At 36.2% G+C, this 72,089-nt stretch overlaps 3 protein-coding genes across 4 annotated transcripts; all 3 read left to right on the forward strand.

Annotated features, from left to right (window-relative positions):
- Positions 1-658: 658 nt before the first annotated feature.
- LOC140159068 (elongin-B-like) lies at positions 659-9,806 on the forward strand. Its single transcript, XM_072182401.1, has 3 exons — positions 659-816; positions 8,398-8,641; positions 9,011-9,806. Exons 1-3 carry the CDS (start codon positions 814-816, stop codon positions 9,130-9,132), a joined length of 369 nt encoding a protein of 122 aa, XP_072038502.1. The 5' UTR covers positions 659-813; the 3' UTR covers positions 9,133-9,806.
- A 6,727-nt stretch (positions 9,807-16,533) lies between these two features.
- On the forward strand, positions 16,534-21,762 carry LOC140159075 (uncharacterized). 2 transcript variants are annotated; one of them, XM_072182423.1, is made up of 3 exons: positions 16,534-17,303; positions 19,529-19,710; positions 20,158-21,762. In XM_072182423.1, exons 1-3 carry the CDS (start codon positions 16,738-16,740, stop codon positions 20,544-20,546), a joined length of 1,137 nt encoding a protein of 378 aa, XP_072038524.1. In that variant the 5' UTR covers positions 16,534-16,737; the 3' UTR covers positions 20,547-21,762. The 2 variants fall into 2 exon arrangements, with proteins under 2 accessions (XP_072038524.1, XP_072038516.1); XM_072182415.1 differs by having other exon boundaries at positions 19,529-21,762.
- A 3,765-nt stretch (positions 21,763-25,527) lies between these two features.
- Positions 25,528-44,041, forward strand: LOC140159162 (glycolipid transfer protein-like). The gene is made up of 6 exons (XM_072182533.1): positions 25,528-25,600; positions 30,216-30,727; positions 39,838-39,896; positions 41,068-41,198; positions 41,958-42,099; positions 42,827-44,041. Exons 2-6 carry the CDS (start codon positions 30,616-30,618, stop codon positions 42,992-42,994), a joined length of 612 nt encoding a protein of 203 aa, XP_072038634.1. The 5' UTR covers positions 25,528-25,600; positions 30,216-30,615; the 3' UTR covers positions 42,995-44,041.
- Positions 44,042-72,089: the final 28,048 nt, after the last annotated feature.

The raw sequence follows: 72,089 nt of genomic DNA on the forward strand, positions 1-72,089 counted from the left end.
TCACTCCAGTGCTATTGTTAAGCTGGTTCAGCCGGATGTCCGACCAACAGAATAGAAAAATTATTTAATATGTGTACGTCATCGTGGAACATCCAACTATGCTTGTTACTCCGTGAATAATCGTGCTTATACACGAGCGTACAACGCTACTCTACTGACTACGACTACGAGGTTATCTGCGTACAACAGAATGTTCCACAATGTACACAAATTAAATATATTTTCTGTAGTGTATGTAATTGTAGCAGAGCATGAGAGTGTCACTCACTGTACTGTCAGCAATCAAAAAAGTCAGTCTAACAAAAATTGTCAAATTGTGAGCGCAGTATTTCGTAGGTTGGACCTTGTCCTTTCCAGTCGGGTAGTTAATGTAGCCTTTGATAGTTTGAAGCTTTGACTGAATTTGAGCAGACTGAATAGAATTTGAATAAGCTTTTCCAAATTTCTTCTTGATAAAATTTAGGATAAACAGAGCATGTGTGCATCTCGAATTTCTATTAGCTTGGGTAGTCTACTGGTCGTCTCTTACACAATATACCATTATTTTGCATGGTAGCCCATGAGAAAAACACACTTCACAGGAAGTAGTACCTGTAGCAGAGATGGCTATGACCATGGTCATAGGAGCCGATTTGGTCCCATAATATAGTTGAATCATCCAATGAAATTCTTTGTTTCACACGGGTTTTGGTTGCTGTGTTTCCTATTTCGCGATCGCAAAGACAACACGAAGAATTTGTGAATCATTTACATTGTCTGTGTTTATGCGGAAATTGGAGGAATTTCATTTGCATAAGCCTTACTGAAACAACCATGGTAGGTTTTATACTGTTAGAATTGAAGTTTTTAATGTGAGTGATGGCTTGAATGAGGCTAAAGCCTTAATTTTAAAATAAGTAAGTAAGTAAGCTTATCAATCAAATGTCAATATCATTCATCATGCATTGCATGGTGATGTTCATCATGTTCATGTCATGCAACTGAACTCATTAAATTACAGGTAAAATTAAAGTTAATATTTCATTACTTGTGTGGTCCAGGCCAGGCATGCAGGTACGCGCTGGTGAATTGTGATCGCGTACAAGTGGTGGTCAAGGCTCCCCGCTGGACGCGAATTCTTGCATCCGGACGCATTTTTGTATTGCTGGACGCAATGCCAAACGTTTAACAAATTTCATCAACCCGTTGCGTCCAGTCGGACGCAAGTTGATTCAGCCCAAAAATGAGTGATTATCATTATAAGCTTACCAACAGTCCAACTTCTAGGTATGCTAGGTGAATTTAAATTTGCCATCAAACTGCATCATTTTATATATCAAATTTAAGCCCTTGAGTAAACAAAGCCAAAACTGAAAACCATTTTTTCATAGCACTTTCCGTAGCAAAGTTACATCTTGTCAAAGATTGACTTTCATCAAAAAGTTTCAGCTAGCAAAATTCCCCAAAAGCGGCATTTCGGGGTGTTTCTAGATCTTAGTCTCATTATGATAGCAGCTTGTTTGAATGGAAATGCTATCCAAATCCCTCTAAAATTTTATGTTCGTGTGACATATCATCATTAAATATCATATATTTGGGTCAAGTGAAGTATAGAAAACATATTTATGTAGGTTTCTTTCTTGGGCACTTGTTTTAAATTTCTATGTAAAAATGCATTGACATTGTCGTGAATTTGACTGACTAGCAAATGTGTTAACTAAGGTTTGCCTGGGTTACCTACAACTTCATCATCATAAAAATCGTGAAAATTACCTTGACTGGTCACTCCTAATTCTCCTAATAAAAGCTTAATTAATATTCATAACCAATGGTAGACATGTCCACATTGCTTATTATAGAGGGCGACATTCAATCCAAAACGTTGCGACCACAGTAGCTCACAGTCAATGTCTTAACTTATCATGCCCAGCGAGGTCACGTCACACTCGGTGTGACGTGCCCTGAACTCCAAATAACTTTCTTAAGGGACAGACAAATTGCAGGAAAGCGTGCCAATTTAAGCTTCCTGTATCTATTGCACATCCAGGCCGTGTAAAATTAATATTTTGGTTCTCGTCCCTCCCTCCTCAATTTCTGGGATTTGTCAGATTTTTTTTTTTTTTTTAGATTTTCAATTTTTTTAGACTTTGGAATGATTTATGAAATCTTCATACATATAAATAAGTTTATTAGAGAACAAGCATCACTTCCAAGTCTTTTGTGGTACTCTAGGGGTTTATCCTCAGAATCTCACATTTGAAAAAAAAAAAAAAAAAGGGCCTCATCGCTTCCTCAAGCACTGTTGGAGAAGACCGAAAACTACTGACAATGCTAATTTTACATTGAAAAAAAAAAAAAAAAAAACACCTCCTCCTCATCAATTCATGAAAATCCTCTGGACGAGAACCAAAACATTAATTTTATACGGCCTAACGAAGTCACAAACTTACAAACTTCAATATGCACTTCAAATACAGCAGACCAGCTGTTAATTATTACCGTTCCTGCAGAATAACTTGCATAATCGTCCATTTCATGGAATCCCGTTGCTTAGAATTGCAAATTCCATTTTTATCTGTCAAATGCGCTGTGGATGTGCGCAGAGATTTTATGATGTGCTTCACTAAATCACAGGTGTGAAACTGACTTAATACCACTCTCTCGCTTTCGCAGGCAAGCGAAGCCTCCACCTCGTGGCGCTGGGGTACCGTATGACGTTATCATGGACTGTGCAAAATTTCCGACGGCCGGGCGCCATATAACCCGTTTTGTGATTGGTTGCAAAAACCATTTATTGCAATCGTAAGCCAATCAATGAACGCGACGGCCTTAATTAATGTGACCCCCATGTGACCCACCAGTAAAGTACGTCTAACCTGATTGGTTTACAAAACTACTTTGATAATTGCTATTTGCTAAGCCAGTCAGCGTGTTCGATGTTTAACAACCTTGTAGAGGTTTTCGCGAGGCGAATTCTTCTTCTTCTTCTTCTTCCTTATAAGTGCCTCCCTCATATGTATGAGTATTATCGCACTGCGTACAGACAAGCTGTACTTATTTTTTACTCTGGAACCTAGAGTAGATGAGTGTATTTTTGAAGTACAGTCAACATGACCGGGATGATCCCCTGCTCTTTTCGAATAGCCTGTGGCGTTCTTTAACGTGCACACTACATTAATGTGAGAAAATATGCATGTACATCGGACCGACAGCTTAAAGTGCCCTCCGAAGCACTAAGCAAGTAGAGTGAAGTGTCTTGCTCAAGGACACAAAGAGCCGGACCTGGGATTCGAACCCTTGACCCTTGGGTTCACAGTCCTATGCCTTAACCGCTAGGCCACGCTCTCCTCACGTGGTGATCCAGCGATTGAGTATAAATTCAGCGTGACAACTGCACTTGCAGGTGCAATTATAATACATGGACACAATCAGTGACATTTACACAATGAAATCTTACTATAAATAGGGGAATGTTGTATGTATCTATCTATGTATCTATGTATGCACATAAAGGCTCCGTCAGTTTCGATCCAAATGTCACCAAATTCATACGGGAGATCGAGGAATATACGGAGACGGTAAAGCGAAAATTTGGTTGAAAACGGTCAAGAATTGGCCTCAAAATCAGTGAAAATGTGGTCCGTTGCTATACTAGGTAAACAAAAAAGGAGTCAGTTACTAAGCTAGCCCTGCGCGTCGCACGGGCGTATCTAATGCCAAGCCGCTCGCGTAGCGCAGCGATACCGCGCGGGTGACGCAGCACTACGCCATGGCACGCGTAAACGACGCAGAAACACGTAATGAACGATATTAACTAGTGTTGGCCGATACCGATCTGTGAATCGGAGATCGGTGCCGATATGGACTGCATCGGCCTTGAATCTGAATCGGCAGATGAGCTATCAGCTGCCGATCTAGCTACCGATCTCTGAACTTGACAGTAATAAAAGTACACAACAATTCTTTAAGCTTACCATTACTTTCTTATGTAACATTACTACTATTTAATGCCAATATATTTCCAAAAACGTTGTTACCACCGCAAGAATCATGTCGTTTCATACTGTATTTTATGTATGTATCCACCCTTTGATAGACCGAATTAAAATGTAAACAAACAATCAAGGTCAAATTTATTCAACAGTGAAAGCATGCAGCGATGATGTAATGACGTGTGCAGGGGACTCCATAAGTGGTTCGCCTCTACATTCCATTGTCCATTGTATAATAAAACCACAAAATATTATCCACTCAGTGACAACACTCCCGACTGTACAGTGCGTCCCTGGGAAAAATTTGTAAACACTTTAACAGTCGACATACGCGTGAAGTCCCTAAGCCCTTCAATGTCGGGTTTCCCAAGGTGAATTTGAGGGCATGTTATTTTTAGAATCGCGCACATTCTCGCTATTCCTCCTCACACGACGATTTCATCTCTTAATCTCCGAACACGTGAATTCTTTCTGTAAACAACTCTGCACAACCAATCAGGATGGGAATTCCGTGGTATTCCCCAATACGTCATATGCATAAATTATTATAATATCGATGGAGCTGATTTAGCTGCAGGGTCATCGAATCAATTCGCGCAGTGATTCGCCTAACTTATAAACACGCAAATCAAAGTTGATTCATGGAGAAGAAAGAAGAATAAAACAATCAAGAGAAATGGATTAATGATTAAACTTCCGACAATCGGAGGCACTGAGTGAGTAACGCTGGGACTGTATATTTGATTTGATCAGCATCAGTAAAAAAATGTTGTTAGAAATTCAATTAACAATTTATTTAATCGTGAATGAATGTACTGTCTTAATATTCTGAATTCAAACAAAGTAAAATAAATATTGAAGTTTGAACACATTAAAAAATTAAAATGTAAATAAAGATAACACGCTTCTGTATAGAATGTTTTGTTTACAATAACCACAACATTCCTTGGCTGAATAACATTTTATCATGACCCAATTCCCAGGTCAACTATGGTCCAAGTTGTGTCCCCTTTTGTTTATGATTCGCGCTGTCTTCTGTGTAGAGTGTTTGTTTACAATCGTGACCCAATTCTCAGGTTAATTACGGTCCAAGTTGTGCCCCCTTTTGTTTATGATTTGCCGCTGTCTGCACTCATGTCGCGTGTTTGGGCGGTCGGTGCCAAAGTTGAGCTCATGATTGCGACCGGACCACGTGCTCATCCTGCTTCGACCGCATCAAACAAGTTCATGCACATGCGCAACAGCTAGCTTGACGAAAAAAAAAGCATGATGCACGCTACTTCGGCATTTAAAAGAAATATAAATTCACACAGAAAATCAACAGACACGGAAAGTTTTTGGAATTAATTTTTATTGGAAAACGCAAATGTCAAGCTTTCAACTGGATTATTTTGAGATGGGTTTCTGGAAATAGACAGAATGTTACGTTTTATCTACCAGCTTCAGATGGAACCGTTTTAAAGCATGATGATGAGGCAAGAATGTAAGCTCTTTTTTTTAAATACGTGGTGATCTAAACTTGTCGGCAAAAAACTTAATTTTCCGCTTTTGAAAATTAGTCATGTTTATTTTAGGCACGGATCGCCACGCATTCGGTATTTTCACACGTGTTTTCACGGTTTTGGTTGGAATTTGTGACATCACGGAAATCACGTTTTTGTCAAATGACCTCACGGATTTTGCCTTAAAAATCACGGGTTTTACCGGGCCTAGACTTGGGGTGTAAAATGGTATTTTATTTGGGTTGATATTGACATGAAAAACCTCTAAAACGGTCATCATATTACATAGTTACAGGTTTGGGAATTAAGCTTTGACCGTTAACATTACTGGGGCCCGACTTGAATGAACTTGTACTGGTTGTAGAATAACATTTAAGGAATCGAGATCGGATCGGCCCGATCTGCTAATTTTCAAATCGGAGATCGGCAGATCCGATCTTGGGTTGGATCGGCCAACACTAATATTAACGACCGTAGCGTAATAAATACGGGAAAAAGATGTGTGTTAAAAAGTACAAACAACATGAAGAGGTAGGCCTACTATAAATAAAAAAGAAAACAAAATGAGGACAAACAGGCTGTACGAGTATGTGGGTTATAGTTAGTCACAAAATGAAAACGGAAATAAAATAGGCTAAAGAAGGAAAAAAAGACACTCTTCAGGAAATGTAAGAAAAAAAGCTATAATAAGATCAGGAAATTTAAATAAAAAGGCTATTAAACTGAGGACAGAATTAAATAAATAACATGAAAATGGTAAATCACAAGCTATGCAGCGAATAAAAAAAGAAGCTAAAAGGGAAATGTAAGAAAGGACAGATTTATAAAATAACAGGAACGGATTGAATAAATAAAAACACATGGTCAACGGAAAATCGCAAGCTTAGCGGCAGAATTTTTTTTAAATGGCACAAAATTGGCCCATGTAGAAGAAACTAAAAAGAAAGAAAGAAGTTCAAATGGAAACGTAGGCTTAAGGAGGGTCAGGTTCAGATAAATAAAAATGATTCTACCTGTTCAGTAATTCCTCCTGTTTTAGTGAACGCTCTCCCATTTACTCCCCTAGCGGGGACCCGCGCGTAGCGCGGGTGTCCCGCTAGTAATGAATTATTTATGACATGCATGGGCTGGATTTTACGATCAAGGTAAGGTTTTCGGCCTGTCCCTGCGTGAATATCCTTAGTTTTCAGCATGAAAGATACTTACGATGACCAGTTTTTTGCGGACACTTTGATAACAGGTAACTTTTATAGGTCATAGGGTAGAAACAATAGTTGTACAATTGTACAACATATACTTAGGGATTCAATCATGTTTCACCGTTGTTCATCACCGATTAACAACGATGCGTCAGCGTCGTCTGAGTGGTTTATTTGCGAGGGCAGCTTTAGCTGCCCGAGCGGCAAACCACGCAAACGCTGCTGGACGCGAGTTGTTAATCGGTGATGAACAACGTGAAACATGATTGAATCCTTTCAACAACGAAAAGAAGCTAAAAATCGTATAATTCACGATTATTTTATGAGGAATGTCAGTTCATCATTGCCACTCAGCCTTACAAAAACTTCGATGATTTCTCTTTTGATATCAGCAATAAAACTACAGAATAAACGGCAATGTTTAGCCGCTTCCTGGTAAATACTGAAATCAACTTGTAAGCTGGCATACGCACAAAGGTTCCAGGCATGACGAATTTTACGGCGCTCTCGCAGTAACGCCGTAGTCTCGCTTTCGCGTTGGCAGTATACGCTACAGTAAAAGTGTTGGTTCATCACGGATTAACAACGGTTGGCTCCTGTACAAAGGTATAGGAAGAGTTGTTGAAATTTTGTTAATATCTGGCCTAAAATGTTTACAAAAAATATATTGGTCCACACGTTGTGCATGTATTCAGTTGTTCGACGTATAGGCTTAACTGGTCGCATGTCACAAATAGGTCACCCAAAAATGGAGCAGCCGTAACATGAAAACGCTTTCTTCACACTTCAAGTTAGGTTTATTCTAAAAGTAATACCTATTGTAGAAAGTTTGTGTCATTTTGTAGATAATTATGTTCTTTTTCAATAATATCATTGCTACATATATAAAAAAATATATGAAAAAAAAAAAAAAAATAAGTGCAAATTTTGCACTCAACTTTTGACTTGATCCCTGGTGATACTGTACTCCGGGTACCCGCCCGTAAATTACATAAGGTACCCGGCACAAATAACTTGAAAATCACAACCCTACATTTAACTCAGGGCTATCTAGATCAGGGTTCGCAGGTTTTTGCCGCAGGTGGAAAAAAACGTGGTTTTAACCGCGGTTTTAACCACTTGGCAAAAACGGTTTTTGCCAGTTTTTGCCGGCAAAAACTAAAAAAGTGATTTATAGTTCAGTTTTTTCATCTCAAAACAAATTATTAAGTTACAAAAATAAGTTCCCGAGTGTAACAAGGCCAGATTTTGTAATTATAAGCAATATATTAAGAAATTAAAAGCATGCGTTTTCATTGCTCAAGTGCATTTAACCGAAATGTAGCATGTATCAATTTCAAAACTTTTTCATTTCAAGGACTTGATGAGACAAAACATATTTTGAATGATTCGTTAAAAGTTGTGTGTTACTGTTTATGAGCTTTCTGTGTCACTTTTTAATATTTGAGTGACTATATGTGAGTTTTTGCCATTTTTGCCGGTTTAAACCAGGCAAAAACTGGCAAAAACAGCTTACCAGGTTTTTGCCACTTTACCGCAAAAACCGAACCCTGATCTAGATGTAGTGTTCCAAACAGGGTCAGCCTGTTGTTTAGAATAAAAAATTATTCAATTGATTCTTGATGTTGTTTTTTTTGTCCTCATCTGTCGCATGCATTGTTACTTTTCGCTTAACATAATTCATTCATTTGTCATAACTGTTTTACAACTTTACTTTTCATGCAGGATGTATTTCTAATGATAAGAAGACAAAAGACCACCATCTTCACAGATGCAAAAGAGTCCAGCACTGTGTACGAGCTCAAAAAGATCATAGAAGGGATAACCAAGAAATCACCAGAAGAGCAACAACTTTTCAAAGATGGCGAGATTTTAGAAAACACCAAGACGTTAGGAGATTGTGGGCTGAGTGCAAATGTAGCCAAAGCCCAGGCTCCAGCATCACTAGGTTTATCCTTCAGAGTAAATGGTAAGAATGCTAAGAATGGGACATGTTTTAAGAAGCTTGAAACTCGTAATAAACTCAAGAACTTAATAGAGCCCAGTATCAAATTATGAGCTGAATCAATTTATAAGGCTATATGATTTTCTAGGACTTCATGTGTGTTAAATTTGTTATATTATATGAATATAATAAATTTTTACCATGATGATGAAGTGCAGCAGGTTAGATAACAAACATTTTTGTACAGTTATCATAATTGTGGAGTGTGGACTACATGAAAATTCTGAAATGTGCACTAGTTAAATTACAAAGTATATAAATTAATCAAAGCAAAAGACAACTACAGAATTACCGTTTACTCATGGTTTTTTTTTAATTGTTTTTCCTTTCCAGTGGATACTGATGAATTTGAGCCATTGGAAATGACACCTTACTCTAATCCTCCAGAGTTGCCAGATGTAATGAAGCCAACAGATTCTAGCACAACAAATACAGTAGAACAGCCAGTGTCATAGAACTGATTTACAACCAACAAGATAACAACACCATTAAGAGGGTGTAGCCATATTAATTTAAAACAAAAGGGACATATTTATCAGTAGAAGAGCACCCAGAACCGCTTGTTCTTTCCAGTTGCCCTGTTTGCAGGGATGTCCAACCTGTTTTTCCACAGTCCATTTGAAGCCTGTCATCCTCAAACCTAATCTCAAAAAGGACAAGGAAAATAAAGATGTAAAATATTTGAATCACCATTTATGCGGTGGTAGATGGTCAATAAAGCAATTGTACTTAACAATTTTAATGAAGAGAAGGAACTATGTACATACATGTACACTGCTGAGTGAGCAGTGCATATTGATGTGGTCCATGGATATTGTTGAGTTACAGCCCGTGAATCAAAAAGGTTGGATATCCCTGTCTTAATCAACACCTTTTTACTGGCATAGTTAGAGAGTAAGACTCAATATTTGTTGCCATGTGATGGGTGAATATCTATATTTTTGTGCAGAGAATAATGCTCTAAAAATAGAATAAAAATACTAATTTGTAATGTTTAACAGAATCTGTAAAGAAACCTGATGTACAATAGTTTTTTTCTGCACAACTTTGCAATTTAGCACTTTTCAACAGACTGTTGGCCGGACTGACGGCTTTACAGTTATCATAGGGGTATGGCTACTATATATTATTTATTTACATTTCAAGTCTCAATTCATTAATTAAGAGATGGACAAATTTCAATATGACACAAATTCTTTTCCACATTTATACCATCTCTTAATTAATGTTGTCATTGTCGTATACTTTTCTGTATAAGTCTCAATTTACTTGACATTGAAACATTTCCCACTGCATCAAGTTGGTAAACATAACAGGTTGTCAAATATTGAACTTAAACTGTATAATTTTGATATGGGTAGGACTAAATCTCTATCATCTCAAATATCTGTCATGACATAGTTCTTTAACCCAATTTGCTTCTACAGTCATAGAACTACCTTTAAATGTCTTTGGTACAAAACCTTGTACTCCACGAGTTGAGGTGAAAATGGTGATTATTGGACAATGCTGTTGACAATGAAACCATTGTGGGAGCGATTACCGAATAGGGTGCAACTCTACTAGTCTTATTACAAGACTGCCCTACCCCAACCCTAAACTCCGGAAACGAGGACTGGTCTAAAGTCAAGCAAGTTGCACCCTATTCGGTAATTGTACCCCATTGTGTCTCATAGTGTAATCCAGGGGTTCTCAATAACCAGCCTGAGGGCTAGATCAGGTGGCCTGCGGACCATATCAAGCAGCCTGCAGGCCTGACCATTGTAATTGGCCCTTGATCAAGCTCTGAATTGTATAGTAAACATAGTAAACCAAGGTGAATTTGGCACTCAAACACAAATCTTTGAAATGATTTTGGTGCTCTGTGGCCCGCCAGCAAATAATTGAGAACCCCTGGTGTAGTGCTCCCTGTAAGGATTTTAAGGTTGGGCCACTTTGATCATATTGGCCCAATAAGCCATAAAAATCCATAAGTATTCTTATTATTTTTTTTTCTCACATTCATGTGGGCCAATTTGTCAACTTGCATGGCCAATTCAGCACCATATAACATAACAGGTGTATTAATATGAGACCTCTTCTCACAATGAAGGACAAGTCACTAGAATTTGCTTGAATGTGTGGTTCAATTGACATCATTTATGAAATCAACAGAAAACAAAGGCTGTTATTTATTTAATTTTCTCTCTTTCCTTCTATTTTTATATGTTGGTAGATAATTAAAATATAAAATTTGTGACTGTACTTTCATTTGTGAGAACAAGACTGTACATGCCAAATATCCAAAGAATTGAAGACACTTGCACTACCTTTTTGCCAAGCCAAATTCTATCAATTGGCATTGCGAGATAAATTTTATTGGCACTGCAAGTGCTAGATAAAAGTTACATGCATGACTCTGGAATACCTGTCACCCTGTGTTATGTGCTTTGTTCTGTAAAATGTAGTGTGAATGGTATTCCTAAATTTATTCCAAGCTAGTACTTTGTGACATTAACATACATTACATGATCCTCTGGATTGTTCAATTGTGACCTATGTAATTAGAATCTCAAATCCATGCAAATCAATTTGTTTCTGACAAATTTGAAAGTTTGTTTTTGTTTCTCTTATTTTCAGATATATCTCAAAATCTAGGCATGAAATTCATTTACTAAACTTGTATGACTATTATAATATAGGCTAAGTGTAACATTTATGAAGATCTTGTAACTATAAGCACAAATAATATACAGAGGAAATGTATCTGTCATCCTATTTTAACATATATAGTACATGAATATATCTTCAATTTATTGCAATAATGATTTTGAAAACTTTGTATCTGCTTCACATTGTGATAAACTCTTCCTTCACAAGAAGACATGCAGTACTTACTTTGTTATGTATCTTTAACTTAGGCATTTCGTGATCCACAGCCTCATCCTCCCCACTTTTCTCAAAAAAAAAAGTTGGATTTTTATAGCACTGGAAACCTCTGGTTACATAATAATTATGTACCAAAAATTTCTTTCAGATCAATTCGTTTAGCAAAAATATCGTCAAATTTGAATTTCGTTCTGGTATACCAGATCGAAATTACAGCAGTGGCCTATGTAGCAACGTAATACACATAATCATGCATAACTCGCAAACGCAAAAAAGGAATCAACTGAAATTTTGGGAATAAGCTTTTTTTATGAATATCTACTGAAAATGTCATAAAAAGAGGATACTAGGATCACAAAATCCTCTTTTAAGCAACATTAGAATATCAAATTCACATTCTACATTATATTATTATTTATATCTTAATATTGTGTATGGGTATGAAGATATTATTGAATTCCGATTCAAAACGTGATATTGATAAACACCATTATCCTGACCTGATGTGTGACACTTTTAACTAGATGGTAGTGGTTTTGTATTGGAGATCAACTGTAAAAATGGACATTTTCATGCTGCATAGCTTGTAGAAAAATAAAAGGCATTTTTTTGTAGCATCTATGTCTATGTAGAGAACCTGAAGTTAGTGTAATTGCAGCAGCAACAATTAATGTGAAAATCCCTACTTATACAGTATTTGTGTGTCCAGAGACCGGGAGTCATTGAAGTACCAGCTTGTTTATGGATGTACAGTGTGTTTCTGTTATTAGATTCATGAGCTATAGGCTTATCAGATCGGATGGTGTATAAAAAGACCAACTCAATCATAACACTACCATATATCATCACTTGGGTGACAAAACTGTACCGTATGTCACTTGTTTTAGGTGAAAATTTTATTTTGTAGCTTGAGAACCAGACTAGCCAAAAAAAAAGTGGCAACAGCTCAGTTTGTATATCTATCTGCAAAAATGAACCTACTCTCACTTTATTTTGCAAAAAGCTTGTATCTTATACGTTCATTAATGAATGTTGCTGTGAGTATATGCAAAAACATTGTATTTCAAAAATCAAAACCTTGTAACTCCATTTTTGTATCTATCTTTGTGTTCGGAGTTATCACTGTCATGACTGTAGCAAAGCTACCAAGGAAGGCAGTCGTTAGTGCTAACATTTCAAGACGGCAATGTTGTTTTGCCCTCCTGAACATTTCACTCTATTGAGATACAATGTTTGGTTACCCCAGAGACGAATATGTGCAAGTTGCTCGCCAGAAACACATGTAATTTATGTAACACCTGTAGGTGACATTATATGTGAAATGAACTTTTTTTGTGTGTGTTTGTCCAGGAGAAGCAGCCTCCCAGGCTGCCTTAGAGGGCCAGAGGCAGAGAACACAAGGCTTGTCTTCAAAATGTTGCCATGTTCTACTGAACCTTAATTTCATTTACACACATGGGTCAGCTCTCGATGGCCCTTTGTAGAAGACTGTTTTAGACATGATTGGGAAGAAATTTAATTATCAGACTTTTTCCTTTAAAAAGGAGCAACCAAGTTAATTTACTGTTGTGTTATCAGAATCTTGCATCCTATACCTCGGTACATAGCCTAGCTGGCCAACTATTTCAACACTTGGACAGTAGACTCATTCACATAGGAAGGCTATTTTGAAAACATAAAAATTATAAAATTTGAAGGATATTATTCGGACAATACATAAATTTATTGGTCTTGCTATGAGTTTCAAAAATAATTTGTGTGATTTCTCACCATATATAATTGAAAAACTTGTAGCTCAACTAATAAAGTTGTGTATTGTTCTTAATCCAGTCCAATTGTATATTGAAGGTATTTGTTATACAGGATTTGTGAAGGAGTAAATGCTGAGAGTGAAATCATGTTTTGCGATGTACCACACAAAATGTTGCATTGATTTTGTTTCATATTTTACTGTAAATATTTTGAATTTCAAAACTTTGAAATGATTTAGAGAAAGACATGTGAAAAGTATTTTTGTTCTTTTCATTTAATTTTCTAGTGTTACATTTTGTGTGTGTCTTGGTTTTTATGTTACATTGAAAATGGTATTTACAAATAAATGTGTAAAAGAAGGATTTTGTTGTTTAAATAGTGATTTAATTTATTAATTGTTTAATTTTCCAGTTTTGCATTTATCCTACTAGGTGACGAAAAAAGAAAACCCTGTTCTACGGGCCAGACCGAACCCAGATTTTGAACAAATTGAAAAAAAAAATCCTGTACAAATGAATGCCGACCCTAATTTCAGAAATTTCAAGAACAATTTATTTTTTTTTTTTTTTCTCAAATTGCAAATTACTTATAGATTCTGGTTATTTTTGGGTCATTTCAAAATAAAACAAAAACAAAACAACAGGCCGACCGACCGACCCTACTTGAAAGGTCCGTCCACCCGTAGAACAGGGTTTCTTTTTTTCGTCGCCTAAGATCCAGTAATGATTTTCAACTGATTTTGTTTTTAACCTTTTGATCCCTGCATGTGTTGGAACTAATGTACTAAGCCTAGATGTTGGTACAGGCTGTATCGAAATGATTGTTACCCATGTGTTTATGGTGTTTATTGATGAGCCTGCTTCTTTATTATGCAACATTGGATCCTCTTGTAATGCCCAGGATTTGTAGCTGTATGACCGTATATAACATAGTAATATCTGTAAATGTTGTATTTTAATGTGGTAGTCTTGTCTATAATCACTAGATGGGTACTAATCTTTTTGATACAGCCTGTACAGTGGATCCAAAAACACTTAAGGAGTTTTGGAGAGTGTAAAGATAGTGGCCTCATGTTTGTTTGAAGTTGTGAGGTTGGGGTTGTATAGCAGAAGCACTATACCATATAAATGCAATGTCCCCATAGTGTTAACTTTGAAAGGGAATGATGATGGAGCATAATTAATCTGGTATTATATAATAATGCTAAATTAGGAGGATGGTCTGATCAACAACCTCGTCTCCCTGTTTTCTCTGTCAAAATTGATATGTTGGTAACAGTGTAAAGAACACATTTGTCTAGTTGACCTTATGGAAAAATGGCCGAAAGATATTTTTTAAAGATTTTTTAAGCCAAAATGTGTCTGGGTAGAGTAGGTTGTTGGGGTAGTGTGCTGGGGTGTCTTAGGGTGGGGTAGGATGTGGTAGGGTAGTTTGGTGGGGGTAGAGTGTGGTGGATTTGTAGGGATAGTGTAGAGGGTGAGGGTGTGATGGGGTATGCTGGTAGTGTAGGGTGTTGGGTCAGAGTGTGGTGGGGTATAAGGGTGGTAGGGATAGTGGGGTCAGGGTGGGACAGTTAGGATGATGAGGGAAGTGGATGCTAGGGTAGGGTAGTGGGGTCAGTATGGTGGGGTATAAGGGATGGTGGGGTCAGGCTGTGTTGTAATAGGGGTAGTTATGGCGGTGGGGTATGGGATAAGGGTGTGATGGGTTTGGGTAGAGCAATGGGGTGGTAGGGTGGCAGGCATAGTCAGGACAGGGTGTGGTGGGGTGGGATAGGTGGTAGAAGTAGTTAGAATGGAGGTGGTAGGATGCTGGGGTAGTGAGGGTGGGGAAGTGGATGGGGTATGGATGGTGGGTTTGTAGAGTGGTGAGGTTGTATGGTGTTGGGAAGTGGCAAGGTGTGTGGTTGGATAGAGAGCTAGGGGTAAGTGGGATCAGGGTAGTGGGGCTTGGGATAGGATGTATTGGTGTAGGGTGGTGGGGTCTGTGTGTGGTTTGGTTAGAGTGGTGGGTATAATGGTGGGATAGGGTGGTAAAGTAATGGGGTGGTGTGGTTAGGGTGGCAGGATAATGCGGTAGTGGGTTCAGGGTGTGGTGGGATAGGGTGCTGGGGAGTAGGGTGGTAAGGTATAAGGGTGGAGGGATAGTATAGGGTACTGAAGATGTAGGGTGCTGGGGTAGTGGGTGAGAGTGGTGGGGTTGGGAGATATGTATGGGTAGTTAGGTTGGTGGGTAGGGTGTGGTGGGGTAGTTGGAGTAAGGTGTAAAGGTGGGTTATGGCAGTAGGGATATGGTGTGGGTTGTGGTGGTGGGTTTGGGTTTGGGTGTAGTAGAGTGGTGGGTCTTGTAGGGTGTTGAGTTGGGTAACTGAGGTAGGGTGTTGGGGGTAGTGGGGTCAGGGTGTGGTAGGGTGGAGGTCATAAGGGTGGTAGGGTAGTGGTGTAAGGTGTTGGGGTAATGGAATGAGGTGGTAGGGTAGGTGGTAGTATAGGTTAGTGGGTCAGCATATAGTGGAATAGAGTGCTGGGGATATAAGGGTGTGATAGGGTTGTAGGGGTAGGGTGGTGAGGGTAGTGTGGTAGGAAATTATAAAAATGAGTCAATTTTTAAAAACCACCAAAATGTTGTGATTTTTTTAAATCTAAACATCCATCTCAATAAATTGATATAATTTACATGAACATCAATAAATCTTTTTTGAAAAGATTTCCTATCTAAAATTAACATTTTTTGTTCAAAACTGGACAAAAATGAAATTTTAGGCTAATCAAATTAATTGAATACTGATGATTTTGTTCATAGGTACTAAATATCCACTGTCATGTATCATTCAAAGTTTTTACCCCATCAAAAATAATTTTGCAGCTAGTTAAAATCTGATATGTTTGGGTAAAAAAAAATTAAAAATCCATAAATAGGGTAACCGTTGTCATGGAAACGGAATAGAACTCATGTGTTACAAAGTTGGCAACATAGCAGTAAAGATTCTCAACACTCTTCTGAACAATTTGTTTAACATCCGAAATCGTTAAATAGATAGATACGCTGAATAGATACGCTAATTAAATAACCTATAACAGATGATAATTTACAAACCAACTTAATATATAGGCCTACATCAGACATAGCACAATACCTTCAGCAATCAGCATTGCACAGTTGTGCATTGGCCTCATGGAATTAAATAAATTATATAATTCTGTTTATATGATGAATACGAGACGGCTACAGGTCATGCAGTGTATGGTCACCCGGAGGGGCAAGAATCAAATAGATTTGTTTACCACATAGTAGTAGTTACTATGACAACGGGTTAAGAGTCAAAATGTGGAATTTACATTCACCAGTGTTTAGCACATATTACGTTTTAGAATGACTGCAAGACACAAGATAAGTTATTGAGTATCTTTGGTTTTTATCATACTCATCTACAGCGGCTTATGTTTGATCATGGTTTGATCATTTACGAATATGTATTATACCCGGATATTACAGAACCACAGTGTTATCTGTACAGTATGGCTGAGGAAGAAGTTCTTGAAGAAATTCCACGTGAAGGAGAGTGCGAAAAAGACTGCTTTTTTGATGTTGACGAAGACTATTCAAATCGACTCCTGGAAAATTCGCTCTCGATATTCAACCCTTGTTTGTGCAGTTCTGACATAATGATAACAAAAACTCCATATTTTCTATCAAGTTGGGATCCTTGTGAAAATCATAAAGGATGTGAAGTCGATAACTATTCGTTTGGTGGTCATTTGGACGTCAAGGAAGAAAAGAAACGAGTTATGCATCGTTTTCCTGGTAGTTCGGGTGCGCTACCATTTGGAAATGAAAAGAAAAACGAGTTTGTGTTTCAGCACTATGATAGAAGAGATTCGTACATTGAACAATATCGTTACAATCATACATTTGGTGGAACGGGAAAGAGCTTACGAAATGCACAGATTGCGCAAACTCTTATTAGTTACTTGAAGAATGGCCAATTGAAATTTCCAATCATCAGGCAAGTTCATATAATTATCCATCCAAAAGTGCATGCACCCTAATTTCCATGATTGATAATAATTATAGTTCTAAAGTCACATTTTCATATCATTTTAAGACTAGAATATTAGGCCTCGTAATACTATTAATAACAACATATCTTGTGTCGCTTTTACAGTTACACGTAAACAATAATACTCATAGTTTCTAACCCGCTGTAACCAAAAATGGCAACGACGTCATTCGATTATTTGCTTAGTATTTTAATTAGAAGTACAAAGCATCTTGCTGTTGTTTTAATCAATAAGTAATTGTTGATATTCATTACCACATAACTTAATTTAGTCATCGATTTTAACGCTCTTTTTATAGCATGTTTAGCCAATGACACTATTCGTTTTATTGACATAAATGGCTACACGCCTTCCTATCATTTACCGACCATGCCAACGACACCTTTTCAGCTCTTTTCATAACAAACTGTTATATTTGACTTAGATAAAATCAAATGCAGCAAGAATATACACTAGATTTGTTTCTACAAGATTGAAGTTGACGACTGACGCATTTTATTATGTTCATAAGTACAGCTTTTTTGTCCAATATTCTTCTGGAGAGAATAAATGTTAACTTTTTCGCGTGTTTTTTACATTTTTTATTGATCCATTTAAGGGATCTAAAATGAGCGTTTATTGCGTTTCGACAGTATTTTTTGTGGGACATGAGAGCACCTCAGACCTATCGAATTGCATTCTGAATACGAAGCATGTCTTTCTGATATCAAATAATTTTCATTTTTTGAAAATCACAATATAATACAAATTTTATGACAAATTATAAAAATTTGATATTTTTCAAATTTTTGATATATAACAGTCCTCGAAGTAAATTATATAAATATAATGACATATTCTTAAAGTGTATGTAGCAGGGAGGAAAAGCCGACGGTCAATTGAAAATTTTGACCTTTCATATTGAAGATATGGATTTTTTCCCAAAAAGACCTAATTTTTTTTGGTGTTTTGGGAAAAAATCCATATCTTCAATACGAAAGGTCAAAATTTTCAATTGATCGTCGGCTTTTCATCCCACCTACATACACGTTAAGTATAAATCATCAGATTTATAAAATTTACTTCGAGTACTGTTAAATATCAAAAATATCAATTTTAATGATTTGCCATAAAATGTGTATTAAATTGCGAATTTCAAAAATCAAAATTATTTGATATCAGAATGACATTCTTCGTATTCAGAATGCAATTCGATATGTCTGATGTGCTCTAATGTCCCACAATAAATACTGTCCAAACGTTCATACCCCAGCCCTTAAGGGAGCGATCGTTATTTATGGCAGTGGGGGAATGGGTAAATTTAGGGGGGGAACACGAAATTTTTTTGTGGTCTTGAGGGGGGAACCTGAAATTTTAGTTGAACCAGGAGGGGGATTGTTAAATTTTAAATGGAGAAAATTGGGAAAACAAGGGGAACGCGAAAATTTTGAGCGGACGCGAGGGGGGAACGCGAAATTTTTTGTCGATATATTTGCCAAAACACCCATTCCCCCCTGCAGTAAATAACGATCGGTCCCTAAACCATATTTAAAGTGCATTTACTTATTTCCAATCTTGTTCTAAGTTTTGGTTTTACTGCAAACACAGTAACATACGGGATAAGCTGTGATACAAAGATGTTAACGTTAATTATGAACAAAAATTAATTAATGTTAATTATTAATATTATTATTTAATAAAAGTACGCTCAACACTATCTTGGGTTAATAATAACATGGGATAACTAACTGCTTAGGCGACGGAAAAAAGAAACCCTGTTCTACGGGCGGACGGACCTTTCAACTAGGGTCGGTCGGTCGGCCCTTTTTTTTATCTTCTTATCGGTCGGGCCCGTAGAACAGGGTTTTCTTTTTCGTCGCCTTTGCTTTGTTGGTCATGTGTCTTATAGTATACTTTTGGAAAACTTCAAATTCAAACTTTCCGGGCAGTTATAAAAAATGTGCAGAAAATATTTGGGTGGTGTTTTCAGCTTTAAAATGCATTGCACACGCGATTATAGAGAGCTGTGGTTTTCAAAAAAATATTGTGATTGATGTCTTCATCATTAGTGTATCTAAAACATGAAGATCCCTTTCTCTATGGATTGCATATACTTTCACCAATAAGTTTTCGTTTTGTCTTAGTTCTTCTTTTCTCTTTTTTTTCTCCTTCCTTTTCTCTCTTATCTCAGTGGTCACGATGTCAATCTAGTCAACAGCGTTACCCAATTTGTAGAAACACCTGACTCAAGTTTACAATCCGGGAATTCCCCAACAAGAAATCCTCATCATGAAGATTTCACACCATCGCCAGGACCACTAGGCTCTACAGTACAGAAATCATACAGCATTGCGACTAGGAGCTCACATGAAGGTGATTCACTCGTGCTTCCAAAAATTAAGTTTAGGGAAAATATTCAGGGTCAAAGTAAAGTTAAGTCTTGCAAAGAACGAAAAGGGAACGCTAAAGGTAAAAGACCCTCGCACATGAGGTCTTCTGGTTTAGTTCAGCCTGACGACAGGCCTACTGATCACGATATTAAGAGCAATTCCTATTGGTGGAACAACAATGAGCTGCCATACACTGGTAGGAAAGTTGTATTTCCTGAGAGTAAAGGTCGGTACTCTACTTTGTCAACCCGATCTGCAGATTTTGCCCTCGTTGGTTCTCCAGATTCTAAGAAAAAGAAGAGGCGTCCGGTTAGGACAAGTTTGGGAAGTTTGTCAAACAGTGGAGATTTGATTCAAGACTTATTAAACAATCGTGGTAAACTAGCTACTAAAGAGACCATTCAAAGTCTCATGAAATTTTTCATTTCAGACAAAAGTGTAAAATCTGATGATGTTAGCAACTCTGAGTACGAAACATCCAAAGGCAATGGCATGAGTGGACATAAAAAAGACTTCGACTTCAACGTAAACTATAATAGACGACATGGGGTAGGCCTACTCCTATCAAATGATGTCACCAATGAATTAAAAGTAAATGGAATTTCAAGTTCAAATGATGGCAAAAGAGCAGAAAGAAATAAGGGATCATCTACTCAATCCGGGCGTCGTCATATCAAAATACCGATTCGATATGCTTTGCCATTGTCCAAAGACACAGTGCTCCAAGGTGCACCATATCGAACAGTAGAACAACATAGACATGATCAAGAGAACTCTCGTAACAAAGAGGAATTGCTTAATTCGGTGTTAAATAGTTGACTTAACCATGTTAACATGCTCAAGGAGGATGAGAAACAATATTCCACCAGGGTAAGCTGCTAATCGGACTATATAGCAAGATTGGTAACTGGCAATAATGACTGAAGACAAAAATGAAAGCTGACAATGATTCGACACTTTTTGTTCATGCATGAAAATTTAAGAGCATTACCGGTGCTTTACTATAGATCTCACACAGCTCTTATGATGCTATGCACTCAACCGTGCAGTGCAGTATAAACGCAGATTGCGTAAAGGATAGACTCGCTGCGCTTGGAAATATCTGCGTGCTCGGGAATATCGAGGTGGAAACTGGGCGTAGATGCATTTATAAGATATTCGTTTTTGTACTCAAACCTTTTCAGGGCATTTGAGGTTAGGATTAGGGCTAAAATTAGAGTTAGGATTAAGGTTTATAGTGTTATGGATAAGGTTAAGGGTCAAGTTATGAATGGAGTCAGGGTTATAGGTTTTATATATGCATATATTGCCCAAGTTATTGCTTAAGGGTTAAGGTTAGGGTGAAGTTTAGGGTAGGGTAAGGATTGGTCTTTATAATTCTTTTATTTGGTTTTTGGATGAATGACCCTTCGAATTATCGACCTGTAATCGATAAGACAAAAGAACCATTTGGATATTTTTCCAGTTTTTATCTTCTATTTTTCGGTCGCAATCCTGGAACTGATGATGGAAAGCGCGCATACAATGCTGGTGCAATAATATTGCATCGCACTATAAATGATCATATGAAAATTAAAAAACATTTTTGGAAAAACATGAAAGGTTTCTCAGGCCCCAGACATTTTAGGGAACCAGGAAAGGTTCCTCGCTCAGAGTAACAGAATATCATTTAATAACTAAATTAACCCCCTGCATATCACAAAGTAGAACTCAAGGTGAGATTATCACATGCACGAACAAGATAAAGTATATAGTCCTTTAATTGATGTTAAGTCCCTTGCATACTTGGATGCAAAGTTATGAACTTTTTAATATCATTTTCTCATCTGTGATTACTCGTATTGCCCCTTAGTCAAACATTATTGCCGATTGTGGTTTCAATTGATTGGATCAGATCGTGTCATACATAAAAGGTTCCTCAGACCTCATACCTTTTAGAGAACCACGACAGGTTCATCAGAACTGCATTGATGAGCTCGGATCGTGAAGATCGATCTTGAAATAACTTATACAATTTCTGAAATGTTTTACTCGTTGCTCGATTATTAATAATAATATATATTCATTTACCATGTTTAACATATTAATAGCGTTAATGCCGTGTGTTTGCTGTTGTCAACTCCCATCAACTCCCATCACATCAAATCAAGTGAAAAGTAACGTAATGTCAGTGAAGTGTGTACATCATACCTGCGTGGCCTCATTTTCGGTTGTGATCCCGGAACTGAGAAACGCACGTTGCAGTGCAGTGCTAACTTGACCCTGCCCTGATTCAGCAGTCATGTATATTGCATATCCCACAAATTATTAGTTAACATTCATTTCAAGGCACATTTTGTATTACGGAAATAAGGGGCTTTTCATTTTTAATGCCGGAGGGGTGGGGTGGGAGAAATGAAGGGGTCGGAGCCTCGGAGGGTTATGTTATTTTCACTTTGACAAACAAGGGGGTTATGTGATTTTATTTTTCTTGGGGGGGTCATGTGAAATTTAACAAACACACACAACCCACTCACTCCTTAGTACCACACACACTTAAAAATAGGTCGTCAAAAATGACCCTAATGTAGTCATTTTGACCCCATTTTCAGGGTCAACTACACACCGAACCCAGAAGTGTCAAATTTGACCACGGTGATCAAGTGAAAAATTTGACCTAAATTGTAAATATATAGTTAACAAGGCGGTTCTCGAACCACGAGTCTCGCCTGCTTTTGCGACCGCCTGCTTTTGCGATTACTTTTGGTAGAGGTAAATGAATTTGACGGTTATCGGCTGGGCACGATTATCTGGCTGATGGTGACAGTACCCACCAAGTGTCATGCCCATGCAACATTTTTTACTAATTTGACCTCAGATGACCCCTGGTGGCCTCGAAATGATCTTCAGAAAATTTGGCTTTAAATGTTGACTGTATGCACCAAGTTTCATGCCCATACGACAGTTTTGACTAATTTGACCTCAGATGACCCCTGGTGACCCCGAAATGACCTTCCAAAAATGTGGCTTGAAATGTTGACTGTACCCACCAAGTTTCATGCCCATACGACAGTTTTTACTAATTTGACCTCAGATGACCCCTGGTGACCCCAAAATGACCTTCCAAAAATTTGGCTTTAACTGTTGACTGCACCCACCAAGTTTCATGCCCATCCGATTCTTTTTACTAATTTGACCTCAAATGACCCCTGGTGACCTCGAAATGACCTTCCAAAAATTTGGCTTTAAATGTTGACCGTACCCAACAAGTTTCATGCCCATCCGACAGTTTTTACTAATTTGACCTCAGATGACCCCTGGTGACCTCGAAATGACCTTCTAAAAATTTGGCTTTAAATGTTGACTGTACCCACCAAGTTTCATGCCCATCCGACAGTTGTTACTAATTTGACCTCAGATGACCTCTGGTAACCTCGAAATGACCTTCCAAAAATTTGGCTTTAAATGTTGACTGCACCCACCAAGTTTCATGCCCATCCGATTCTTTTTACTAATTTGACCTCAAATGACCCCTGGTGACCTCGAAATGACCTTTCACAAATTTGGCTTTAACTGTTGACTGTCCCTACCAAGTTTCATGCCCATACGACTGTTTTTACTAATTTGACCTCAAATGACCCCTGGTGACCTCGAAATGACCTTCCAAAAATTTGGCTTTAAATGTTGACCGTACCCAACAAGTTTCATGCCCATCCGACAGTTTTTACTAATTTGACCTGAGATGACCCCTGTGACCTCGAAATGACCTTCTAAAAATTTGGCTTTAAATGTTGACTGCACCCACCAAGTTTCATGGCCATACGACAGTTTTTACTAATTTGACCTCAGATGACCCCTAGATGACCTCAGTGACCTTGACTCACTAACCAATACAAACTGGTTCTGTCTCGGGTCAAGCTGCACCCACCCACCAAATTTGAGGAACGTGCGACTCCTAGTCTCCGCGAAAATAGGCGGAAAGCAAACTTTAACCAAAACTTTAACCAAATTTGTCACATACACACACACGCCCCACACATACATACGGAAAAGTGATTATATAGTCTCCTGCCTTATCAGGCGAGACAAAAATGACTACATTTAGAGACCGTTCACAAACACTTGTAAGGGGGGGCTGATGCAAAAAGGGGGGGCCCTGAAAATGTTTGACCCTCCTAAGGGGGCCCTGAAAAAATGACCAGTTTATATGCTTTTCTATGGGGTTGACCCATAATTTTCATGTCAAAAAGGGGGCCCTGAAATTTTTGAGGTCTGTAAAGAGGGGACCCCGAAAAATGTTCGCGATGAAATGTTGTTGCATCAGCCCCCCCCCTTACAAGTGTTTGTGAACGGTCCCTTAGGGTCAATGATGTTTTGACCCCTAATAGAGTCAGTTAAGTTGAAAAATAACCCTATTACTATTAGTGTCAAAAAATGATTATATCCAGGGGTCCCGGTTAGAAAATAACCCCGGAACGTGGGTCGGAAAATTACTATTTGAGGTCATTTAAATATGACCCTTTTAGGGGTCAATTTAATATGATGTCAACAACTGATGATGACCCCGACAGTGTTTGATTTCCACCCACCTGCACCAAGCGCACACCTATACAAAAGTTTGGTAGGCCTATGTGACGTAGACAGTAGCGTAGCCAGCGGTGGGAGCAGGCCGCAGGGGGCAGAGTGCCCCCCCGACAAAAAAAAAGAAAGAAAAAAGTGCCCTCTGACAAAAAATGAAAGAGAAAATCAGCAGGGCAAAGAAAAAGAAAAGGGGCAAGGAGCCCCCTTCTAATTCAGCCCGATCATGGGCCAAAATAGTGTGAATACCAAATTTTTGCGCGCACATTACAAAGATAAAGCCCTTTCCATCCTGATTATGGGCGAAAATAGTGTAAAATATCAAATTTTACCTGATGATTATCATATTAATGATAATCATCAAGATCACTATGATGTAATATATTGATTTCAAGTGAAAGACGGAAAGACCCTATTTTTCTCATAAACATATTGAAGTTCCAACTCACGGTGTATTTCCATAGGCCTATCAACTGCTGAATCTAGTAGTCAAAACTATGGTATACCATAGTTTTGACTAATTCGGCAGTTTTTTGATGATTTCTTCGGAAATACACCGATCATTGGAACGCCAAATTTCAATATGTTTGTGAGAAAAATATGAGTATCATTATAATTATATTGTTGTATAATGAATGGATGAAATAAATTGATCAGCATTCAATTGAGGTAAAGTGGGGGATGAGATTTTCAATCAGGTTACCCACCTTTAAATCTTTGTATTTTATAGGTCTATAACCTTATCATTTCTTAGGGTGCCGGGACAAAAAAACGGTTCTGAAAGCGAAGTGCACCTCATTTTTTCTAAGAGTGTTAGTTGGGTTTGATCATGGATAGGCCTACCATGGTCTGAGGCAGGCCTAGTCTGAGGGAAAATAAAATTGGTTAAAAATTTTGTTACAGCGCCCTCTAGTGTTGCAATATTTTTTACTCCCGTGAATTTGTAGCCCAATTGGGCGGCTTTTCACCCTTCTTCTTCTTCCGAAATAGTGTCAACTTCATTGATTCATTGATGAAGGCTCAGACACGGAGAATATTCAATATTCCTTCTTCATTCCTGCCCCGTATAAACTAATTGTTTTAAAAATTAAGCAACCTTTTGGGCGACTTTTTGATATTTGCTTCCTCAATTGGGCGATTTTCACATCTCATAGAAACCAATGATTAAGAGAAAATTTGGGCGACTTTTTAATAGGGTGGGCTGAAAATATGTGGCAACTCTCTATTTATTTATCGGCCGATTTCCTGATTCATCAGAGTCTGATGATTGAGTGAATGAATGAATATTTTGTTTCAATATTTCTGCCTGGGTCGATGTGAGTATATAAATGTTACCTAGTTAAACGTATTTAAAGCCATCACAGTGAGACAGTCGATAGAAAAGTTGGTTCAGACTTCATTCAATCAAGTTTAATATTCCGGGGTCATGTATGCCGGTACATGGAAATGATGGTTGCTGCCGAATTCGGCATAAAAACAGTCCACTGAACCACTATCTATACCATGCATACGTCGAACAACTGAATACAAGCACAACGTATGGACCAATATATTTTTGTAAACATTTTAGGCCTATAACAAAATGTATATTTCGTACAAATTGTACAACTATAGTTTCTACCCTATGTATGATTATGACTAGTAGTAGTATAAACATGATAAAAGTTACAGGTGTTATCAAAGTGTCCGCAAAAAACTGGTCTTCGCAAGTATGCTGAAAACTAAGGATATTCACGCAGGTACAGGCCAAAATTCTTACCTCGATCGTAAAATCCAGCCGATGCATGTCATAAATAATTCATTATTCCATTGTGTAAATGACAGTGATTGTGTCCATATTGCACCTGCGATCTCGCGCGAGAGCAGTTGTCAAGCTGAATTTATACTCGATCGCTGGATCACCACGTGAAATCGCCTCTCAAAAACCTCTAAGAGGTTGTTGTATCAAGCACGCTGACTGGTTAAAGCAATTATCAAAGTAGTTTTGTAAACCAATCAGGTTAGACGTACTTTACTGGCGAGTCACATTAATTAATACCGTAAAAGGCCGTCGCATTCATTGATTGGCTTACGATTTCAAAGAATGGCTTTTGCAACCAATCACAATACGGGTTATATGATGCCCGTCGGAAATTTTGCATACGTCCACGATGACATCATGCCCCAGTGCCACGAGGCTGGCTTTTCTGCGAGTGGTATAAAGTCAGTTTCACACCTGTGATTTAATGGAGCACATCCACAGCGCATTTGACAGATAAAAATGAAATGGGCAATTCTGAGCAGCGGATTCCATGAAATGGACGATTATGTAAGTTATTCTACAGGATCGGTAATAATTAACAGCTGGTCTGCTGTATTTGAAGTGCATATTGAAGTTTGTAAGTTTGTGACTTCGTATGTTATGTGCAATTGATATTATAGGAAGCTTAAATTGGCAGGCTCTCATGCAATGTATCCATCTCTTCCGAACATATATGGACGTTCAGGGCAAGGACTTGCCCACACAGGGTATACACTAAATCCGCCTGTGTAGCGGTTTCCGGCAAAAGTTTATCACACCTATAGTCCCAACTTTGCATACAAATTGTGCAAAATCGGTGCAATATTAACAGCTTTAGTGTTGTTGAAAATCGTGTTTTACTAGAACTTACTTGTGAAGTTGTGAATGTGATCTCTACTAAGAAAAATTTGAGTGATATGATGGAAGGTTACGATGATTAGTGCATGAACCATACCGATGGCATGTTGCCTCAGGGGATCGACGCTAAGTCAGGTACCGTGTGAGCAAACTCAAGATAGCGCAAATAGCGCGAGCGTACACAAAAGAACCTTCGCGCTTAAGATAAGCGATGTTGCCAGGTCTGTACGCTGTGCCGGCATCAGCTGAATTCGAGTATGCTTAGAGGGCACAGGCATGGAAAATTCCAATCTGTGTATTAATAATCTAAGGCATGAACACACCAGGTCAAAACGCAGTTAGCAGTCGGACGTATAAGGGGGCTGGCATTTTCTTCGGAAGGGGGGGTCATAGAATTTTCAGACCAAAAAAAGGGGGGGGTATAATTTTTAACACCCAAAATAAGGGGGGTTATAGAATTATTAAGTGCTGGTGACTTAAAATGTTCGTGCGCTGCGCGCGCATACTTTAACTTCACAGTCGAAATGTGCGTACAATCTGTGCAAAATTTTTACACGCTCCGCGCCCCTTCTTTACACTTACAATAAAAATTTTACCGTGCTCCACACACTTTCAAGTTTTGACGCGCTCCGCGCCTTAGTTCCGGCAATGAATAATTTTTGTTGAGTCTGTGTAGTTGGAAGGGGGGTCATAAAATTTTTCGACCCAGCGATAGGGGGTCGTAAAATTTTTTGCCCGCGATAGGGGGTCATAAAAAAATTGACTCGGTCACCGACATATTTGTGACCCCCCCCTTCCGAAGAAAATGCCAGCCCCCTAAAATACAGGAAAATCTGGCCTTTTTATAAAATGTTGTGTCATTTTCAGACATTAATTGTTTAATATGCAGAATTTTGTTCAGATTAAGATATCAATTTCAAATATATACCCATAAGGCCCTTCACACTTGATTATTAGTTTCCTGTTAAAGATTTTGAAAAAGGGATGAGGTGACTTTTAATTATTAATTATCTTTTATTTTCTTTATTTAGTTTGAACTATTACAAGCAACTATTTTGAGATTTTCAAATTTGGACGCGGGCGGTAAACAGGAAACTAATAATTAAAAGGGCATTTCGTGATCCACAGCCTCATCCACCCACTTTTCTCAAAAAAGTTGAGATTTTTATATCACTGGAAACCTCTGGCTACATAATGTTTATGTACAAAATATTTCTTGCAGATTAATTAGTTTTGCAAAGACAATTGTGAAATTTGAATTTCGTTCTGGTGCACCAGAACGAAATTACAACGCATTGTATATGGAGCAGTGTAATACACTTAATCATGTATAACTCGCGAACGCAAAATCGGAATCAACTGAAATTTTGGGAATAGCTTTTTTTCGTGGATGAAATTTAAATAGAGGATGCTAGGATCACAAAATACTCCTTTAAGTGCGTGTCCAAAGTCACCCCACTGGGACTCCAAAGTCACGCCACTTTACTTAGAAGTAACTTGACTTATGGCCTAAAACGTGACCCCTATTTTGCACGTAAAGTCTATGGAAAAGAAAGCTATTTTGTGTTTACTGCAGACTGAAGCTGCATTTCACTTAGTAAAAATTTAAGGGTGATCTTTTCCTTTAGACCACCCTCGCTATATGGACTAAATTTATTACTTTTGCATCAAGGTTTACTCTTTATCAAGGTTAAACAGTTGCCAAACACTTTGAAACCCAAGGTTTAATGTATTGGAAGGAGGGCAGGGCACCTTATATAAATGAGGGAAATCATTTTTCAAGGTTAAAACAACTTATTGAAAACAAGTGAAAACGGCTATTCTGCTAGGAAGATTTGTCTCGAAAAAACAATTTAAAGAAAAATACATTATGTTTTTAGAGAAATTCGCCATCTTGAATAAATGCAAAATTGCTTGTTGCAGTAAAATACAAGGCATTAGCCAGAGGGGTGTCCAGGTGTCATTTGCATTGGACGCCCTGTTTTCAATTTGGACACCTTGAAATTCTGATTTTTATAATGGAGTGAATAGGAAGTGTCAAGTGGACACCCTGATTTTGAAGAATAAGGTATTTTTGACCATTTTTGACACCCTAAAGACACCCCTCTGGCTAATGCCTTGCTGTCAAACGCACCTGAACTTGCTTGATACACGAGCGTATATCACCGTCAAAATGAGCGTACATCAAGCGCTTGTGCTACATGCGAAAGTTTTGGAGTTTGCATCACCGGTTTTCCATTCAGCTCTTTTTTACGTCAAAAATTGCGATAAAAACATGAATTTTGGAACATAATAAAGCTTGTTCGACAAAATAAAAGGTATGTTTGTGTAGTTAAGAACATGTTTAACCTTGATGTGAAAATAAAGTAAGTAATGGAGATACGCATCCTGCACAAGAACAAATAAACACAATGGGGAACGATTGCCCGCTACAAGAGGAAACTGAATATATTTTTATAATCTGAACAGTTTACCAACCCAAAGTGTTACAATTAAACATGACAACAAATAAACACAAATCCTGACCGGCACACAACCCAACTTGAAAAAAAAAAGAATGTGCAGGCATGGGAATCGAACCCACGACCTTCCGATCTGTAGACGGACGCCTTATCCATTAGGCTACCAGCTCCCACTGATAAACGGTGGTTAAAACTGGGTCTAATGTTAGCAATCATGGTATACAATACACACAAAGAAATATTTACATTTGAAACAAGCTTAAATGATTACTGTGGTATTTCATGTTATGTTATGTATTTTGACCTCAATTTTATTTTGTTTTTCTTAATTATATATTCATGTGCAGGATGAGTGGGCACTTATGTGTTTGGTCTTAAGCCCATTCACTCATCCTGAATTACTTGCTTATTGTAATTTATTAAAAGTGTAAACATTTGATCCAATAGTGTTCAAATAATAGGAGTGGAAGGATATGTACAGTCCCGCACTGTCTAGAGACAAAAGGTTATTGTATGTGATTGGTGTAATATACAATATATGCAAAATAAATGTCAACATTCTCCATAATTATGACATCACAATGATGTCATAATGTGAGTTTGCTCTTGCCAAATGGGAAATATCCAAGACATATACTAAGTATTTATGTAGGCAGAATCAGAAAATATAGCCAAAAATTACTGGAAAGTTTCATTTATTTACTTGCTTGGAAAGGAAATTATGCATAACCAAAACACAAATTTATTTTGAGAATCGACCAATTTATTTACTAGGATCTATCCCAGAAAAGTTAATTTTTCTTTTCATTTAAACTACTTCTTTCTTTTCAGATATAATGGTGAAATTCAAGTACTCCAGCTGATGCATGCAAACACTAAAATGAACCACACCCTGCTAGTCAAACATCTACACCCACCCTCCCACCCATCCATCCATCCCATCAAGTCTCCTCCATACCTGGACTTTGCCAAAGTCAATAAATCACATCCTTGCAATAGGTGATTCCCATGTTCTAACAACATTAATGTCATCCATCATGATATCGTAATGAAACACCAATACTTAATTATGAAATAGAATTAAAGTGAACAGTCAGACGGACTGATAGCGAGATTGATCACGAACCTGCTTGACTCGGTGGTGTACGAGCGATACAACAAGGACAGTTTACCTCCTACCAGGCTTTCAATTGAATGTTGAGACGTAAACCATCAGGACTCTGCAATCATCATGTCTTTCTATGCTAATAGGAAGTACAAGTTTCTGGAGGTGCCGGATAATGGCGAGATAGAAACAGAAGCATTTTTACTAGCCAGTCAAGACAGTGTAATAAATCTTTTAGGTGAGTGCACTCTTGTTCACACTTATTTTGGTTTCAAATTCATATGTTGATAGTTTTTGCTAGGTGGTGGCGGATGCGATATCGCCATTTTTGACGTCCCCATTGGATTAAGGGGGTACTACACCCCTAGCCAACTTTTTGCTTATTTTTGCGTTTTTTCTCAAAAATTATAGCGCATTGGTGACAAGTAAGATATGTATATTATAGGGCAAGGACTACAACTACTGCACTGAAGATTCAGCAACTCCAGGTAAGTAGTTATTGATTTATTGACCAAATATTGGTTTTCCCTCATTTTTGACTGTAACTCCACAACTGTTGTCTGTGCTGAAATAAAATTTCCAGTGTGGCAGTTGTAGTCCTTGCCCCTATAATATACATATCTTACTTGTCACCAATGCTCTATCATTTTGAGAAAAATGCAAAAATAGGCACAAAATTGGGCAGGGTGTAGTACCCCTTAACACGTAATCATGAAATCTTCACAAACAATTCTAAATTTGTTATGTGGTGTCAAAGCATAATTATTTTACTCTAAAACCGTTGGGGTACGACAAAGTACCCCACTGTAAGTATGTTGTTTTTCAATTTATTAACTGCTAGCCGTCTATTTTGAATGGGGCTGTCAGCCTTGTATTTTCGCCAGCCTCGAACGTCACGTGTTGCGTGTCCTTTTTGCAAATATTTTTCAAGTTGGCTTTGCCCCCAAAATTGTCACCTAAAATGGATACGGTACATATGTTGCACATTACCTGCTAGTGTTTATTTTAGAGGTATTTTTTCTCAGTATCTGTTATTATGTATTTATACTTGTATCATGTATAAAGTAAATCCTTCTTAGCTAAATTGATGAAAGTATATTATGGCATGTGTCAATATTTGGTAATCTGCTCCAAGGCATTTTTGAAAATGGAGTTACTATTATAATTACCTTGTAGGAACATTAATACTGAAAACACCAAAGGTCTAGCATAGTTGGTTCTAAAGTTATGAGGTTTTGTGGGGTATTTTCTTATGTATTTTATTGTTTTTTACTCCACATTTTTGCCTTTATCTCAGTTTCAATTTTGTCAGAATTGTCAAAGAAAAATGTCAGTGCAGATTCAGTGAATTTGATATTTATGTGCACTCAAAATGTGTTCATTGATATTAAAGATTATAGTGCTCAACACTTGTTTGCCCATGTATTTGCACCAACCACTTGATGTAGTTAATCATTGATTGGGTATCAATTAGTCACATATGTACATGCTGCATGTGTGATGTGTATAATTATTTTAATTATGATGAGTACATGTACTGCAGTAGCTAGATAGCCATAGACCATTATGGTCTATGCTATAGCTACCAATAAATGAAAAAGATGTGATATTATACTGGCATGAAATTGACAAAAATGCAAACCAGAAGACTGCAAATTCAGCAAGGATCAGAGAATTGGTTCTCTCAATGATTCTCAAACTTAGATTGGGAGAGCCAAAATTGATTCTCTAAGATTATCAGGCCTCAAAATAAGAAAAAAATCCAAGGGTCCTCCGGACCATTGCCTTTGAAATTTCAAGGGTCCTCAACATTTTCAAAAGTCTGACCCTAGACCCTTGCCTTTGAAATTTGAAAACCGGGTTGAAAATAGGCATGGGAACATTAAGCGGATGTACCGTTAAACGCATACGCATGATCCGTTAAGCGTTTAGCAATTGTGTCAAACGTGTAACACGCAAGTCATTTTCAACCTTCAATTTTCCATTCTTCAATGCTTATCAACAATTTACATGAAACTTGGCTCAAAACATTCGTTATTTAACACTAATACGTCGAAATAATGCATAGTTTCTGACATGTTTGGGCCGTTGACTTCTCGAAATTTTACCAAATGTACGGCGCCATTGGTACTAACATATTCTATTAGAAACTCCGGTTTTGTGAGGTGCACCGCACCTATCGTATATTCATGAAATCTTGCCGCCAGATGGGGCTGGATCAATGCATGTTAATACGTTAAACGCACCCATCACCGATGCGTTAAATGTGCAGGAAAATAAACGGAATAACCCATCCCTAGTTGAAAACTTGATGTGAAACTAAAATGAAAGTGTTCTCAGGGAGCTGGATGTATTATGTCATGTATGTGAACCAGATTTTCCAGTGGAACAACAAAACTAGGATTTTCTGCTTTTTGCTTGGTTCAATTTTTACGGGTCACACTGACCTGTACCGTAGGAAATTTGCGGGTCTGCGCCTACTATCACAGGTATTTGATGCGAGGACCGCCTTATTTCGAATGCTGAAGATTATGCCTACATTTTGTATTCCACACGCAGGAAAAGTGTATTTGATTCAACGGTCAAATTTTGATTTGGTTATTCTATGCCAAATATTAAAAAATATTAGTAACAACTGACTACATGTAATGAGATAAAATGAAAGAAAACTTGCTTACTATCCAGCTGCTTAAAGGATTTAAAATTATATTATGACTTTAATTCATATTTGCTCTGTTGTCCTAAAAATACAATGTATGAATCCAATTCTAAAGGGGTGAGTTGGAACATGTATAAACATTACAAATATGCCAAAAAATGAAGTTTGAAAAAAAAAATGACCAAACTCATTTTGAAAATTTTGTACATTATGGCTTTAAGTCTCGCTTGATGAGTTAGTGAGATTGAGAATCTTATCTATTTTGATTTTAAAAACATATTAAAACTAGTTCCACAAAATTGCACAAACAGTATCAACCTAAAACGCACCCTGGTCACTACAGGTCATTTCAAGGGGTTGTTTATTATCAATTTACTATATAAAAGTTGAACTTTTAAAAACCAGACATTCTCCAATTAGCAGCAAAGCAATCTTGCATATCTCAGGGTAGGCCTATACAAAATGTAGCAAACACACCTGAAGACAAATGTCTCAGCGATTGCAAGTCAATGCTGAAGTCAGTTTCCTGTGATTCACATTGGAGTGTGCTATTCTAGGTGAAATACATACACCCTCTATGGAAAACATGACCTTACTCACCCATACAAGGGGTGCAGTGTAGATTTCAATGGAGCACAGATCCTGGGTTCCAGGGTCTGTGAATGGAGTCATCTTTTCAGGTATTCCCCATTTGATTTTCACACTCCCTGTGTGGAAGATTAAGGTTATGTCTTCCATAGGGGGTGTATTTCAACTGGAATAGCCCATTTTTACCCAGGGGCCATTCAAGTATACAACCTCAAAAAAGTTCTTAATTCGAACGCTGCTAGTGTATACAATTTATTTTCATACAAACCAATTGTTTTCATTTTAAATTTATGTTTTGATGAATCGCAAAACATACCAGTAATTAATAATGATAAAATTGGATGCTTTATGCCCAATATTTATTGGTCTTGCTGTTAGTTTTTTTTGGCTCGACTACAATTGGTCAAATGTTTTAAAATTCATAGCTCGACCAATAAATATGGGCTCAGTCAATCCAATTTTATATCCTGCTTTTAAAACAGCCTACTGGCAAACTATCCCTAAACAAGCCTATGTTACAACAAAGTTTGCCCCAAAACAACATTTTTGAACTGAAATGTTAAGAATATTACAAAAAAAAATCAATAATTAGCAAAAAACCTATTACAAGTTTACCAATTTAAGACAGGCCAGGGTATATATATTTTTACAGAATATTTTTCCCATACCTTTATTTTGTAGTGTTATGTGTATATCTTAGTTGAATCATCTATTGTAGTTGAAATATATTGATTTTAAAAAGATTTGAAATAAAAACACTGAAAAGGCATTTTTGTATTATACACATAATTTTATAGCGAGTTTCATGACTATTTTAAATGTCAGGATAATCTGTATGCATGACACATACAGCATGATATGAGATTTTTATTGGCAATAAAATGGTAGTGAAACACCTAAGCAAGCATCCTATAGGTCTATATCTGATATCACATATCAGCTGATGGGATATACCTTCCACTGCCATGCAGAAAACAACGGCTGTAGTTACCAATTGCAGGTGTTATCTGAGAAGATCTTTGTTGGATATGTACATTAAAAAAATATTACTCAGGAATTAAAGTATGCATATGGTCATTTTCACAGTAAAGGGTGTAACTTTTGATTTTTTGGGTCAAAATTTCAAACCACTTAAATATGTTTCTGTTTACTGAAATCATGCATAGAAGCAACTTAAATTCCAGTAAAATAATGTTTCAAGGCTTAAACCTTTTGATTTCTAATAAAAAATTTGACATTTCCATAACATTTTGGTTAAAATCTAAGAAAAAATGCATTTTACATAACCTCAGAAAATTATGACATGAAAGCTGGAATACATGTGAAAGCCCATTCCAAAGTAAGTCAACAAATATAAGTTAAATTTTATACCATGTTTTGCTATGTTTGTAATTGCAGTTTTGAAATTTTTTAACATCAAGTGTCATTTACAATGGAAATTTCCAAACCTTAAACATATTTTTTAAGTTTTAATTGGGTTCCTAAAATAATTTGAATGTCTAACTTCATGTACAAATACTACTTGATGAAAGGAACCTCCCAGCCAAGTTTCATAGAAATTGGAGTTATTTTTTAGAATTGGCAATTCAAGCAATTTGTGTTTCGGAGGCTTCAGTTAACAACACAGGTGATCATAAAAGTAAAATATTTGGCTAACCACTACAAGTTGACATAAAAAAAAAATGTTTTTTGCATGTGAAGCCTCCGAAACAGGCTTTTTTGGATATCAGTATATTTTTCAAACATTAGCCATAATGTCAATTTTTTTTTAAATTTATGACATTCTGCACATATCAAGTAATAATTACAATGCAGATATCAGTATGAAACACACCAATTTAGATATGCATAGATGATAATTAATCTTATTGTTGTTTCGGAGGCTTCATTTGTTTCGGAGGCTTCAATTGTTAACGGAAAGTTTGTATTGGGTCCCATTTTCAAACGGTGATATATATCTCCACGATTTAAAAACATGTGACTTGAGGATCTACTTTGCTACATTTTGATAAATAGATTGGATGAGCTCTTTTATTTATATTTGCACAAGCTTGCTGAACAGTTTGTTTCGGAGGCTTCAAAAAGTTAACGGAAAAACGGCTCTTTGAAGTCAAGATTTTATAAAAATTTTAAAAGCTTGCAAATCGACTAATTTTTGTTACCCATTTCAAGTTAAGATAACAACTGTTATGAATCAAGAAGAAGTGAAGAAATAACCAAGAATTATGAACTAAAGCTACACCCACAAAGTTTGTTAACAATTGTTAACGGAAAATGAAGCCTCCGAAACGACAAATATCGAAGTCCGGTTCTCAAAAATACAGGGCTGTTCACAATTAAATCTAATGTGGCAGTGTTTACTGAACATATGACTGTACTTTCAGGATAAGAAAAATTATCCATGAACTAACTGAAGAAAACACAGGGTTTTACAAAAATGTTACTGTTTTTTATAGTTTTTCAAAATGGCAATATTAAGTACATTTAAGCCTGCTAAAACTGAACGCAGTAACACCCAAAGCTGATTATGCTACCCAAGGTAGCTGCTAACTAGATGACTTATGTGGCCAAAAATCATGGAATTCTGTGGCTTTATTAGAACACTACGGATTAAAATGTTAAAAATCCAAAGTTACACCCTTTACCGTGAAAATGACCATATATGTAAAATTATAAATCAGTAAAGGCAATAAAATCATAATAGTGTGGCAGACTAAGCCAGTTTGCATTTAAAGCCATATTGTAACATTTCTATAAAATAGATTAGTATTTCTTTTCCATTTATGTTAGCTTTTACTGTCAGATATGTTCCTTTTAATTTTGAGACAAACAAGTGAGGTAAAGCAACGAAAATTTGAATTTACTTCTAGCGCCAATGTGTGTTATCTCCTGCGGTTGTAATACGATACTACCCTTTGATGTTTGTGTCCCTCACGCCGTGTACGTAGGCCTATTGTGTTATGAACATCGCAAATGTGTTTGACGTATACAATATTTCCATTGTAATAATAAACCGTCTTATTAAGCGTGCCTGTAGCAGGAATACTACCGCATTTCTATAATAATACTCAGTTAAGGGATGGGGTATAAACATTTGGACAGTATTTTTTGTGGGAGATGAGAGCACACCAGAGATATCGAATTGCTTTCTGAATACGAAAAATGTATCGAGTAATTTTGATTTTTTGAAATTTGCAATGTAATACACATTTTATGGCAAATAATTAGAAATTGATATTTTTGGTATTTAACAGTCCTTGAAGTAAATTTTATAAATCTGATGATATGTACTTTTAAAAGTGTATGTAACTGGGAAGAAAAGCCGACGATCAATTGAAAATTTTGACCTTTCGTATTGAAGATGGATTTTTTCCCCAAACACCCCAAAAATTAGGTCTTTTTGTCTTCAAAAAAAATCTTCAATATGAAAGGTCAAAATTTTCAATTGATCGTTGGCTTTTCCTCCCAGCTACATACACTTTAAGTACATATCATTAGATTTTTAAAGTTTACTTTGAGGACTGTTATATATCAAAAATTTAAAAAATATCAAATATGAATAATTTGTCATAAAATTTGTATTATATCGCGAATTTCAAAAAATCAAAATTATTTGATATCAGAAGGGCTTTCTTCGTATTCAGAATGCAGTTCGATATGTCTGATGTGCTCTCATGTTCCACAAAAAATACTGTCGAAATGCTCATTCCACATCCCTTAAGTTGCCGACGCAATATTGCGCTGAGAACTTTAATCTTAAGGGCTCTGTAACCCACCTTTGTGTGCAGTATTTTTTTGTGGGACCTGCGAGCACATCAGACACACCAAATATACATTCTGAATATGAGAAATGTCCTTCTGATATCGAATAATTTAGATTTTTGAAATTTGTGATATAATACAAATTTATTGCAAATTATTAAAAACAGTCCTCAAAGTAAACTTTATAATTTATATTACCGTATTCGTTCCAATAACCGCCCATGCCCCAATAAGCGCCCACCCAGCGACTTTGCAACAAACACAATATGAAATTATTAACCGCCCATCCAATGTTGTCAAAATTCTTCCAGTAAGCTTACCTGTCGAGTGAATTTACATGCATCAAAAGTATCCAAAATGTGCACCAAAATTAAATTATGACGCTATTTCATTGTGGGCAGACGTATAGATATTAAAAATACTTCACAATAACCGGACCTGCAAATGCCTTTAAAAGGCCAAGTTTGAGGATTTTCTAACTCAAAATCGTATTTTCCGGCGGCGGCCATCTTTGTTAGTGCGCCCTCAAAAACATTGTCAATATAATATTAATAATTATATATACACACTTTGTGAGGGCACACTAACTGTGAGTAACTAAATACTTTCAGACGGTGATTGATGACTAAAAACAAGGTAAAAAATAAGCGCCCACCCAAAATGACTTTGTTAAGCGCCCTGGGCGCTTATTGGAATGAATAGGGTACTTCAGAAATAAATCAATTTGGAATGTCAAATTTCAGGATGGTATGATACCAAAATCTCATCAACAATGAGTAAATGGGGGGGGGGATGAGGCTGTCAATAGGGTCACAGGCCTTTAAATACAGAAAAATACCCACAAATATTGTGCTTTAAAATTTTAGTTGAAAACAAAATTTCACTACTAAGGTTAGGGGAACAACTAAATGTTTAGATTATTTTGTATTAAATTTTGGTTTGTAAAAGCATTTGCATCCATCGGTTGTGAGTGATCAGCAAAATTATAGCTGGTAAACTAATACCCCATTGGCTTTGTTAATTTGCCAGCGAAGTGTTACGTGTAATCCGATTATCACTATGTCAACTGGATCATGCTTTTGAGTTCTGCACCACGATCAAAATGATCGCAACACAAAGTCTATGGCATGTAGTACCAATTCCAAAAGGTGCATGATCCAGTTACCAAGGAGTTATGTAACCATTTCGCTGGCGAATATACAAAGCAGCCAAATGAAATGTTAAATTTAGTTCTCATGTGACTAACGAATTCATTGTGGATCCTTCATAGGACTTTAAAGTTGTGCAACAGTGTACATAATGTATGTAGTAAAGTGTGTATTAGATATCCATAGTTGGATAAGCATGAGCAGGAAATGATTACCATGCAGACTTAGTAAATTCCAGACTAGCTTACAAACAATTCCATTGTATGGTTGGCATGACAGTATGTGTGTTTACCAAAATTGTAATTTAGAGTGCTCCAAAATCAGAACCAGTGATATTGCTAATTATTTTCTTTTGCCAAGTGAAACATATCTAAATCCTAGTCCTTTAAAAGTCAAATTTTAATATCTCTGTAATATGGAGGAAGATGGGCCAAAAACATGCAATTGCGCATGTTTTCTTACAATTGGAGTCACAAAATTCAAAGACAAGTTTGGTACGAGTCTAAGCATGCAAAGTTAGCTCATACTTTTAATATATTCTATTATGTTTGATAAGTGGAAATTAGTTGTTACATGATAAAGATTAGAAAATATGTTTTCCACACAAATTAAAAAACTTACTGTGAAATTAGTACAAGTCTTTGGGTTTGATTGTCAATGGATATGAAAATGCCATAAAAATGCATCTTTTTGGCCCATTTTTGCAAAAATTGACCAAATATTAAAAATTTGACTTTCATTGCCAGTTAGAACTAACTAACAGATTTCGTTTAGCTCTGTTTCATTTGGCAAAACAGAATTATTATTGAATCCCCAATTATAGAATCAAAAAATGTATTTTGCTTTTTGAAAAACCATACACACATACCCAAACCAACACTTACATACAATCATACATGTACACATACGTAAAATGCAATAATTTAGTAATTATTTAGACACATGTTTCAAACATTTATGGGTATTTAACATGTACATTGTACAAACATATTTGTTTTCTGTTGATTCCTGTGATGCTTGTCTTGTTTGTCCATATCTTTAAATAAGCACTGACGACTTTACACTGGGTTGGCAGTGGATGGTCACATTTGACAAGCATTTGCTTGCTTTTATAATGTTGTCTAACATCATGTTCATTTCTATAAAATTGAATATTTTTCTTATTTACATACATTTCTGTTTAATTTTCAGATATTTTAGGACCTAAAGCATTTGCATTTGTGAAGGCAGATGTCAATGGCAATATAAGCGTAAGTTGGTTCTCATATTAAATATTACATTTTGCAGTAGACTAATAAAAAATGAAATTCAATGTAGATATATTGACTAAATTGATTTCTTAATTGGTACATATTTCTGTATGTCTGGCTATTATTGTAATTTGTTTATTAATAATTTCCATGATTGGAACTTGTACTTCTGTCAAGTTCACATCAATATTCTTCTCTACCTACCGGAAGTCAGTTTCACCAAAATTATCTTTTCATTGCGTATCCTGGAGCAACCTGTAAGGTATGTTGCTCAGGAAAGTGTACGGTATGGCTCCGATGATCTTGTGTCTGGGCTGCTGATGGATACGCTGTTAGAACCTGCATATGGTATTGAGGGAAGGAATTTTGGTCAAATTGACTTCTGGCAGACAAACCAAAATTTAACCTAATTAGTAAGATGATGTGTGCAAGTCACATTGTACTCCCAATTTCTGCAAAATACAGCACTTAGAATTATTTTTGATTTAAAAATGTTAATACTGTTTTGTCAAATAAAACATAGCTAATCCATTTAATTGGAACTAAATGGCAATAAAATGCCAAATTTTAATATTTAAGGGGCAAAAACATAGCACAAATGAGAAGCATTTAGAATCTTGAGTGTAGGCTATAAAGATATTACTCCTAATCATACTAGTTTATGAAAATTTTAATAATTGGTAATAAACATGATCAAAAACAATAGGAAATGTGTTGCTTAAAATTAAGCGCATAGACTGATGTTAGACTTTGAACAAGTCTTTTGTTGATTGTCACACCAAACAAAAACACTCTAAAATGCAAGTTTTGGTTATTATTTTTAAAAAGTTGCCAAATATTAATATTTGATTTTTATTGCCAGTTACGTTCATCTGTAAAGGATTAGATTTGAGCTGTTCTATTTTTCAAAATTGGATATTTTTTGATGTATGCATTTCTTACGCACACACCAAAATTCTAGCACAGCATCATTGCCTAGGGGCTGTTAAAGGGTAATTTGAAGTTTTTATTTCTATTGTTTTGAGATCTATAATTTTGAAATTGGAAAGTATATAACTGCTTGTTTTAAAAACTAGCACTACCCCTGCTCACTGGTATGGTTTTTTTTGTGTTGATTGAAAGTATCAAAATCTAGGCTGCTAATTTTAAGATTATTGATATTTTGTTCCAGAAATTAAAAGCAAGATATGATGAGAATCCAAGCAAATATAAAACCCTTACTGCCATAGTATTAGAAGAAATAGAACAGGGAACTACAAGGAGACCACACTCTGCCACAGATGCCTTATTATGGCTCACCAGGTATGTGTAATTATATCAACCACGCCACATAAAATCACATTCCTATCAGTCTGGCCCTCTGTTCATATGTCCATGTGGCTCTCTGTTACAACTGTATCTTAAGATCTGTTAGCCATGTGGTGGTGAAACATGGTGAATGGAAAGATACTCACCTGTTCAATGTAGGTGTAATATTTTTGTTGAAAATATGCAAATTCAAATATAGGTAATCTGTACAATTTATTATGCAAATATCTTTGGAAATATATACCAAACTGTGTGGACAAAATCAAGCAAGTTCTGTCAGGCACATGGTAATGAAAATTAATGGAATGAAGAATATCCATATGCTAAACATCTGCTATGGTTTTCAATAGATTTTCTAACATTTGTTTAATAAGACTGCTGTGTTTGTTGATACCATTTTACCAAACAGTAGAATAGTAGATCTCTATTACAATATTACAAATGTCATAAATTTCATGGGGGGGGGGGGGGGGGGAATTGTGTCAATTGAATGGTTTGAAAATTTGAAAACAAATACAAAGGAAAATATCCTTGTATTTAGTGGGGGATCCAGCTTCATTTTAGAAGGTCAGGTGCTTATTTGAGGGGGATCAAGCCCCATTTTCCTCCCCTAAATTTGGCATAAAGGCCACAGTGGTTGGATGGGTTTTTTATTCTGTGTGGAGGGAATTTATATTGACATTATTTCATTGTAATGTTTTTAACCATTACAAAATGTTATATTTTACCATTGTTCTGTTCTCTTGTGTGCAGGGGCCTTCATTACATGAGCCTTTTTATCTGCAATATGCTCCAAGATGAGAAGCAAGAAGAGAGTCTGAAGCACTGTATGCAAGATGCTTATAATAAATCATTGAAACCATACCATCCTTGGGTAGTCCACAAAGGTGTACAGGTAAATTAGATTGAAGACCTGGTGTCAATAGTGTCCTGATTGCGAACTTTAAGGTGGTTTTAACGGCTATGGTGTCATGCACAGATTTGCTTGAAAATGATACATGATGTGTAGATGGGGATGTGAAGCACAAACACAAGTTCCAGTTCTAAATTTTGTGTGCCAACTCGTATCGCGACTGGCAAAGTGTGGATTCATTACAGATTAACAATGGTTGGCTTATGTACAAAGGTATAGGCAGGCGGCGGATGACATGATCGAGCCGGCAACTCGTGAAACCGCCCGGCCGTATGGCATTTTCCATATACTCGGTTAGGTTTGTGGGGTTCATTATCGAACCCCAACGGTTTTAACTTGTATTTATATTATTTATCAACATAGGCCTATTTGTTTGTGATATTTCAAGCGTTTTAAAATTTCAAAATAATCCCATTCAATTACACGGTTGACGATGAAAATTTACTGAATTTAGGGAATGCACGTCATACACCACCTGGGTATAGGAAGAGTTGTTGAAATGTGTAAATCAACCACAATTTTGTACAGTGTATATTTGAACACCCAAAAATGACATCTTAATTCTAAATTAAGTTTTAAAAATTAAGAAAAAAACACATTCCGCATTCGTTTTTAAAAATCCCATGGGCTTTAAGACATAGCATTATTTTTTAAACCTTAACAGGAATTTACAAATAATAATATAATTGTTGACTAATTTAACTTTCAGATTGCATTTATGGCGATGCCATACCGGAGTCAGCTGATGCACAGCCTAAGCAATGGTGTGGACCAAGATATACTCAAACAAGATATCCAAGACTACCATGATCTACTCCAAGGACATGTAGACACCATCAAAGAATTCTATCAACAACGGCAATTAGAACGTATATGATGTTCAGTTTTGTATTGTATATTGTATTGTTCATTCCGTGTTGCCTCATGTTCGGTGGTGACAGCTGTACTTTTACACAGTTGTAGCCCAAGCATGTATGCATGACGCTCTACAGTATAAGGTTGGTGCACACTATTGGTGATGGTATTGGATACTGCAACCAGCAAAATGCGCATGTATGTCACTACCAAATTTGAGGTGAAATAAAGTGTAGATATTCCTATCTTCATGTAGAGGGCTGTTCCTCCATTCAGGATGTGTCAAACCAGCAGGCCTCAAATACAAACACATTTATATTCAAGAAGTATATAGCAAGTATAGAATTAGATATGGGAAGGTAGGTGCCATAAAGGTCTTATATGTAGAATATTATGGGTAGTTTATGCCATATTGGATTGTCACCTTCAGAGACCAACATGTATTGGCAAAGGCTGATTGGCATCTTGGAAAAGATATAAAATGTTACAAAAAGCTTGCAACACATGTATTGCTGGGGCAGAGTTCCACCTCCCCAGATGGCACTTCCCAATATATGTAGTATGTTCATGATTCATTTACCCAATTCTAAATGAATCATGGGGAAAGTGGAAGTCGGAATTTAATTTGCAGATGTTGCCAATTAATTTCAGACATTTTTTCATGAAGATGGGAATATTTGTATTCCGAATATAGCTAGATAGAATGTATTAATTTTTTTTATTTTTCAAATTGTTTTTCAAATTATAATGTATGTATGTGCTAATAATATCTTACAGTATTCCAGGTGTAATGATGAATTACTTGTAATTATATATAGATTAATATTTTGTATTTCCAAATCAGTCTTCATAGATAAACTAATATTTTTAATTATTTTTTAATTTGTGTGCCTTATGTAGTCCTTAAGCAGCTGTCTGCATTTAGAGCCTTCAAACTGTCACAGCAAAATTAGATGTAATATTAAAAGGGCATTTCGTGATCCACAGCCTCATCCACCCACTTTTCTCAAAAGAAATTGAGATTTTTATACCACGGGATACCTCTGGCTACATAATGTTTATGTACCAAATATTTGAAATTTGAATTTCGTTCTGGATTACCAGAACAAAATTACAACAGTGGACTATGGAGCAGCGTAATACACATAATCATGCATAACTTGCAAACGCTAAATCGGAATCAACTGAAATTTTGGGAATAAGTTTTTTTCATGGATATCTACTGAAAAATGTCATAAAAAGAGGATGCTAGGATCACGAAATACTCCTTTAAGGCACGGTACCCCTGTAGATACAGAAGGATTTGGTTCAGATGCAGGTATTTTATTCCTTACTTTGAGAATGAATGGTCAAAATTGTCAATATGTGACCGTACACCACGAATGAGCCGTAAATGTCCTCAATTGTATTCTGAGTTACAGTGTAAAATGGGCATGAAGGTCATATTCATAGGTATTTCAATTTGGTGCTACGTGTATCTCATTAAATGAGGTACACGTAGCACCAAATAGAGGTACCTATGAATACGACCAGCCTGCCCTCTTTGCACTGTAACTCAGAATACAATGAGGACATTTACGGCTCATTCGTGTACGGTCACATATGAGAAATCTTCCATATGAGGAGCAAAAATAAACACTTGAACCGGAATTGGTGCATGAAATACTATTGCCCGAGATATAGGTAGTAGTTAACAAGAGGTACTTTTAAGGAATTTGGCTGGCATTGTTATAATGATACAGTCACATGAGTAGGCCGAATTTATTACTAATCCATCAATACTTCAGTATTGAGATTATCATGACCATTCAATCATGCAGAGATATTAATGCTGAAAGGTAGTTTAAGTCTGACTTGGGTAAGACTTAAGACATCTGGGTTGAATCCTTCTGTCTGATGCAATGGTGTTTATATCTAGAGGGAAATCTCTCCTATAATATTTTAGAGTAAACCTTTGACGAGCGCAAATTTTAAGCGTACATCGTGTATTTACTGTGTTGAAACGCACTTGTCTCTGATTGGCTGCTGAGGCGATCTGCTGTTGCCGAGTGGAAATTTATGATTGAACTTTGCGCCTTACGCGTTGTTAGCTCGGACTTTGCAACATCACGGTAGTACGCGCTTATCAAAGGTTTACTGCAAAATATTATGCATGCCCAACACAAGGTGTGTTGGGCATGTACATTTTAGTTTTATCTTCCATTAAATTAAACAGGTAGAATAAAGTAGGTAAGGGCAGGTGTTGCACACTGTCGTAGGTAAATATAACTCAAGATCTGTGGCATAAGAATCATCTCTGTGTGAAGGTGAAACAATTGAAGGAGTTCAGATGCAAATCCTAATATGCATTTTCCAATTTGAGATAAAATAATATGAAAATATGTGCTACTTTTCCAATATTTACCTTGGAATTTTTAAAGCAGGCTCTTTGTCATTTTAAAGTTAGTATTATAGGGCAGATGTTGGTGCCTTAAATCAAAAGGTTTGAAAATGACATTTATTAGTTTTTGCCTCTGAACTCTTTCATTTTATTCTGTATGTGCATGAACAGCATAATCAAAAGTAAAAAAGATTGAACATATATTTTTAGAATCATTCTCCAGGGATGTCAGAGACATTACCAAAGTAAAATTAAAACAATGTTGTTAACTAGAATTATTAAGAAATATTTTTAGGTTTTCGTGATTTGGTTTGTCAGTGACTTGATTTATCAATACCTTAGAAATGCTATAAACATGTTTATTTTCATTACATGACTAAGTGTTTCCTAGGTAATATGTGACCTGATATAATCCACTCGAGCTAATGTCTGCAAATACGAAACTGAGACATAGCCAGAAATAGGTTATGGTTATAGTTAGTCATAGTTAGACGATGAACATGTAACAATGTTGTAACTTTGCAACCAAATTGGTTATAAACATGGGGAGCGGACTAATAGAAAGTGAATGTTTTACTTGATATTTGAAACAAATATGACTTTGGCCTGAGTGGACTGGATCAGGTCAGATATTTGTTACATCCCAAATAATGGCCTTTAAATGGTATGTAATGCAATCTGGTAAATTATTTGCCTTACAACCAGAACACACACCTATTACCTCAGCATGGCTAGGACTGTTAAAAAGGTCTGGCCTAAGATCTTTACCTTGTATTCACAGAGCAAATCATTTCAGGTTCTCTGATTATTTTAACTTGTTCAGTGGCCAAATTCACAAAGACTTATGATCAATCATAGGTTGATGGTAAGTCTTTGTGAAACAGGTCCCTGAACTTCACATACACAGTGTTATACATTCATACATTGAAAACCTCATGTTTATAGAGTTGGGGTTGATTCTGCCAATCAAACTCTCAGATGAAGATATCTAAATTATATGTATTGTTTCTGAACAATTCGTGGGGTGCATTACATAGTGACGGATGTCAAACCAGGGTGCATTACATAGTGATAGATGTCGATCGCAAATTGATCAAAAAACAGACATCAGAAAAATGTTGAGTATGTGAATTGTATTCTATTGGGCATAGATTATAAATTTGCCAATAATGTTCAGCAATTCATGTAGCTATGAAAAGTATACCTTTGAAAGCTATTTTCAAAATGTTAAATGTTGTAAAACGGTACATCTCACATAATATGTAATAGATTTGCCAAAGTTATCCATCACTATGTAATAACCATCTTTCAACATCCATAAAGTGTAAATCCGTCACCATGAAATGCACCCAACGAATTGTTACTGCAAGATGTTTCGTGTCTGCATTGTATTCAGAAGATGAATGGGCAAATGTGGCTCTATGTAGCAGCATATTATATAAAGAAGTAACAAATTAATTAGTCCATACATTTAATTCATTCAATTCATTGAAATGCACTGGTTGCCTTACTATTAGTGGTCTTACAAGCCTATAATGCAAAGAACACTTCAACACAAAGTGCTTTACAAGTGCACTTTTCAAAGATTTGTATTTTTGTTTTTAAATGCGAAACCAAAGCATTATTACATGAACAAATATAAATATGATAGGCAATGCACCAAACTGGCCTTTTAGATAATATTCAGCGTTTAAAGATTTGTATTTTTGTTTTTAAATGCCAAACCAAAGCATTATTACATGAACAAATATAAATATGATAGGCAATGCACCAAACTGGCCTTTTAGATAATAAGAATTTGTAAGTTCTGCATTGATGACGTATTACACTTTGGCTCAAAGCTGAAGGTGTGAGTGAATTATTGTCTGCTATAACCATAGACTAATATATTGAAGCAGTTAGCGCCCAACAGTCCAAGTCCCCAAATATTTATGAGGGCCGATTCTATCCATAAATGATAATGCTATTTCTAAAAAATAAAGCACGGCGCTGTGTGCTATAGCGTTTATGCAAAAAATATCAAGAATGTGCTTTGTCAAATACACCAGTACAGGCGCAGAGTTGGAGTAGCATTTTCGTCTTTTACACTTCACAAAAATGATCGACTTCGCCTGTTGGCATGTTGGGGACACTATCTGTATGTTATTAATCTATGGTGCTTACCCATATAACTATAATGTTTAAGAAGAGTATATATTCTTCTGTGAAGAGTTTTGTAGCACATTTAAAGGCCTTTACTGCCTGATATTGAGGGTTTCACCTACAATACACACAGTATCTTTATTTTCTACTTGTTGGTTAACTTTACATGTTTGCTGCAAAATGTGGAATCGGCAAAAATTGGTAATTGAACTTATGTGTTTTGATAGTGTGACGTCTTAATAAATACTGACATGTACAGGACTCTTAAAGAGTTCAGCTTTGTAAAATGAAAAAGGTTTAGTCATGTGAAATTGTTAATGAGCAAAACAACCTTACAATAAAATGCCACATGACTGAGCATTTGTTCACACAAAGAACATAATGATTATTCCATGCAGTTGCAGAGTTCACAAAGTTCACATACCAAAACAAATTGAAATTGAGTTCTGTGAAATCAGAAATATGGTTCTTTACCATATAGTGATTCAGAAAGTGCAAATGGAGAAAATGTGTGTGATTTCAATTGATTTCAATTGAGCTGACATTTTAATCAGATTCCTAACTTATTAACTATAACATTAGTTAATATTTGTATTTATAACGAGGCCTTAAAGATAACCAAAATTGATTATATTTCAATCAAAAATGATTATAGATATATTCTTGATAGAATAGATATGGAGAGTATAGTTGTAGATATAACTCATGTAGTTTTTATTATAGTGGCACTAGTTTTCTGCCTTTTAAATATCATGCAATCTTGATTCCAAAAGTTAAAGGTTTTATCAGTGATTTTCGATGATTTTCTGATTTAGCATATCACTGATAGAGCTTTTAACTGGATATCTTTGTAAACTGGTATTAGAAAAAAGTGCAAAAAGACAACTAAAAATTAACAGCTCAGGACTTAAGATTTTGGAGTGCTTTCAGCAGCTTTTGAAGATAGCTAAGGGTTTCTCCTTCTGATCCATGGTCTATATATTTTGTCCGATTTTTTTGACAATTTTTCAAATACAACAATTTATTTCTTAGCAGCATTCAGGATAATTTGAATGTATTAAAGCAATATTTTGTTTACTAGCCTACAACCATTTGTATCTTATATTGCACCATGTTAATATTTAATATTTACACAGTATGTATACAACTAGTATAAAACCAGGGATAGGTATTTATTGTAATAATAAGTTAATAATATTGTTTGTAGGGGAATATTTATATAATATTGAATGGCTTTGAGTGTGATACAAGAATATATTTTTCTATCGAGTGCAATATATTCTTGTATCACACGAAAATAAGCCATTCAATATTATTATTTTTATATCAGGCTTTTGCTATACGATAAAATGAAAATTTAAGCTTACCTTGCCACTGGGCCTAACCAATGTGTATTGTAATGTAAGCTTACCTTTTGACCTTCTTGTTTTCTGCTCTTTACTCTCCAAAGACAATTTCGGAATATATATAGGTTTATTTGTAGATGTGGATTATATTTCCTAAGGTTATCATCATCATCATCCAGAATTGTCACAAATTAAGTTTGTGATTTTACTTGTTTATACAATACGAAATCTCCTGTGAGCCGGTATGGTGTCTGTATTGTTGTGCTGTTGTATTGTGATGCATGTTGGTGCTGTCACCATGGTAACGCGCGAGGTGTACAAGATACACATACAATATTAAAAACAATATTGTATTACATCTGGGTATTTTGCAAAAACTACAATATACAGTTTTATTGTAAGACTCAAAAGCCTGATATAAATAATAATATACATTATGCAATTCGTTGACATTTAGTTAGACTCAAGTTTGTTAAAAGACACAATGTGAAGGGTTTTCCATGATACTTTTGTTGTTTAAAGCCATAATGTACTGTTTCAGTCACATTTTAATTTGGTTATTCTTTACTCAAAATGCCAAAATAATATTAGTAATAACTGTCAGGAAGGGGTTCTGCCCATTTTAAACAGAAAGAATGAGGTAAAGTGAAAGAAACCCACTGGCTATTTTGGTAGTTTAAGAGGAAGTTCTATGGAAGATTTTTAAATTAAAATTTGTGAATGTCTGAAATTGCTCTATTGACCTACTAAAACAACAAATTTGGCAGATTACATTTAGTGAAACAGTTTTATGTACATATTATAAGATTGTACATTATGGCTTTAAAGTTTTTAAATATTTTTAATGTGGTAATACGAAAATATGATAAACTAAAATTCTGTATTTGTATTGGGAAGTATTGATTTAAAGGTCATTAGTGGGATAGAATTCTTCCTTATTGTATATTTTTCTGCAAGAATTGATTTCATATATTACTTTAATGTGGCTCATATCGTTTTGTGTAACAAATTGAATAACATATCTGTTCTGCATTATATGCATGATTGAGGGTGAAATTTGATCATGTAAAATCCACTTATATAAGAAATTTGGTGTCTATTTAGCAATATATAATATATTTTATCAGGGACTATTAATGTTAGGATTCATATACATGTGTGTGAATGTTTATGACTTTGAGAATGATGTCAAAATGTTGAATAATTTATAATGATATTTGAAGATGTTGAAATGGGCCAGGGCCTAATTTCACAAAGACTCATTGTGCATGTTAGGAGCTCAAATCCTTTTTCATCTTCATATTCAACATGGAGTTAGCAGATGATTATTGTTAAAAATGGTTGGTCCTATGGGCTATGTGGAAGCCTTTATTCATATTATGTTGGTTTTTTATCAAGATTGGAAAAGAGCCGATGTTGGTTATAAAATATTTTGATGGTTGACTGACGTCACTGCCACATTGGGATGAAAATGGTATAGACACGATAACCACATATCACTTCACATCAAGTGCTTACCTAACCTTGTTAATGATATAATCATCAAGCACAGTGTATCAGACAAATGTGGCAGCCAATGTGGTGTAAGGTTGATAATGTAAAGAAACTTGTAATGTACTTTGTTTGGCTTATAATTGGCAAAAAAATGAGACTCATAACATTGTGTATTGATATAGAATGGCATGTACACAATTGGGCACAGCACCTACACTTGTTGCACTTGGATGTGAATTTATGCGAGCGTAAACTGGGGCTTTAATTGATGCACACAGTAACAAAACAGAATAAATTTGCCAATCATAAGCCAAACAAAGAACCTTTTGGGGGTGGGGTGGGGGTGGAAAACTAGAGTACCAAAATATTTTCATGACACTCATATATGGGAAAATATCACCCACTTTCCCAAGACAGACATTTCCCTATCAGTTTTGTCAAGTTTTTGTCAGGCAGTTTTTGAACATTGGATTCAATTGTATTTGATGAATAAGTGAATTCAGGTGACAACACGTGCAATTAGGTATCATAATTTACAGATTTCTGCATTGTTTTAAGGCTCGAGATATTTTACCATTAGTTATAAGGCAGATAAAAAGTGTGTGTTTTTATGCTAGCCAGTTGGGCTAAGAATTAAATTATGGGTGTCACTCACTGTCATCCTAATACAATAACATAACTCATCTAAAGGGTATTGAGAAAATATGCAAAAACATCACTAAAACCAGTCACATGAATAGACTTATTCTTTGCATATGGGTCAATGGCATTGAAAAATAATTGGTAAATGACTCTGGCAGATGCACATGGTGTAATGGGAAGTTGACTGGGCAGAGGCTCAATATGGCAAAAGCTCAAAAGAAATGAGTTATGTAATCATCTTAGTGTTACGATTTGAGTTATTCAGACTGATGTGAAATTGTTACCTGCCACTGGTGTCTTAGCAGGTGCTAAGGTACAGTGCTGTGTAATATAAATGCTGCCCTCAAGAAGTAAGGTTGTATATTATTTTGAAGATGGATTTACATGTATAACAATCATATCCATGTTGGGACATTGTAATTGTAAATGGATAATTTGAATGGCAATATTTAATCTTCTAGTCCTATGTACTGCAATGTTCATAATATACAATTTTTGTACTACATGTACCTGTAATGCACCATGCTATTGTATTTTGTATCAATCATGCAACTACATCACACCATGGTGTCTACCTCCATGATCATGCAAGAAAACTGCACATGCTTCAAGCAGGCAGGGGGGTTTGGTGATATTATAATTCTGGGCAAAGCAATTTGGTGAGTGCAGAAAAGGTCAGTTGAAACCTGAATTTTACCATTCATATTCAGATTCATATTGAGATTGCCTTATTTTTCCCATCTCAATATGCACCTAGTATAAAGCAATAATAAATTGTATGATAAATCAGGATAAAAACAAATGTGACAGTTGTTGGCCTTAAATTTGCACTATTTCTTTCATTTACTCAGACACGCACCACCAATATAATAGCAAAATATCACATGGTTCTTGCATATATATTCGGCGTAAATTACTGTTAGGCACATAAATTTGTGCATTTTGTTTTCACAAATGGTTGTGAAAAATGGGTAATTATTTTTTTGACCAATCAAATGGCAGGCTATGTTTAGTGGTTGCCTCATATATAAATGATTCAAATACATGTATAATATATATTGGAACTCATTTGAGCTCGGTGCGTGATTGAAAAACATTATGTGGATGTTCGGCCGAAATGCTCTTCTTTTTTCTTGGACTAAAACCTGTTTTAATCTATTAATGAGGACCATTTATTGTCAGAAAACAATTGAGCTTATACAATATGCATCATAACCAAGATAATGCAAGCTTTGTTTTTGAGAAACAAAATTGATCAAAGGATTTTTGGTCCTCTACTGTTGGACTAAGTCATGTTTAATGGAACATGTTTCACTAAGACTTGCACAGGTATTGTGGGGTAGTCATCTGACTTTTTTAGAATGTTTCACTTCATGATGTGATATTGAAATATCAAATGAAAATTGCAACAGCATGTCTATTTTGACAAAATGGCAAGTTTGTGAAAAACCAAGCTTATTATACCAAGCTGATTTGAATGATCATTGTGGTTACAATCACATATCAGTGAATGTCCTTTTGATGTAGCATGTTAACTATAATTTTATATTACTAATATTCCTTTCGCAATGCAGGTCTTGCAACTGTTGACAATTTGTTTATGTTTCATAGTACATTACAAAGAATACCATAGGATTGAAATTAGATGTTTTTAACGTAACACAGAGGGAGGGTTAGGCAGTGTACCCCAGGTAGCTGGCATAATTTGATATCGTACCCCAGGTAGCCTGGTTTGAAGATAGATGCAATTAAGCACCATATGTTGTGATGTGATCAGTCAGTAATGATTGTTAAAATCAAGGTGCACAGCAAGAAGTTGGGATTGACTCATACTGCGTTACACCAGATGTTATCAGTTAGTGGTAAAGTAAAAGCACATTCAGTGATTTTGTGTAAAATGATACATGTCTCAAATCCAAATTCTTTTTGTCCAACACAAATTTTGTTTCCGGGAGACTATATAAACACACTTTGAACCTATATTTTGGATGAAAAGAATTTGGATTTGAGACATGTATCATTTTAGATTATTTTATAATTATGTACCTTCCCATATGCTGTTATCACATCACCAGAATGCAAGAACATTTAAAGCAATATTTGTTGAGGACACACTCAATATTTTTCAAAATTCTGATTTTTGCACAATTGTAATGTACTTTAATAAACTAACATACCGTGCAAAAATCAAGGCTTTAGGTGCTGTATTTGTGACTAAATTTAATCAGATGTTTAATTCATCCAATCAAAGTATTAGTTGCATACACATTGTTCATAACACTGTACTTCCATGGCGTATGGAATGTTTAACACACCAAGACATGGACTGGCATGCATTGGTGACATTAAATTAAACAGTGATTTTCTTTGTTTTATCCCTATTTGTTTGGCTCAAAATTAAAAGGGTACATACTTCACAGTGAAAACAAACATTTTGTTAAAAAAATACAAATCAATTTTTTTTTATGGAAATGTTATAATATTGCTTTAATTTGATATGTTACTGAATGATTTAGACTGTAAGGAAAGAAGTGCCTCCTGGGCCTGAGGCTTTAGCATTCAAAGGCCAAAAGTTGGCCCATTTCAAATTTTGCCTTGTTGGAGGACCCCTTTGTTATTATTTTGTTCACAACTTTTGTGCACATGTTCTGAACATGACAATAAATGTTCATCTAACCTCTATGTGCCTGATTCTGATCAGCCCCATAAACCAATATGCTTAATACAAGTGTTAAAGAAAGGAAGCATGATGAAAATAATCCGGATCTGGATAATTTTCGCCAACTTGTTATTTTACTAAATAGCACTTATCTTGGTCACTTTTAACATTCATGTTAGGTGAGGAATCTGTTAATCAAAATGTCAAAGTAATGACATATTCGACGCCTCCACAAATGTTCCTTTATAATACAGTATGTTAAAGTTGACAGCGTGAATACACTAATGAATAGCACTGCAGTATAGCATATAATATATCACATTGATAATTAGGTTTGACAGATGGTGATAATTAACAACATTTGTTTTAAAGATTGTAGAAAGTGCCTTCCAAATGACTTTCATATTTTATACATGTTAACCTAGGTGCTTGTAATGGATTATTGATGAATAATTAAAGATTATTGATGACTTATTATATTCCTGATTCTAATTTCCATGATGTAATAATAAGATATACTGGTATAGTGCCTGTTAATTAAAATACATTTTGAATAAATGGAATTTCTTTGTGTAATTATGTGTTTGTTAAAAAGCTGTAAAATAGACTAGACTGGTATTCACTTCCCATGTCTTTGGACGACCTATTTGGGACCTCCATCCTCAATATTTTATTGCAAAAACAGGTAACTGCAAAAGCAGGCAACACTTGTTGTTTGAAAACCACATATTTTTAAGTTTTCGTCTAGCCGCCACAATTTTGGGGATTATATATTTTTCAACAAATTAAAAAATTTGGAATGCTTTAGGAAAACTGTATACAAATATATAGATTTGTGTAGTTTGATACACGATACTGTCACTATCAAAAACAGTAACTCCAGATGAACAGATTTAATACTCATTTTATTATGTTTATCTACCTGGATGATTGAGAACATATTCACAAATTTACAAATATGTCGGTTTATTAGAAAACAAGGATCATTTTCAAGTGTTTTGTGTTACTCCTGTTTTCTTTCAGAATCTCACATTTAAAAAAAGAAAGAGGGCCTTTTTAGCTTTCCTTGAGCACTTTGGAAATAAAAATGCTGATTTTACTTGAAAAAGAACTCCATCCCTCATCAATTCATGAAAATCCTCGGGATGAGAACCACAAAAATAATTTTATGTAGCCATGTTTGCACTCAATCAATGGCGACATACATTTCTTTTACTCCACTCTTTATATTACAACAATATTCTAGCTGATGTAGATCAGAAGGTGAAACCTACAAATGGAAGAAATTGCTTCAATTTCGTTAATAAGTTAACACATTGCTTCGGGAGTCCACATCAGTTTTATACCCCAGGCAATTTGGAATAGACAATCAATTTTGCTAAAATGCGCTTCTTTTTTCTCATTCAATAGAGTATTTTAAGTAATTACTTTTGGAATATAATACCCACTGGTGATCATTTATCAGTATGAATGATTAGTTTATCGTATACCTAACAAAATTAATTTTTAAATCTTGGTAAAATGGTAATTTCATTTCATCTTCATGCTTCTAAGCCACGATAATGGAATTTAGTAAATAAAATTTACCAAATATTGTTAATACCTTGCAGGGGAACCGACAAATTGAACATTTGTGAGACTATAAAATTAAAATGCGGAAGGCAAAATGATTAATATTTTTACTATTTATGTTGATTTTTATTATACATCAATACAAAATCATCACTTCAACAATGTGCCAAGGGATGCCTTTCTCTCTAAATCTCTAAGTACCATTTACTAAATACCCCCAACCCCCCCCCCCCAAATATTAATGGAGTCACTACATTTAAACACCAGGATTCTGTTGATAAAGAATCACTATAGGAATAGTCAGTCATTGTTTCGATATTTGAAGAACCTACCGGTATTTAATATTAGAATCCCCGAATCTAGAGACGAGACGCGACAGTTTCTACATGATGTATCAAAATGCTTGGTACCTATCAATATCCAATGAGCTTGACCAAGACTGCCACATCAAAATGCAGCATAACATCCACCTAATCAGGCGTTTCACTAGACGACAAATCTGATGGGTACCAATATTTTGATACAGTCTGTACACCACTTATTAATTAAAGTGAGTCATTGCTAACTTGGGCAAATTCTTTTCTACCGACAGGTGTCCTTTGCGTCTAGTTTAGCAAGTACCTCTAGCGAATTCTAGAGAAGTGATAATCATAAAAGAAGCACAAAAGAGGACCAGCTGCAGGGCGTATCTTTAATAATATTATCAAGCATTTTGCCGTGGACTGTACATTTCAAAGCATGTAACTTTCTTGATTTCAGACATTCTCAAATTATTATAGTATGAAAATGGTTTGTGCAGTTTATCTTGTCTATTTTCCCGCCCAATTTCTTCAGGTTAGATTTAGAGAGCCTTTTAAGGTATCTTATCTTCAATATCTCGGCATCTTAGTGCCTTAAAGAGGCAATTTATGATCCATAGCCTTATCTCCCACACTTTCCCCACACAAAAAAGTTGACAATTGTTATCATCTTCGCAGTGAAAATGCGGGTAACCTTTCATTGACCTTGAGCTACGGTACTTATACTAGAGTACGGCAAAGAGCTTCTAATACAAACAGGATCTTGAAGAAGGAGACACGCTTCGTGTTGATGTCTTGATATTTAGTCATTTTGTAGGTTTCTTCCTGCAAAACTATGTGTATCTGCTATTATCATTTTGAGGGTAACCGTCAACGATAGTTTAACTATGAAGGCGATTTTGTACAAACTTTCTGCATTTTCATTTTCCTATTATTGAGCCCGGTCCTGTGTTAAGAGCTAGAGATGCCGGAACAAAAACGTCAACAGTAGCAATTGCAACTACAATGCTTCTAAAATCATTACTTCGTGTGTGCATGCTATTTGTCTGTTTCCTCAAGTTAGATGTAAAGAGACCGAGTGCCTTAAATCATTAGCATCGTAGCTTTTGACTTGTGGCAAACCTCCTTTGTTGCAGCCTGGTCTCATGTTGTTTCCTTGTTCTAAATTAAGATTTGCAGGTTAAGGTATCAGTGCCTCAAATAACTGGCAGAGAAGCGATTCAGACTGTAGCAATGAAAATTCTACAATTGCAATTTCGCTTCTCAGAAATAAAAATAAAAACGACAATGTTATATGCAGTGAAAACAGTAATATCCTGGCTGCGCTAACAGAAAAACCTAACTTGGTTTCTTTACTAGTTAGTCGGGCTCAGACGCTATGCTCAATTAACTAAATCGTGAAGAAAACTAGTTGGGCCACTTTTGACATAATTGCATTGCGTAAAATCGACTTTCATAATTAGCAATTGCGTTTTGCCTTTTCAGAACAAAATGGAAGGAGTCGTGGCCTAAATGTGATATGCAGTAGAATCAGTAATATCTGGGTAACAGAAAAACTTTACTTGGTGTCTTTCCTTGTTTAGGTTCAAACGCTATGCCCGATTAGTTGGATCACGTTTTGCAAATTTCGCACATCAAGTTTGTACCGCGACCGCATAAAATGAACTCTCATGCTTATCGTCAAAGATCTCAGAACCATAGCAAAGGTTTTTCATGTTTTTCAGCTTTTTTCTATCACTTAATCAGTGACGCTAGTAAATAAATAATATGATGTTTATTTCAAAATCATAAATTAAAATACCTCTTTAATTGCACCATTGTTTAAAATTGGACATCTTAAGAGCACCGACCAGATTCAACTCAATTCAGTCACTTTTGCTACACAAAGACACCAAATGGCCCAAGCTGTTTTAGGACTACTTTGAAACACAATTGACCATATCTGCGCTTGTAGACCACCGATTTTTTTAAAACAAAGCTGAAGTAGCTTAAGAAATTACGACCAAGTAAAAATTAATACAATCAATAAGTGATAAGTTTGCCTAATATTATTTTCTAACTTGTATAATTTTGTTGGTTACAACCTGCAGTACTTCCCTGCAAGACGTCTCAGAATGTTTCGCTACCGTTATCATTTTCACAATGAAGATACGAGTAACCTTTCTATTGACCTTGAGAGAGCTACGTTACCTACCAGAGATAAACAAGAGCTAGTAGGGCAAAGAACTTCTAACACAGGATATTAAAGAAGGGGACATGATATTCCGTGGCATGATATCTAGGAGATTTGTAGTTTTCTTCCTGCAAAACTAGGTTTTCCTCTGGCTACATGCATCTGCTATTATCATTTTGAGGGTAACCGTCAACGATAGTTTAACTCTGAAGGCGAATTTTTACAAACTTTCCACATTTGCCGCTTCCTTGATTATTCGTCCCCGGTCCTGCGTCAAGAGATGCCTTAACAAAAACATCAATAATAGCAATTACAGTTACAATAATTTTAAAATTACTATAATATGAAATTCTATTTCGTCAAGTTACATATATGAGGCATTTTCGGGAAACAAGAAAATGCTCTGAGCTGGAAGTTTTACAAACTTTCCTCATTTGCTTTTTCTTAACTATTGAGTCAAGAAATGCGTGATTAAAACATCAATAATAGTTATAATATGATTCTAAAATTATGATATGAAATTAGTACTATGTGTCTATTTCCTCAAAGTTAGATATATGAGGCATTCTCGGGAAACTAGCAAAATGCTCTGAACATGTTTTAAACAGATTAATAGAGTAGGGCAAAGTACACTGATCAATGACTTTTGTTTGTAACAATTGGACATACGGTTTTTATAATATATTGATTTATATTTTCTTTGTACCATATTGTTTTTTATGAACGATTAATTCGTTAAAGACCTAATATGACTGAAAAAGTTCATTTAGGGTATCTCCAAAATATCTTGGCATCTTTTAGACTAGTGCCTTAAATCACTACCAACATAGCTGTGGACTTGTGGCAGACCTCATTTGTTGGCAGTCTGGTCTCATGTTGTGTCCTTGTTCTAAATTAAGATGTGCAAGTTCAGGTATACCAATGCCTCAAATAAATGGCAGAGAAGCGATTATTTGTAGTTATAGTACTTCCTTGCAAGACGTCTCCGAATGTTTCGCTATCGAGCATTGTGACAATCGTTATCATTGTCACAATGAAAATACGGGTAACCTTTCTATTGACCTTGAGTTACGGTACCTACCACATATTGACACGAACTAGTACGGCAAAGAACTTCCAACACAGGATATTAAAGAAGGAGACTTGAATTCCATGTAATGATATCTAGTAGTTTTGTAAGTTTTTTCCTGCAAAACTAGGCTTTCCTCTGGCTGTGTGTATCTGCCATTATCATTTTGAGGGCAGCCGTCAACGATAGTTAAACTCTGAAGGCGATTTTTTACAAACTTTCAGCATTTGCTTTTTCCTTAATTATTGAGCCCGGTCCTGTATCAAGAGATGCCTGATAAAACATCAAGAATAGCAATTATAAGTACAATAATTCTCAAATTATTACATATAATACGAAATTGTTTGGTGTGTGCAGGAACTATTGTCTATTTTCACAAATTAGGTATAAGAAGAGCCTCCAAAATATCTTGGCATCTTAGACTATAGTGCCTTAAATCATTACCAACATAGCTGTGGACTTGAGGCAGACCTCATTTGTTGGCAGTCTGGTCTCATGTTATTTCCTTGCTCTAAATTAAGATTTGCAAGTTAAAGTACAAATGCCTCAAATAACTGGCAGAGAAGTGATCAATTGCAGTTATATTACTCCTCCTCTGCACTGACGTCTACCAAAAATTTCGCTATTGAGCATTTTTATAATCATTACCAGCTTTGCAGTAGGGTACTCTTTTGCCGACCTTGAGCTCCGCTACCTGAGATGAACACGAACTTCTACACAAACAGGATATTAAAGAAGGAGACATGATGCTTCGTGTTGATAACTGTTGATGTCTTGATATCTAGTAGTTTTTAGGTTTCTTCCTGCAAAACTAGGTTTCCCTTCGGCTACATGTATTATCATTTTGAGGGTAACGGGTAACCGTACAGTCAACGATAGTTTAACCATGTTCACTCTGAAATTGTAGTTTTTACAAGCTTTCCGCACTATTTGTATTTTATGTGTCTGTATATTCTTGTGATTAAACATTGCTGTACTGATTAGAAATAGTCTGGTGGCAGAGCAAGTTTTGCCAGTTAAAGTGTTTTTCTCTGTTGCCTTACGTTTTTGGGTTTTATGGTGGTACAAAATTAAATACCGAGTGGTGTTAAATGTTACCTTAGGCAGTTCGAAATATCGATGGTCGAATTTTATACATGGGCAACATTAGAAACGGATCCAATTCAACTACTCTCCTTGTCGGGATGTCGTAAGGATTGTGTAAAATAGTGTAAAGACCTGGTAGCCGAATGCGAAAACAGAGGATGGACTGTGTTTTACTTCCCAGTAGAAGTGGGAAGCAGAGGCTTCTATAACACTATAACACATCACTAAACCAAGTGTTTAGCTGCCTCAGGAGTCCCAAAGGGAAAAAGAAACCAATTCTAGACACTGCCTCCAAAACAGCTCTGAGAGCTAGCTACATCATCTGGCTATGCAGAAATACAAATGCATTCCGACAGATAGAGTTTATACCAACACCATCGATATGCACTGGGGGAATGGGGAAGGCTGAGCTCATAAACCGGTTAATCCGCCAAAGTTTGGTCCTAAGTCCAGAGACCCCAGTGCACACTATACGGTAAAAATAGGCTTCGATGGTGACACTGTTGATGTTTTACCAACGACTATTCCTCAAAGACACTTTTCATAGCTATACACTAGTCCTGCCTGCTGCCTTCACTTGCTAGTGTTGCTTAAGCCCTCTTATTCATATGCTTAAATACAAGCTGATGTTGTTTGTTTGTTTGTTAGTTAGACGGCAACAAGGTGATCTTTTCCAATTTTGTCGTCTTCCAAGAGAGAACTACACCAGGAGTACTCATCTTAAGAAGGGTGAAATTAGAATTCGATGACCGCGCTGGTGAGCTATTAATGAACTACCCCTAATAGAATATAATATGTTAGATTAAATAAATTTCGTATGCACAAAACCAGAAATTTACTCACGATTGACGGTTTCGTCTATCATGGTCGATAGACATCTTCAGAATGATGATGGTAGATCCTCACCACTTCCGGTTTGCCGGATCCCGACTGTAGATGGTGTTTCAGCCAGGAGAGGATCGTATACGTGACTTAAGTAGTGGGCCCCTCGTCTCTATTCATGACGTTAACGTTTTAACTCCCATGACGTTGTGTCGTTATTTACCAACACACCTATTGAAAAATCCTTGGAAGTGATAAAGACTCGGTTGGAAGCAGATAAAACCTTGAAAAAGAGAACTCTACTTTCGGTTACGGATGTTTTGGACCTCCTACGCTTTGTTCTCACGACGACATATTTCTTATTTCGTGGAAAAATTTACAAGCAACGGTTTGGAGCAGCCATGGAGAGCCCGGTGTCACCGGTAGTGGCCAATTTGTACATGTACATGGAATTCCTTTAACAACATGCGTTAGATTGTAAACCAAGACTTTGGAAAAGATATGTCGACGACATCCTAGAGGTGGTCAAAGAAGACCAGGTCGACAATCTTACCAACCATATAAACCAGAGCGATCCCACAGGCAATATTAAATTCACGTATGAGAAAGAGCAAGAGGGCACCATCCCGTTTCTGGACACTCTCATAGTTAGAAAAGCTGATGGCTCGGTAAAGCTTCTCGTCTACATAAAGGTCACTCATACAGACCAAACTTGGTGTAGTGCGCACTCTCCTTGATAGGATGAACAGTATTGTGCCGGAAGAGGGAGACAAGAAACAGGAAGAGGATAAGATCAAACAAGCGCTAAGCCGGTGTGGCTATCCTAGTTGGTCTTTCAAGCAGGTGAAAGAGAAAATGGCTAACAAGCAGGTTAAGCCCAAGACCAAGAAAGACCGTGATAACAAGACACAGGGCTTAGTAGTAGTCCCGTACGTAGAGGGATTGTCACAGAAAGCCAACAGAATTTTCCGCAAACATGGCATAGTCACAGCAATGAAACCTAAACACTCTTCGTAAGATTCTTGTGCATCCTAAGGACAAAATCGACCCCGTAAAACTACTGATTGCGTCTACGAAATTCCGTGCACCAACTGTAACCATTCCTATGTGGGCGAAACTGGTCGCAAATTCGAGACTCGTCTCAATGAACACCAAAAAGAAACAACCAGGGTGTCCAAGAACAAGCAAAACTTTACCCGCCAAGCTCGCAAACAATCATCAAGTGAACAGTCAAAATCAGCCATAGCAGATCATGCTGTGCAACACAATCACATCATTAACTGGGATAATGCAAAGATCCTTTGTAAGGAGTGTGATTCTAACTCTAGACATATCAGAGAATCCATCTGGATCAGGAGAAGGGGAACCAACGTCATGAATAGAGACGAGGGGGCCCACTACTTAAGTCACGTATACGATCCTCTCCTGGCTGAAACACCATCTACAGTCGGGATCCGGCAAACCGGAAGTAGTGAGGATCTACCATCATCATTCTGAAGATGTCTATCGACCATGATAGACGAAACCGTCAATCGTGAGTAAATTTCTGGTTTTGTGCATACGACATTTATTTAATCTGTATATCTACAAACCTGATGAATCTATTCAGAGAATATAATATGATATGCATCTTTAAAATGCATTTATCTCAAAATCAGGTCTGTCGACATTTTGCGGGTTTGTAGAAACGGGTCCAACTTGATATGCTAGATGATCAAGCCAAGTATGAAATTGATGTAAAAGGTAATTGTAGAATTAGTCGACTCAATCTTCAACTACAGACAGTAGCTGTCAATACTTAAACTTCAATGTTTTCTATATGTCGAATTCAAGGATATAACTCAATCTAGAAAAAAAAAAACCTACACAAAACACCCGCCGTTACCGCATATAGAGCATTATGCTTGTTTGTATCTTCTACATGGTTTCAAATAGAATCACGACGCAATTACAGATGCATATAATTCAATCCAATTAAAAGTTATTAGCTAAAACAATCGGTTGTTATTATCTAATAATTTAATATATGTGTATATAGGTTATAAGGCCAACTAATGTAATAGCCAATATTTGATATAAGAAGAACACTATCCATTCCATCTAGCTAAGCATGTTATCATTTATAATTCAATTAGAGGAGAAATACGTATATGTATTCTTGGTATGTCTTCGACTAATATCTGTACATATTCGTCTCCATAGGATCATCACGAGCATCTGTTGAGTTATATCATTTAACTTTCATCATGTCTACCGAAAACGTGAACCAGCGTATCTTATTTCTTCTTTGGGCAGTGTTGAAGACGTAGTATCCTTTATCAAGATACCGAACATATTATTTCATCTTCTGAAGCCTTCTATATTTTTTTTATAAAACTGAGTTAAACACTTCCATATAAAATTTGATGAATGAGGTAAGGTAGATTTTCTTTTGCCCTTTGCAAGATAGATTAATTTGACAAATCGCATGTCACTCGCAACTGTATTTTTTTTACACGGACCCACCTTACCCACCCACCCACCCCTTATAAGGTACCTCTAGAATACCATTTCTGCGCGTTTCAGGCCTTATGAGGTCCTTTAAGCTATTTGTCTTTGTGAGACCTATGATTTATACCCAACAAAGAAATTGGACCCGGTCCAACATTGCTGCACCTTACAGAGTACCCCACAGAAATGCTTGCACAGGAGCACACACATACGCCCCAACGCACCTCGCAGAGAAACACAAACACACCCACCCCTTTCACACATATGCCACATACAGATTGCACACTCACACTCTCACTCTCACATCTGGTAGTCTGATAGTGATAACTCTTTCATTAACATAATAAATTATACGAGGCCTTCCAGTAACAGGAAAACCCACATTTCTACCACAATTGCATGTGACAAGTTACAGATTGTGTTGTGTTTATAAAGTTATGTATGCCACTTTAACGCGTAAAATGTTACATACTGTCTCCGTAGGTTATTCCAGTGCTGAAAGTTGACGGCTGGACTTTCTAAAATTTTGAAACCTCCATTTGTTTTGACCATGGGGACAACTTGTGAGGTAAGAACTTGTGAATTACACCGAATTACAGTCTGTTATAGGTAGTTTGAAATTGGGTCTTGTTAAACTTAATATGCCTTTGGTTCAAAGCTTGGAAGATAGCATTTCCCACTTTCATCGTCACTGATCGTGTACGATGTTATTGAAGTTGTGACCGTGAATGTTTGAAACATTGATTTCATATTTTGTACGTTATTTCTTGATTCCTATAACAGTTACGTCTAATTTCTCCTATCTGTGAACATTCAATACCAAATTGTAAAGTTTTCCCATTTTAACGCGATTCTAAATTTCCATAAAAAACTGATGTCACTCGGGACAAAAGTACTCGTCTATATAGTATTATCAGCTACAAACCTACTCATCCACTAAGTCGTTTCACCAATGTGGGTGCTATGTGAATTGCTTTAATCACTTATCGACTAGATTGATGCACACGTGTTACTTGAGCCGAAATTCTCCGTGTTATTCAGGTCCTACTTAGTGAGTGGCACATTCAAAAAGGCGGTTTCGTATTATCTCCGGCTTCTGTCACATAAGTATATGAAGTCTATATTCTGCGCATATTTATAGTATTAACTAAGTCACTGAAGTTAATGTTTTATTCAAGTACTCAAGTATGTTTCAAGCGCTGTCAAATTTTGCTTAAAGTATATTTTGTAGTCATGAGTCATGATAAGTGATATCGAGTGATTTCAGTATGGGAGGGGTTAAGGATGAACTGTAAGCCTTCTATAAACGTACGTATTGCTCATGACGGTTTATCAATATTATACAGATTTCTTTCCATTTGCATTTTTGTCTGCTCATTAATTTCAAGCATGGTCAATGACCAAGATATAGGACAGGTCAGCTCATTCCGATGGTTTATGTTCCTCAACATATACAAAGATCCGAAAAAAACCTCATTATTTTCTGTGATTATCATCAGTAGATCAAGCGTAAACCATTCCCATAAAAGTGTGATTTGACCAGGTTTACTATTGGACATCACCGGAATGCAATGGGGTCCAATCATAACCACCACTAATGCGTATCAGCTTGATATTTTTCGGCATGGATTAGAAAATAATTGTGCATATATCTTTGGACTATCAATATATTCAAACGCTCGCACAAATGGCGGATTTCGCTTGATTCATATTGTGTGTCTGTTTTGTGCATTTTGTGTGTGTCAAGAGATTCACCTTTGAGTACAATTGATTGTGCTTATAATGAAAATGAATGTTTAATTGCGTACTAATTTATTCTTTTCGGTCTTATTTTCCAGCTCAATTTTAAATTTTCAAGGTCATGAAAAGTTTATTTTTGACAAATTTGACAATGTTTTTTCGTATTCGACAGCATTTCGTATGTATAAGGTTATTAATTTATTGTGTTTGTCACTACTCTGAGCGCCCAGTAACCGCCATCCATCAGACATCGCTGGTATATAATTGTGTTTGCAAAGTGTGTAGATGGAACATACGCAATAGCAATATTGGGATCCATGGATTCAGGTAAGCTTCGTGTATTCAGGATCATTCAGCAAGGTACATACTACCATTTTATTACTCTCAATATGTAAGCTAAACAAAGCTGGTGTCATAAACTAGTTTATGACACTCACACTGATGTGGATATCTTTGACATCGAAATGACACTCTTTGATATATATGTAGCCTAAGTATCACCAAAACAAATGGAGGGCACTCCAACGAACACAATTCCAGCACATTAGTCAGTCAGTTGCTTTTCCGCACTTTATAAAATCAAATAATTTGTGAAGTCCATGGACCATGTCCACGCTCCCACACACAGCCATAGCACCAACATGACCAAAACCCACACCCCACGCCCCACCACCAGCAACTGCAACTCACACACACCCCACAAAAAAAATCACATTTTACAAAATACAACAATGTTTGTGTTTATACTTCGATTCATTATAAAAGTACACCCTGCATTTCGAGAAACTACATTATTTTCGTTAAGTTAAAAAATATCACTCCAATCACTTTGTCAATGTATAGGTGGTTGGTGAAAATAAGAAGGAAGATTGTGTGTATATGGGGGTGTTAAGGTATGGCTTGCGTGTTTGTAGGGGTGTGTGGTGGGGAGGAGGTGTGGGTGTATGTTTAGATGTATATTGAGGTATGATCGGGTTTAACTTCAAGTCTCGGAAGTATAAATAACCAAGAGCAAAAGAAGAGGAGATACCGAGGCACAATATTATCTCATCACACTCACAACTGATAATGTACAACATTGTTGGCATAGAAATGTCATTGACAGTATAGATTTGTTGTGTGCACATATTAGTGGGTGTAGAAAGACTTGATTAGACAATACTGATTACAAAAAGAGGCTTTTGGTAGAGGATGTTTACATCAGAAATAGTACTTGCGTGCTGATTCTTCATACCTAAAGGCATCTAAGAAATATAATACCACATATCTATTTACATGATTTATGTGGGAATAACTTATTGTCGGAGTCTTTATGATTATTTTAAGTCACTCTTCTTCTGGTACACCCTGCATTTCGAGAAACTACATTGTTTTTTCTGGTAACTTATGAAGCTTAAAATGATAATAACAAAGCAAATGCCTTTGCTCTTATACGATACAATTTATGTCATCATATGGGGAATTGTGCATAGTTAATGTAGTTGCAGAATTATATGAATGAGGATTGAATAATTATGCGTACTTAATTAATTTCCCTGACCAACTTGTGTGAAACATGTATTTTACAGGTCATGTAATAAAGGTGAATGGTGTAGATATCATGATCGGTCAAACTCTGAATTGATCATTGTACACTCACTCGTGATTATATAAAATGTCAGAAATTGTTGGTCCGTAAATTGGTCAAGTTGGAGTCCCGTGACACAGAGTTAAGATTACGATTCTAGGTTACAGAACAGCATTGACTTATCTTACAGCATCATACCAACATGCAATAATACATAAACACGCTTACATTGCAGTGAGGGATTCGTATAAACTTATGCGTTATATTGTACTTTTGTAATCATACTGCAAAATATAGGTTATCACTAACCGCATCCATATAGTCAACGGGCCATCACATTGACTTGGAGAAAGTAGGAATTTTGGGAGTCCCGCTTGTTCGAGAGAGGTATGATGCTGTTGGAGGTGTTACTAGACTCTTCGCAGATGAGTGTCTAATTTATCGTAACATCAATTCCGAGGCAGAAACAAAACTTCAAAGAAACAGGAGAGGAAACAACACTCAATTTGATATACCACACTTCACATCTACAGCTTTATACAGCAATTCATTTTTTCCACGAACCACAAGACTATGGAATGACCTACTTCAAGACATCATTGACATCCCTACCCACAAGACCTTCAGAGACAGCTACTTGGACTACATAAAAGACAAGAATTAGACAACAACCACTCCTAGCGACCTCCTAGCAAAGCTCCCAAGAGGAAGATTCAGGAGGAAACCAGCAAAGTAAAAGTAGAGAGGTGTTAAGGAAGCCATCCACAATGACATCAGGGCCAACCAATCAGCTCTGAACAAGGACGAACGAATGGCGCTACAAGTTGCCAAAGGTCTATGACCCTATTATTACGTCACACTTCAAGTGTTCTCGATCGAGTCATTCCGCTGACGAAGTAACAGTTGAAAATTGTGGAGGTAAATATTTTTGTATTGAGATCAAGAGTTAAAATCTTTCTATATACCCTATGGATTACCAATACTGATGAACTTTCATGCTAATATATATACATGTATTAAATAATTAACATGAATTAGACATCTCTAATTGCTACTTTGATTCTATTTGAAATCACGTGGCAGATACAAATAAGCATGACTTATTTATTTTCTTGTGTGGTAATGAGCTGAGCTGTCCTATATGTTGGTCATTGACCATGCTTGAAAATTATGAACAGACAAAAATGCAAATAGAAAGACATCTGTCTAACATTGATAAACCGTCATAGGTAATACTTACGTTTATAGAAGGCTTACAGTTCATCCATAACCCCTCCTATACTGAAATCACTCGATATCACTTATCATGACTGCAAAGTATACTTTAAACAAAATTTGACAGCGCTTGAAACATACTTGAAACGCTGTTAAGGCAACCGCAATTGAGTACTTGAATAAAACATTGACTTCGGTGACTTAGTTAATACTATAAATATGCACAGAATATATACTTCATATACTTGTGTGACAGAAGCCGGAGATAATACGAATCCGTCTTTTTGAATGTGCCACTCACTAAGTAGGACCTGAATAACACGGAGAATTTCGGCTCAAGTAACACGTGTGCATCAATCTAGTCGATAAGTGATTAAAGCAATTCACATAGCACCCACATTGGTGAAACGACTTAGTGGATGAGTAGGTTTGTAGCTGACAAAACTAGACGAGTACTTTGCCGTGAGTGACATCAGTTTTTTAAAATCATTTTAATGGAGTTTCAGAATCGCGTTTAAAAATGGGAAACTTTTTAACTGTTCAAAGATATGAGAAAATTATACGTAACCGCGATAGGAATCAAGAAATAATATCTACGTACAAAATATGAAATCAATGTTTCAAATCTCTATTCTGATATAGGTGACCTTTACCTTTATCTTCTGTATCTAGTTTGTGCGTATCTTTTGAATTCGAAGAATTAGCATTTATTTGTTTATATCTCAACACACTCGCGGTCGCAACTTCGGTAACATCGTATGCGTGGTGTAGAAGGCGAAAATGGGAAATACTATCTTCCAAGTTTTGAACCAACGGCCTAAGTTTAACAAGGCCCCAATTTCTATCTACCTATAGTAGACTGTAAATCGATGTAATTCAATTTGTTCTTCCCGTCACAAGTTGTTCCTATGGTCAAAACAAATGGAGGTTTCATAATTTTAGAAAGTCCAGCCTTCCACTTTCAGACACTGTAATAACCTACTGAGACAGTATATATGTAACATTTTACGTGTTAAAGTGGCATACATAAGTTTATAAACACAACACAATCTGTAAGCTGTCACATGCAATTTTGATAGAAATGTGGTTTTGCCTATTACTGGCACGCCTCGTATAATGTATTGTGTTATTGAAATATTTTACACTATCAGACTACCAGATGTGACGGGGTGAGTGTACATTGTGTATCTGTCATAATACTTTATGTGTGTAAAGTGTGGGTGTTTGGGGTGTGTTTGTGTTTCTCTGATGCAAGGTGTGTGTGGGTGTGTGTGTGTGTGTGTGTGTGGGGGGTGTATGGGGGTGGTGCGCGTTTGCAAAGACCTGCAAACAAGTTTATTGCATACGGTATATGTAATATAGGATTATGTCTTGTTTGCCGGTGTGTAGATTCAGGTCTCGATTGGTTCGCAGCAGGTCAAGTGGGTCCAGGATCTTGCGCTTAGCTTCGGGCAATGTACAGGGTGTCCCACAATGATCTATACCGGGAAAGATGGAATTTTTTAGGTATGAAGGGCATGTTGAATGGTCATATTGTTTTACATTTTAAGTTCTACATATATTTAGCTTTCTCAGATTTTTTAGATTTTAAAAATTGGACGTTTCTAGTAGAAGTTATAGAAGATTGCGTAAAAATGATGAATTCTAAGTTTTGACAACGCAACCTATTTTGAAACTCTGTAACATTACTAACCGTTCAGCACAAAGTTATTTGGAAAAAGTTATGCAGGTATTTTAGTTGTGTCCTGTTCATATTTCCACTAAATAGCCGATATCTATATATTATTTATGACGTTACGAAGCAATCATTATATGGAATTAAGGATTTGTGGCCTAATCCCATTCTCTCTTTGGCGGTAGTTTTAAATATAGTTATTGTGGTGTGAGGTCCATGTCATTTGAAATGCTTGCAGAGATCGAACTGGTTGTGGTACAGAAAAGACGGCTCCTCAAGTTACTGTACAGCAGCGTGGATTTCTTTCAAAAACCGGCAGCTATGTTGAGACGCAAAGAAGATTCATTAGACGATATTAGGGTCAGTCCATGTCGAAACAGACTGAGTGTACACCCACCCTCTTGGATTATGCTCTCCTTTGGCTCAGGGGTACCTTTCATGGACCCCTAGGTGAGGTCACAAGAAAAAATTCAAATTCAATTTCGTTTCCGAAAGGCGGGCCATCTAAGTTTGGCGACCTTGACCAAAATTAGGGAATTTAAGGTGTCCAAATGACAAAGCGCTCTCTTTGAGAGGCATTTTCTTCTTAATTAAATCAGTTGTGACCCTCTTTTTGAATGTGGTCACTCACTGGCTGTGTCTGAAATGCCTAATGCCAAAAAAGATTGATTTCAGAATTTCGTTGGGATTTCAGAGGGGGTCAAAATCAGCACTTCATACTGTTCAATCAAATTATCTTTGATTTTGAAGGACCCATGATAATGCCACAGTGCACTTATAGGTCCTAATTATGTTCAGAATGGATTAACCATGTGCCAATGTCTATGAGCAATTCAAAAAGAGAAATTTCTAGACCCCTACAGAATTTTAGGCCCCCTAAAGTGGTTCAGCCACAAATGGCGCTTAAAATCTGCAATTTTGACACCTAATAACTTTAGGTGTACACCAGATATGAATTTCTAGTCTTTTGCATCTGAAAGAATGTAGTCTAATGTTACTAGGAACATAAGATTTGTTTTGTATTTTTGTGTTTTGATACTTTCAAAAGGTCGTTGACCTATGAATATTTTTCGTCATAGCGCCCTCCTGAAAGGTCTGACACATAACAAACTATACATTTTGGAATCCTCATGACCATACGAGTAATTTGATATATTACTTGACATAATTGGGAGCATTCTGAAAATTTGACCCCCATAACCTGTACTTTGCATGTGCATCGTTGCCGGGAAGTGCATTTTTGACCCCCTTAAAAATCCATACAGAGGATTAGAAAGTAGTTTTTTCTTATTACTTGACTCAAGAGCAACTTGAAATATCAGGATAAATAATACAAATTGCTATAAAGTGATCAAAAATATAAAAAAATATCATACTAAAATTGGCATTTTGTACCGTATCCTGTATGCATGGTATGTTAGGCAAAAATGACTATTTTGAAAGCGTCAACTTAATACTAAAACACAAAAATACAAAACAAATCTTATGTTCCTAGTAACATTAAACTACATTCTTTCAGATGCAAAAGACTAGAAATTCATATCTGGTGTACACCTAAAGTTATTAGGGGTCAAAATTTGCCGACTTTAAGTGCCATTTGTGGCTGAACCACTTTAGGGGTGGCCTAAAATTCTGTAGGGGTCTAGAAATTTCTCTTTTTTTGAATTGCTCATAGACATTGGCATATGGTTAATCCATTCTGAACATAATTAGGACCTATAAGTGCACTGTGACATTATCATGGGTCCTTCAAAATCAAGATAATTTGATTGAACAGTACGAAGTGCTGATTTTGACCCCCTCTGAAATCCCAACGAAATTCCGAAATCTATCTTTTTTGGCATTAGGTATTTCAGACACAGCCAGTGAGTGACCACATTCAAAAAGAGGATCACAACTGATTCAATTAAGAGGAAAGTGCCCTCAAAGAGAGCACTTTGTCATTTGGACCCTTAAATTCACATTTTTGGTCGAGGTCGCCAAACTTTGATTGCCCGCCATTCGCAAACGAAATGGAATTTGAATTTTTTCTTGTGACCTCACCTAGGGATCCATGAAAGGTACCCTGAGCCAAAGGAGAGCAAAATCCAAGAGGGTGGGTGTACACTCAATCTGTTTCGACATGGACTGACCCGATAGTGTATAACGTAGAGAAGTTTGACGAGCACGGAACTGTCAGGAATCGGCAGTGTGAAGCTTCAGGTGCTCGTAAGACTGTAAAAACTAGCGCGAACATTGCAGCTGTCCGGCAAGCTTTAAGGCGCAACCCCAACAGTAGTTGTCGTCGAAATGCTGTGCCAAACATCCCACGTTCTTCATTTAATCGTATCGTGCCATTTTCAAAGGTATGCGAGTCGTTTTTCATCGATTTTACATTATTGCATGCCACGCCAAAACAAATAAAGGTAGCATGCTGAAATTAACAGAATAAGTAGGAGACATGTCCAACATTATAATGCTGATATCAAAAATAGATACACTGCTCGTCTTCTATTTTTTAGGTATTTTTGCAAACACGGTACAAATCATTCTGGGACACCCTGTATGTCCTCGATTAGATAGGAACAAGTCTTGGCTCCACCCACGGTTGTAGATTTTAGATGGTAAATGTAATATGAAAGAATACAATTTCTTCGTGTTTGGTAAATAAATCGACTCAATAAACACATGTGGTCCGTACGGCAAACATCTCATTAACATATAATAGCTGAATATATTGTATATACCAGCACGAAATTGAGAAACT

This window comes from Amphiura filiformis, chromosome 1 (assembly GCF_039555335.1).
Source record: "Amphiura filiformis chromosome 1, Afil_fr2py, whole genome shotgun sequence".
NCBI lineage: Eukaryota > Metazoa > Echinodermata > Ophiuroidea > Amphilepidida > Amphiuridae > Amphiura > Amphiura filiformis.

Bases quoted from the DNA above. Each gene is read 5' to 3' on its own strand.
- LOC140159162 (XM_072182533.1), top strand. From the start codon at position 30,616: ATGTCTTTCTATGCTAATAGGAAGTACAAGTTTCTGGAGGTGCCGGAT. The intron at 30,728-39,837 runs GTGAGTGCACTC...TTTAATTTTCAG, and splicing joins CAGTGTAATAAATCTTTTAG to ATATTTTAGGACCTAAAGCA. The intron at 42,100-42,826 runs GTAAATTAGATT...TTTAACTTTCAG, and splicing joins TAGTCCACAAAGGTGTACAG to ATTGCATTTATGGCGATGCC.
- LOC140159068 (XM_072182401.1), top strand. The intron at 8,642-9,010 runs GTAAGAATGCTA...TTTCCTTTCCAG, and splicing joins TTTATCCTTCAGAGTAAATG to TGGATACTGATGAATTTGAG.
- LOC140159075 (XM_072182415.1), top strand. From the start codon at position 16,738: ATGTTTGATCATGGTTTGATCATTTACGAATATGTATTATACCCGGAT. The intron at 17,304-19,528 runs GCAAGTTCATAT...CTCTTATCTCAG, and splicing joins TTGAAATTTCCAATCATCAG to TGGTCACGATGTCAATCTAG.